The sequence below is a fragment of the Lycium barbarum genome, chromosome 5 (assembly GCF_019175385.1).
Source record: "Lycium barbarum isolate Lr01 chromosome 5, ASM1917538v2, whole genome shotgun sequence".
Lineage (NCBI taxonomy): Eukaryota > Viridiplantae > Streptophyta > Magnoliopsida > Solanales > Solanaceae > Lycium > Lycium barbarum.
The window spans coordinates 120,222,203-120,294,291 of NC_083341.1; the positions used below are offsets into that span (position 1 = coordinate 120,222,203).

The 72,089-nt window shown below is 36.3% G+C and overlaps 4 protein-coding genes across 7 annotated transcripts; 3 read left to right on the forward strand and 1 right to left on the reverse strand.

Annotated features, from left to right (window-relative positions):
- The first annotated feature begins 11,861 nt into the window (after nucleotides 1–11,861).
- Nucleotides 11,862–16,500, forward strand: LOC132639695 (uncharacterized). Its single transcript, XM_060356129.1, has 7 exons — nucleotides 11,862–11,999; nucleotides 12,110–12,238; nucleotides 12,326–12,680; nucleotides 12,932–13,258; nucleotides 13,403–13,567; nucleotides 16,277–16,353; nucleotides 16,444–16,500. The coding sequence occupies exons 1-7, from the start codon at nucleotides 11,862–11,864 to the stop codon at nucleotides 16,498–16,500; spliced, it is 1,248 nt and encodes a 415-aa protein (XP_060212112.1).
- A 15,828-nt stretch (nucleotides 16,501–32,328) lies between these two features.
- LOC132641286 (ranBP2-type zinc finger protein At1g67325) lies at nucleotides 32,329–37,340 on the forward strand. Its single transcript, XM_060358210.1, has 10 exons — nucleotides 32,329–32,484; nucleotides 33,474–33,519; nucleotides 33,681–33,796; nucleotides 34,782–35,055; nucleotides 35,294–35,364; nucleotides 35,860–35,905; nucleotides 35,997–36,106; nucleotides 36,401–36,425; nucleotides 36,497–36,648; nucleotides 36,968–37,340. Exons 1-10 carry the CDS (start codon nucleotides 32,476–32,478, stop codon nucleotides 36,968–36,970), a joined length of 852 nt encoding a protein of 283 aa, XP_060214193.1. The 5' UTR covers nucleotides 32,329–32,475; the 3' UTR covers nucleotides 36,971–37,340.
- A 3,913-nt stretch (nucleotides 37,341–41,253) lies between these two features.
- LOC132641287 (squamosa promoter-binding-like protein 3) lies at nucleotides 41,254–47,686 on the reverse strand. Of its 4 annotated transcripts, none has more exons than XM_060358212.1 (6): nucleotides 47,542–47,686; nucleotides 45,650–45,862; nucleotides 44,522–45,197; nucleotides 44,284–44,420; nucleotides 43,392–43,640; nucleotides 41,254–41,885 (listed from the first exon to the last, which is right to left on the reverse strand). In XM_060358212.1, exons 3-6 carry the CDS (start codon nucleotides 45,115–45,117, stop codon nucleotides 41,563–41,565), a joined length of 1,305 nt encoding a protein of 434 aa, XP_060214195.1. In that variant the 5' UTR covers nucleotides 45,118–45,197; nucleotides 45,650–45,862; nucleotides 47,542–47,686; the 3' UTR covers nucleotides 41,254–41,562. The 4 variants fall into 4 exon arrangements, with proteins under 4 accessions (XP_060214195.1, XP_060214196.1, XP_060214194.1 ...); XM_060358213.1 differs by lacking the exon at nucleotides 47,542–47,686 and adding an exon at nucleotides 47,335–47,494; XM_060358211.1 differs by lacking the exon at nucleotides 47,542–47,686 and having other exon boundaries at nucleotides 45,650–46,546.
- Nucleotides 47,687–52,192: 4,506 nt separating this feature from the next.
- LOC132639696 (uncharacterized) lies at nucleotides 52,193–53,258 on the forward strand. The gene is made up of 2 exons (XM_060356130.1): nucleotides 52,193–52,546; nucleotides 52,818–53,258. The coding sequence occupies exons 1-2, from the start codon at nucleotides 52,193–52,195 to the stop codon at nucleotides 53,256–53,258; spliced, it is 795 nt and encodes a 264-aa protein (XP_060212113.1).
- Nucleotides 53,259–72,089: the final 18,831 nt, after the last annotated feature.

Sequence of the window (72,089 nt, forward strand, 5' to 3'; positions counted from 1 at the left end):
GGGGCAGAATTTTTTGAGAAGGGTCTCAAAAGTTCCTCAAGCGCAGTGAAATCAAAAAATGACAAGTACGCACTTACACTAGGGCAAAATTTTTGAGAGGGTCTCAAAAATTCCTTCGACATAGCAGAACTTGAGTTGGTATAAAGACGTATACAAACTGGGGCAAAATTTTGGAAAAGGATTCGAAAATTTTCGCCGCCATTAATCGATATAAAAATAGGTATTCAGCATATGTATCTCAATAAGAATTATCAAAACCGATTACAAAGCCTTTTGTCAATTTATAACTTTCAATTATGCCTTTCAAATTGATCATGATTGTCAACAACAGTTCCATGAGAGAATAAGTTTTCTATAGGAAAATTAATGTTTAAGTAGTTCTTGGAAAATTCTTTGTGTACAAGGCAAAGGTACCATTGCTAGTACAAAAGGCATTTACATTTTAATTACATGTACTAGAACTAGGGGGTTGAGATCAAGAAGAAGAAGAAGAAGAGACGGGAGACCTTGCTTGAGTAACTAATGTCATGACATTAAAAGGGCGTATATAAAATATTATTTTCAAAACATATAAGCATATATTTTCAAAAGAATCATCGCAAAAACTTTTCTTAGCTCTGCTAGAAAATAAAAGATTTTAAGGAAAATGAGCATTCTTTCGTGTCGAGATATGAACGGAGGAAGTCCATACGCAGGAAAAGCGTTCGACCATATAAGAAACTGTCAAATTTTTCTGTAGATGCAGGAACAGGAAAGCATGGATGTTTTATACTAACTTGTTTGCTAGAATGTTTAAAATAGGGTGACGACAACAAGCCAAGTGAAGAAGAAGCATCAAGGAATAGTGGCTCAAAAGAGTGTACGAAAGGGTAATGAAGCCCTCCCTAAGTAAAGTTTGCTTTGCGCTGATAAGTTTGTCCGTTTTGCAGAGCATGAAGATTTTTACAAAAAGAAAATTTTAAGACTACTGAAGGATATAATCACGGCACCAAAAGTTGGGTCTCCACTAAACAATATTGTATCAAGGTATTGAGACCCCGGCCTAGACGCCGCATGGAATTCCTTGATACATTGGCTGAGTAGACGGCCAAAAATCTAAAAATTTAAAATGACACGTTGATATCGGTATTGAAATGTCGTTATTCACAATCGAGTCTAGTCCTTTTGGAAGATGTGAACCCTGTCGACGGACGGGTATTCTTCCCTGGAGTCAAAAAAGGAAAGTGTAAGTCTTGCCACTAAGGTAAGCTTCATTCCTCAAAATGACGATATGGATTAAACGATTATGTGCCAATTGGGCTAAGTCATCATCCATATATATAGCCAAAAATAGGTAGCATAATTCCGAGGTTGATGTCCGCAATCGTTGAAATACGAATGTGATTCCTACATCAAGATTTGAGATCACTATTACAGTCTATTTCAAGTTGACGTAATCATGGTTCAGGGACAGTGAAAGTCATGAGAAAAGGATTCGCACTTGAATATACAGTAGTTAACTTGAAAATTCTGACTAAATGTTGTAATTCTAGATACAGAGGTTAGTAGTCATCATGAAAGGAATATGATATTGCACTCTGATGTGTAGTCTACATTTGGGTATTTATGACTATAAGTGATATGGTCCCGAACTGGTACACCGCAAGCTTCGTAGGAGGATAACGATGCAGTCGACATCAGATTCGCAACAGTCACCGCAATATGTGAAAATGATGTGAATCCAAATTTTCAGGGGTGGCAGATGTCATAAGAAACAAAAATGGCCCCGTACTTGAAAACACGATTTTCATTAGTAAAATCTTGCTTACGAAAATGACAACCGGACTGGGGTATGTAGGTTGGCAGAAATGCAGTATGGCCTGACCCAGGTTCCAATAGAAGTTATCATTAAACGATGAAAACATCGGAAAACGACGAAAAAAGAGCAGGTCAAAGTATCGTGATTATTATCCAGAGTAAATTGGCTTTTCAAAAAAATATATATACACACAAAAACACACACTTACAGGAAGAAGAAAGAAGAAGGAAGAAGAAGAAGAAGAAGAAGAAGAAGAAGAAGAAGAAGAAGAAGAAGAAGAAGAAGAAGAAGAAGAAGAAGAAGAAGAAGAAGAAGAAGAAGAAGAAGAAGACGAAGAAGAAGAAGAAGAAGAAGAAGAAGAAGAAGAAGAAGAAGAAGAAGAAGAAGAAGAAGAAGAAGAAGAAGAAGAAGATGAAGATGATGATGATGATGATGATGATGATGAAGAAGAAGAAGATGATGATGATGATGATGATGATGATGATGATGATGATGATGATGAAGACGTACGAGCATTTGCGAGAAGACGGATATAATATTGGAAGACGACTTCAGTGTCAACAAAATGATGAAGCGTCATTCAGGTATGACTACATTAAAATCAAAAAAATTCAGAGACTAACACGCATGACTCAGCATTTGGGGATGGCTGAAAGATGCCAAGAGAGCCAGACAAGACATGCGGAGCAAACGTGGAACTCTTCTTGGGCAACCAATCAAAAATCATGTAAGAGAGTCAAGCTTTCTAAACCGAGATTGAAGCATCACCTCAAGTAACTGCACTCACAAATCTTTGAAAACGGCTTCCGGTCAGATTTTTCACCGAAAATAGTCAAAGGAATTCCCACATAAAGGGATATTTCCTTTTCGAGCCATCGAGTTGAACTAAAATTGGCCTGATTCCCAAAGCCAGGGTTATATAGGCTACTCAAAATTCAAGGCTCATCCATATTCCTATAATTATCCTAAGGCACCTCGAGATAGTTTAAAGAAAAGCTCTTATTTATATTCCTCATATGGTCAGAGCTATAAACGGCCCGAATTCTCATTTAGCCTGAGATATGTAGGAAGCCCAGAATCCAGGGTCCGGCCATACTTTTGAAATTTTGCGCAAAAGAGCAGTAATTGCCATTATTCAGTAAAACTTAGGATTGACAAATTTGTAGCTCAAGGATGGCCTCACCATCCTCGAACTCCAAAGAGGCAATTGTTGACACCTTATTTTCACTGCATAGGGCACGTATTTTAATTTTCAAAATTCTTGAGGCAAAGACGGAGCGAGGATGCACCATTAAAATCAAAAATTCAAAAACCCTGAGAAAATTGACGTTTAATTATTATTTTTCATAAAAATTAACAATTACGAGAAGTTACGAGTTATTTATTGTCACAAACGTTAATTGAGAAGAAGATACACATTCCGCTCCGCTCGACTCAGGAAAATGGTTAATTGAAGACGACATATGAATTACCGCTCATTTTTACCGCATTTATTTCCATTCTTAAAAATTTCTCTAAAGTATACCGATATTGGGCTTGTTTCGAAGCTCGCATTTTAAAACAACGTATTACGATTTTTATATTGCCAAAATATTATTTTACAGGGGTATTTTGTGTTAAATATATTTTCTAATTATATAGTATTTTAAAAAATTTGTATTATATATTAAGGGGGGGGGGGGGGGGGAGTAAATAATATACTTCCCCCCCCCCCCATTTATTTTTCTAGGACCGTCAATTTTTGTTACCCTAAAATATACTTCGCCTCTTTCTCTTTGAGAGAAACTAGCAGCGGCTAGGGTTTCAACCAGGCGGCGCCACCGCTCTCCTGCCGTGATTCCACCATTAATCCCCCATTTTCTGACCCTATGTGGTATTTCCCCACCATTTCCCGTGGTATGGGATGCCATGGGCGAGCCTAAAAGGCTCTAGCCAACTTGTGCCACCATACCACAATAGGGAATGGTGTATGGTGATTTGCCCAAGGATTTACACCCCAATTTACCGTTATACCGACGTGTAGGGTTGGGATTATTTTCCAACGACCCTGTTGGACCGATTCTGGTACAATTTTTGTCTTTGTGTGTGACTAGGTGCATTTGTGATTTCTGTTATGTAACGATTGGGAATCTTTTGTCCTTGGGTGTACCATTTTAGTATGAATTTAGAATTTGTTTTTGCCATTAGTACGATTAGGATAAAATCCCTTTTGTTTTACTTGATTTTGAATTTTGATTTTGCGCATGAGGGGAAATTCATTTTAGAAGGGTCTATAATCTTCCATTTTGTCCCTAGGACAAATTCCCCCTGCTATAAATAGATATGGTATGTGACATGAGGGGGGATCTTCTCTCTTTTTTCTAGAAAAAAAAGGGCTGCTCAACTGGAAGGGTTTGAATTTCTTTGATATTTTACTCAACTATATATTACATATATAGAAATATTACTAAAAATACATAGAGATACTGCTTCAATATAGAGGGGATTACTCTGAAAAAACAGTTCGTTACAACAAAAAAAGGAGAGAAAAAGTCTTGGAAAAGGTTTTTGAAGTGTTTGTTGTTGAAGGTTTGATTCAATCTCCTCATTTTATTTTTAGGTTGCCTTTGCAAGAGGTAACATCCCTACCCTATTATTTAAATCAATTCAGTCTTCATATGAGTATTAAATGATCATATTATTGTCTAAATGGGTGTTTGAAGCTTCGTTTCACTAGTATAGATACATTTCTGCCTAGTTTCAGTTAATAAATGAAGTGTTAATGTTGTTTAAGGCTGTTGTAATGTGATTAAGCTTGTTTGTGAATCATGTTTGAGTTTTTTTCTGTTGTTTTCCCCTTCTGGGATTTAGAAGGTGTTGTTTGGAACTCAATATAATCTATATCAAGTTATTAAAGTTCAGTTCCTTTGTTAGATGATACTGTTCATTATATTTGAGTATTTAAGCCTGTTCTTATGATCTTTTGCTCCTTATGCTGTAAATGAGGTCCTGTCTAACAGAAATAGATCAATTTTGTTCTACTAGCTTAATTGTTTAGTGTGGTTTTGATCCTAGTCATTGATTCTGCATTAAAAGGTTTAAATTTGTGTCTTTAGAAGCTTGTTAATGTCCAAGTTAGGAAGTCGAAATTGATCCTTTCCTAGCATTTTTTTGGATTAGAATCACCTCTAATGGTGTGACTTCCTTTAAAAGGGTAACTTAAGGCTTCTTCGGAAATTTTCTTGGTAGTAGAATCTTTGATGTCTTTAAAATTCCCCTTTGAATCTGTGAGTATTACTAATATTTTCCTAGAATATGCTATAAAAGAAAAAAGGAGGTTGTTTTTTGTTTAGACTATGTTGTGTGGATCTCATTTTGATGTAACCGTTTTTTTTTCTTTTCTCTAGCTAGCTAGGTTATTATAGAATGTTGTTGTGTTTTAATTTGGACTTTGAAATGTTAAGAAGACAGACCTTTATACACCCTTATTGTTTGAATAGGTACATAGTATAAAAAAAAGGATTAAACTTTGTTGGATTTACTGTGATGCTAAACAAGTTGTCTTCTAGTAGTTTGTGATCCCAGACCGATGTGTTCACATATTCTCCCATCCTCCCTGATATTGTTCAGTCTAAATATAGTATTGATGACCTAAGAATGGAACTATGATCCCCTATGCCCAAGGCCTAGTTGTTTGTGAGTTTTTCTATGTGTGCTCTTCCCTGTTTGTGATCACTGTGATCTTATCTGTTTTTTTTACTCAACTTAGGATAAATTCATGCTCCCATGACCCTTATGGACTTGTTTAGTTCTGTTTTGATCACCCTCTTTGACTGAGTAAGACCTCTGATGTCTACTTTGCTTTGTTTTGGAGTTTTGTATGTAAGCTTAAATAAAAATCAAAAAATGTAGAATTCTATTGGTTTTATAAAGTTGACCAGGATGTAAAATGACTTTGGTAAATAACTAAGATCTCACACAGGCTAAGATTAGAAACATAGAAGCTAGGACCTTGAATTTGCTACTTGATTTTGTAGTACATTACTGTGATATAAGTAAAACCAGTCAACTCACTGCTATTTAGTTAGTCTAGAGATGTAATTCTTAGAAATCATGTGGCATTTGTTTGTTTTGATTGAGGCCAGAATTGATTGCTTGCTTGCTTATCTTGCCTTGCCCTTTCTGAACCTAGCTAATTTATGTAAAGATAAAAGGGTTTTTTTCTTGTAACTTGTTGGATATATTTGGGACTGCCCAGACAGAAGGTTAGAAATGTGAAAAATATAAGGTTTGTGGTTGATCCCTGATCCTAGAAAGAGTGCAAGTGCCATTTTGAACACTATGTGTGCTTGTCAATACCTACATGCTGGCTTATCAAGAAAAGGTTGAAGTGTAGGGGGGTTTAGAGGTTAGATTTCGGTTAAAACCATGTATAAAAAGTCTGAACTAGTTCTTGAGATTACTGAGTGACTTGTTTTTCCCCTATTATCTGCTATTTACCCAGAATTTATTGCAGTTGATTCCTTCTTATATAATTGTGCTCTTTGAGTTGGTTATTGAATGTGGCTTTCTGGGAATTGTTGTACCTAGTATTTCAACATAGAAGAATGAACATAAAAGGTTTAAAACTAAGCAAAAAACTGCATGAAAGGGTTAAAATCAGTCTGTGTAGTTGTCTCTTAGTTTCTTTGCCATTTACTTGATCAGTTCTTGGCTTTCATGACATTACCTTGGTTGTGCTTGTTGTTTGAGAAGTATCATGACCTAATTCACTACTTTGCATTTGAATAAAGCACCACAAAATCACTCTATCTCCCTTAACTGGAATAAGATTCAACTTCCTCCTAAAAAGTTTAGAAAAGAGGACCATAAGTATGGTCCCTAGCTTGTTTTCTGCCTCACTTGCTTCAACCTTGAACTGCTTTACTTCTTTGCCTTTCTACTATCAACACTATTTGTCTAGCCTCCTAAAAGTATGCCATGACTTCCTAGCTTATGCTATGTGTGGTTTTGAATTTTGATACATAATGTCATGTTAAAACTAAGATCAAAACTACTATTACTAGAATAAATAGGATACCTGCACACTTACACCTATGGCTGATTTGTGAATTCATATAGCCCATGACAATGAGTTCCTACTTCTGTCTGCTGGTTGGTGCCTATAATAATCTTACTATAGTATTTTGAGCCTTGGATAGTGTTATGAACCCATTTTGGCCACAGTTAGGATTAAATGAATCTGTAATTGCTCTCATGAAAGTCTCTTGTTATTTGAGATTTGACATTCCTACAGTTGAACTATGTTTGCACTTATGATGGTTTCACCCTCCCAGAAATTTATTGATCCTATCTTAGCAATTCTTTATGCCTTAGTTGAGTTGTGTTGGACTTTTTATTCATGTTAAACCTTCATATTATTCCTAGTTATGCCATGGTTATCTTCTGAGTCTAAAACACTTGTTGTCCCTCGCCTTGAGTTATCTTTGCATTGCCTAAGATTAGGTATTTCTTTCCTTTGTGCCTGATAGACCACCCAGTGGTATTTCGCTTTTATGTTTGATTGTTCTAACTTTGGGCAGTAGCTAGAACTTGATGTCTACAATAATGTGGTTTCTGGGGAATTTGTGGTTTGTACATGACTTGAATATGGTGTTTAGAGTCAAGGTTAAACTGAATAGGTAGTGTATATCAAGGCTACACGGAGGGTATGCCCATTAAAGGGTTTTGCTCTTCATGTACAATGTCACACCCCGAACCTGGACCTGGAAATAACACGGCACCCGGTCCCTGACTGCATGTGACCGAGTGAACCAATTGGCTGGTTGAATCAACATGTGATACCAAAACATAACTGATGTATAAAATAAAAGTAACACATGCTGATTAACTGAAAGTCTGACTGAAATATCATAATGCGGAAATACTTAGACAAATCTGAAAATATCTGAAAGTAGCCAACATGGCTAAACCAAAACAACTGAACAACTGAGTATAACTGCCAACAAGGCTAACATAACAAACATCTGACTGTCTGGACTATGTCTATGAAGCCTCTAAGAATACTGAATAATATAGCTGTCTAAAAACTGAAATAACTAGATAGATGATAATGCCTCGAAGGAATCTGGGGCTCACCAATAGCTGATACGTGCACTCCAAAATAGCTGAGTTGCCAACCTGTATATTGTTGTGATGCAGGCCCCAAGCAATAAAAATGGACATCAATACATTTTAATTGTACTGGTATGTAAAGCAACTGGAGCAATAAAGTACTGGAACTGAAACTGATAACTGATAACTGTAAACTGTGATAGCAAAGGAAGTAAAAATATGAATACTCCCTGCTCTGTATCTGAATCATCTGTTTTATAAGTGTTTGCATATGTGGGTCTCCCACACACTTTCTCAACATGGACACATTGGAATATTGGGTGTACGGAAACCAAGTCTTGTTTGCAGATGTGCGCTCTGTCAGGCCATCTGTCTGAGGGTGAAAAGTTGTATTGAGGTTATCTTTTGAACCCAATCCTTTATGAAAGGATTTCCAAAATTTTGTTATGAACTGAGCACCACGATACGAGATGATGGACACTGGAATCCCATGAAGTCTAACGATTTCACGAAGATACAACTTGGCATAGTCCTCCGCTGCATCTGTGGTCTTAACTGGTAAGAAATGCGCTGACTTCGTAAGTCTGTCCACAATCATCCAAATTGAATCATGTATCCTAGCTGAACGAGGTAAACCCACTACGAAATCCATATTTATCATTTCCCATTTCCAGAGAGGAATATCAATATTCTGAGCCAAGCCACCAGGCCTCTGGTGTTCGGCTTTCACTTGCTGGAAATTTGGACACTTAGCCACAAAATTTGCTACATTCTTTTTCATATCGTTCCACCAATAAATCTCCTTCAGATCATGATACATTTTCGTGGAACCTGGGTGAATGGAATACCTGGAGTGGTGAGCTTCTGACAATAATTCGCTCTCTGAGCCCATCAATGTCTGGAACACATAATCTGCCTCGGTACCTCAAGGTACCATCATCTCCCCCTTGTTCGAAAGTCGTCGTCTTATGATTGCAAATCCCCTCTTTCAACTACAACAAGTAGGGATCTTTATACTGCTTCTCTTTAACTTCAACGACTAACGAGGAAAGGGCTCTATTCTGAACAACCACACCGCCATCCTAGGAGTCCAAAAGTTGAACCCCAAGACTGGCCAAACGGTGAACTTCCTTGGTCATAATTTTCTTATTTGCATCAACATGAGCTAAAATTCCCATGGAACGCCGACTGAGAGCATCGGCTACAACATTCGCCTTCCCTGGATGATAGAGAATATCTATATCATAGTCCTTAAGCAATTCGAGCCATCTTCTCTACCTAAGATTCAACTCTCTTTGCTTGAAAATATACTGCAGGCTTTTGTGATCAGTGAAAATATCCCACATGCACTCCATACAAGTAGTGACGCCATATCTTAAGTGCAAAAACCACAGCTGCCAATTCTAGATCATGAGTCGGATAAATCTTTTCATGAGCCTTAAGTTGTCTAGATGCATAAGCCACAACTTTACTATGCTGCATTAAGAAATATCCGAGACCAATTCCCGAAGCATCACAATAAACCACGAACCATTCGGTTCTTTCTAGAAGCGTCAACACGGGAGCAAAAGTCAATCTCTTCTTCAACACTTCGAAACTCTGTTCACATGCATCTGACCATTGGAATTTGACTTTTCTTCTGGGTCAACTTCAATAACAGAGCTTAGATAGAGGAAAATCCTTCAACAAAATGACTTAATAACCTGCCAGACCCAAGAAACTTCTGATATCTGAGGCTGAGGTGGGTCTGGGCCAGTTCTTGACAGCGTCAATTTTCAGAAAGTCCACTTGAACCCCTTCACCTGAAATCACATGGCCTAAGTGTAACACCTCAGACCTTTAACTTAAGCTTTGACCATGATTCCAGACTTAGAAAAACAGATAAAGAATGTGGGAATTGGAAATTTCGCTTCAGCTGTCAGATGGGGATTTACGCCTCAGAATATGGATTGTATTTCAATATACGGCCCGTATTTCAAGTCGTAAAGTGATACCCAAAATCACTGTACATTCTGGAATTTGACTTGTGGAATTTTATATTGTTAAATACAGATCGCATTTTGAAATACGGCCCGTAAACTGTGATCCTATTTAAGAAGGAAACATAAGCAGTGATTCTGTTTGAAATAAGTTAAATTACGGTCCAGGTTTACGGACCGTAATTCAGTATACAGATCGTATTTTGGTCCGAATTTCCCAACCTGCACCAGAACTTATAAATACCAGCCTTCAGTTATTTTATTTCGCTTTTCATAATTCCAAGCCCTAGAAATGAAGTGTTCTTCTCCAAACAAACCACAACAGCAAGGTAAGTCATTTCAAGCTCTTCCAAATCAATTCTATCATATATGCTCTTAATCTAATCATGAAACCATGTTCTTAACATAGGGTTTTCAAGAAAACCCAATTAAAGAGCATAAAGAGCAAAACCTTGAAACTCTTTTCCAAGACCAGATTATTATTCAAGTTTGTGAGCGATTCCAGGTATGTTAAGCATACTATCTACATGAGGAACATTGTTTAATCATTCTCATACCTCAATAATCATAAATCCAGTAATCCAGCAAGTTCATGATTTTGCCCTAGTTCTTGATTTTCATAACTTAGGGTTAGAGCTCAATTTTCTGATTATGTTCATACTTGTTTATGTATGCTATGGACTTAACCTAAAAGACTTGTAATTCAATCTACGAGTCTTAGAATGCAGTCTAAGTCATCAGTCATGATAAAGAGTCAATAGTCAGTTTTACACCTATTGATTCATGTTTGATTGGGCCCGAGGCCATAGTTATGATTCATATGCATATGTAATTATTTTGGGCCTGAGGCCATAGCTTTGAGATCTCATTATTTATTGGGCCCGAGGCCATAGTTACATGATATTTTCACAGGTGGTTTCTATACAGATCAACTTATGATATGAGTATTCATTTTCATTATACTTTATTGTTCATGTATCCTTATCATTGCTTCAGTTACTTATCATACTTGTACAATTCAAATGTACTAATGTCTTTATGCATAGGCCTACACTTCACGATATAGAGTCTGACTTTCAGGAGGATACAGCAGCCGCTTAGCTTCCACCACTTTGAGCACATAAGCTAGTTGGTGAGCCCCTCTCATCCAGGGCTTCCCGTTTATTTCCAGCTTTCGAGTATTAGTTAGTTCATTAGTATTTGAGGCATGTCAGGGTCTTGTCCTGACCTAGATATTCTTACAGTATTTTGATCATAGAGGTTTCATAGACTCGGTCTTTAGCCAGTTATGTTTGTTTTGCTTCACAATATTTATTTCCGCATCCTCTATTATATTTGAGTTAGAATATTCACTGGGTTTATTTTATATCTTGCATGCTTTCATGATACAACTGTTAGACTCAGCAGCCATGGGTTTGCTCGGTCATAGACAGTCAGGCACCGAGTGTCGTGTCACGCCCAGGCTATGGTTCGGGGCGTAACAAAGCATGGTATGAGAGCAGCCAGGTTGGTTCAGTGCTGTAGGGAGTCTATGAAACCGTGTCCAGTGGGGTCTCCTTTATATGTATGATACTCGCATGCATATAAACAGCTGACCACCAGGACATATTAAGGAAGTCTCACTTCTTTGTATTCTAGATTGTGCAACTAGAGCTATAACTTCAGGATGTCTTCCTAATTCTTGTGTTTGCGTAATTTCAGACGATTATGGATCCAAAGAGAAATACTACTAACAGTTTAAGGGCAGCTTCCAACGCTGCTCATCGTGAGGCTATCCGAGCTAATTCTGATCAGACGCCTTCGCTAGAGACTACTCCTACTGCTCCAACTCCGATGGATATTCTGGCTCCTCAGACTGGAACAACTAATGTGGATGTTGGGAGTGCTATTGCAATGCTTACACAGTTAGTAGTTGCTCAAGCCCAGCGTCAGGGAGCGGGGTCTAACTCTGGAAATCATGGAGAATCCTCCAGGCTAAAGAGTTCGTGAGAATGAAGCTCCCAGTCTTCTCGATGACAAAGAAGGAAGAGGACCCTCAAGATTTCATTGATGGTCTTCAGAAGATTTATAGAATGATGACTGTGACGGAGACAGAAGCAGCTACATTTGGAGCTCACCAGCTGCAAGGAGTAGTCAATGCCTAGTACAAGCTTAGGAATTATCCCAAGGTAATGATGCTTCTGATGCCACATGGGATGAGTTCATAGAGGCATATTTGGACCATTTTATGCCTATTGAGGTCCGAGAAGCCAGAGCTGAGCAGTTCTTGAAACCCAAACAGAATGGGAGGACTGTTCAGGATTACTACTTGGAGTTTATGAGTCTGGAAAAATATGCTACTAAGCTTGTTCCTAACATGAAGGCCAGAGTAAAGAGGTTTGTCACGGGTCTTGATTCTCACTTATATGATGGGGCAAATATTGCAGCCTAAAATGGTGGTGTGACTATCGCCAAGATATTGGCATTTGTGCAAGGAAATGAAACAAGGCTCAAGGAGGAGGAAGTTGTGCACAAAAACAAAGACAAAGAGTTTAACAAGAGGGCTAAGTCAACTGGGCAATTCAGCGGGAATAGTGGAAAGAAAAGAAAATTCTTCAATAACAGGTCATCCGGACCTATTCCTTCATCAGCCAGTGCTCCAGCTCCTAAGTTCGGAGAGGAGAAAAGAGGAATCTTTCGAGTGTCAGGCTCACAATCTAAAGGAAGTTCGAGCAGTCACAGCTTCCACCCAGTTTGTAATACTTGTGGGAAGAGACATTCAGGGACATGCCGTTCAGGCATGGATGATTGCTTTGGATGTGGCCAGTCAGGTCACTTTTTGGGAGATTGTCCATTTGCTAAGTAGGGTCAGGTAGGACCATAGCTCAGTCCACCAATTCGGTTGCAAACAAAAACACTCAGGCTCAGTCAGGTAGAGCCACAGCGAGATCAGGGAATGCAAGTGGAGGTCCAAACCACCTGTATGCTTTAGGTGCTCGATAGGATGCTGAGGGTCGTACCGATGTTGTCACAGGTAGTATCACCGTTTTCAGTTACGATGTTTTTGCACTTATGGATCCAGGATCCACCCTTTCTTATGTAACCTCTTTTATTGCTAAAAAGTTTGGAGTCAAACTAGAACCATTGTCCAAACCTTTTGAAGTGTCTAACAATGTTGGTGAGGCAATGCTAGCCAGATATGTGTATAGGGGTTGTCCAGTGAGAGTGTACCATAAGTTGACAATAGCAGACCTTCACGAGTTAGAAATGGTAGACTTTGATGTGATCATGGGGATGGATTGGCTATATTCTTGTTATGCATCAGTTTGTTGTCGGACCAAAGCAGTCAAATTTAAATTCCCAAATGAGCCAGCCTTAGTTTGGTCCAGTGATTCAGTAGCACCCAGAGGTCAGTTTATCTCTTATTTGAAAGCCCGAAAAATTATTTCTAAGGGCTATATCTACCATTTAGTCTAAGTTAGGGATGCAGATACCCAGACCCCGACCCTTCAATCAGTTCCAGTAGTCAGTGACTTTTCAGAAGTCTTTCCAGGGGACCTTCCAGGGATCCCTCCTAATAGGGAAATAGAGTTTGGAATTGATCTACTCCCTGGAACTAAGCCTATCTCTATTCCGCCATATAGAATGGCTCCAGTAGAACTCAAAGAACTTAAGGCTCAGTTGAAAGACCTCCTAGATGAGGGATTCATCCGCCCCAGTATTCCCCAATGGGGCGCACCAGTTCTATTCGTGCGAAAGAAAGATGGTTCCATGCATACGTGTATAGACTATCGCCAGCTCAATAAAGTCACTATCAAGAAAAGATATCCCCTTTCTAGAATAGATGACTTATTTGACCAACTTCAGAGTGTCCAGTTTTATTCTAAGATAGACCTCAGATCTTGTTACCATCAACTTAAGGTCAAGGAAAAAGATATTCCTAAGACAGCTTTCCGGACCAGATATGGGCACTATGAGTTTTGTGTCATGTCATTCGGGTTAACGAATGCGCCAGCAGCCTTCACGGATCTTATGAATAGAGTGTTTAAGCCGTATCTCGATCTCTTCATGATTGTCTTCATCGATGATATTTTAGTATACTCCCACAGCGAGTCAGATTATGTTCAGCACCTCAGAGTAGTATTGCAGACACTTAAGGACCGTGAGTTATTCGCATAATTTTCCAAGTGTGAATTTTGGCTCAAGTCCATGGCATTCTTAGACCATGTTATTTTCGGAGAGGGTATTCGAGGTTATAACACTAAGATTGAGGTTGTCAAGAGTTGGTCCAAACCTATCTCTGTTTCAGATATTCGTAGTTTCTTGGGTCTGGATGGTTACTACAGGCGTTTCGTAGAGGGATTTTCCTCCATCTCAGCTCCGTTGACTAGATTGACTCAGAAGAAGTCTAAGTTTCGGTGGTCAGATGCTTGTGAGCGCAGTTTCGAGGAGTTGAAAACAAGGTTGACTTCAGCTCTGGTTTTGACCTTGCGGAAGGGGCCGAGGGGTTCGTAGTTTATTATGATGCTTCGAGAGTGGGTCTCGGATGTGTCTTAATGCAGTATGGTAAGGTTATATCTTATGCATCTCGTCAGCTCAAGGTTCACGAGAAGAATTATCCGACTCATGACCTAGAGTTGGCAGCTGTAGTTTTTGCACTTAAGATATGGCGTCATTATTTGTATGGAGTGCATGTTGATATTTTCACAGATCATAAAAGCCTGCAGTATATTTTCAAGCAAGGAGATTTGAATCTTAGGCAGAGAAGATGGCTCGAATTGCTTAAGGACTATGACGTGGATATCTCTATCATCTACGGAAGGCGAATGTTGTAGCCGATGCTCTCAATCAGCATTCCATGGGAAGTTTAGCTCATGTTGATTCAGATAAGAAAATTATGACCAAGGAAGACCACCGTTCGGCCAGTCTTAGGGTTCGACTATTGGACTCCGAGGATAGCAGCATAGTTGTTCAGAATGGAGCCCTTTCCTCCTTAGTCGTTGAAGTTAAAGAGAAGTAGTATAAAGATCCCTACTTGTTACAGCTGAAACAGGAGATTCACAAGCATAAGACGACGGCTTTCGAACAAGGGGGAGATGACGGAACCTTAAGATATCGAGGCAGATTATGTGTTCTAGATGTAGATGGGCTCAGAGAGCGAATTATGTCTGAAGCTCACCACTCCAGGTATTTCATTCACCCAGGTTCCACAAAGATGTATCACGATCTTAAGGAGATTTATTGGTGGAATGACATGAAGAATAATGTAGAAGATTTTGTGGCTAAGTGTCCAAATTGTCAGCAAGTGAAAGCCGAACACCAGAGGCCTGGTGGCTTGGCTCAGAATATTGATATTCCCATTTGAAAGTGGGAGATGATAAATATGGATTTCGTAGCAGGTTTACCTCGTTCAGCTAGGAGGCATGATTCAATTTGGGTGATTGTGGACAGACTTACGAAGTCAGCGCACTTCTTACCAGTTAAGACCACGGATGCAGCGGAGGACTATGCCAAGTTGTATCTTCGCGAAATTGTCAGACTTCATGGGACTCCAGTGTCCATTATTTCAGATCATGGTGCTCAGTTCATAGCAAAATTTTGGACATCCTTTCAGAAAGGATTGGGTTCAAAAGTTAACCTCAGTACAAGTTTTCACCCTCAGACAAATGGCCTGGCAGAGCGTACCATTCAGACCCTTGAGGATATGTTGAGGGCATGTGTCCTTGATTTCAAAGGTAATTGGGATGATCATCTACCTCTTATTGAATTTTCTTACAATAACAATTACCATGCTAGTATTAGGATGGCACCGTTTGAAGCTCTTTATGGGCAGAGGTGTAGATCACCGATTGGATGGTTCGAAGTTGGTGAAGCAGAGTTGTTGGGACCAGATTTGGTCTATCAGGCTATGGAAAAGGTCAAGTTAATTCAAGAGCGTTTGAAGACGGCTCAGAGTCGCCAGAAGTCTTACACAGATGTGAGACAGAGAGATTTAGAGTTTGAAGTTAATTATTGGGTATTTCTTAAAGTCTCGCCTATGAAGGGTGTCATGAGGTTTGGTAAGAAGGGAAACTTAGTCCCCGATAAATTGGACCATACAGAATTCGGTGAAAAGTTGGTCTAGTAGCTTATGAGTTTGAATTGCCACAAGACTTGGTCGCCGTACACCCAGTATTTCATGTGTCCATGTTGAGAAAGTGTGTGGGAGACCCCTCGTTGGTTATCCCGATTGATGGCATACCAGTCAATGATAGTTTGACTTACGAGGAAGTCCCAGTGAAAATCCTTGATCGTCAGGTTTGAAAGTTGAGAACTAAAGAGGTAGCTTCAGTAAAGGTTTTGTGGAGAAGTAAGAAAGTTGATGAGGCTACATGGGAAGTCGAAGAAGACATAAAGTCCAGATATCCCTATCTCTTTGAAAAATCAGCAGAAACCGATGAAGTTATTGGACTTCCCCTCTCAGATCCTTCCTTCTATAGTTTCCACATTATCAGTATTCAGCCAGTTAGATAGTCGGTTCAATAGTTACTCAGTTCAACAGATAATTCAGTCCAGACTTTTTCAGTTCAGTTTTCATGTGCTCATGTCATTTAGTGTGCACATGTCTCAGCAATCCCTTCTAATCAAAATCCATCATTCGAGGATGAATGATCCCAAGAGGGAAATATTGTAACACCTCAAACCTTTAACTTAAGCTTTGACCATGATTCCAGACTTAGAAAACCAGATAAAGAATGTGGGAATTGAAAATTTCTTTTCAGCTGTCAGATGGGGATTTACGCCACAGAATACGAACCGTACTTCATTATACAGCCCGTATTTCAAGTCGTCAAGTGATACCCAAAATCACTGTGCATTCTGGAATTTGGCTTGTGGAATTTTAAATTGTTAAATACGGACTGTATTTTGAAATACGGCCCGTAAACTGTGATTGTATTTAAGAAGGAAACATAAGCAGTGATTCTGTTTTAAATATGTTAAATTACGATTCAAATTTAGGGACCGTAATTCAGTATACGGACCGTATTTTGGTCCGTATTTCCCAACCCGCACCAGAACCTATAAATACCAACCTTCAATTATTTTATGTCGTTTTTCACAATTCCAAGCCCTAGAAATGAAGTGTTCTTCTCCCAACAAACCACAACAGCAAGGTAAGTCATTCCAAGCTCTTTCAAATCAATTCTATCATATATGCTCTTAATCTAATCATGAAACCATGTTCTTAACATAGGGTTTTCAAGAAAACACAATTAAAGAGCATAAAGAGCAAAACCTTGGAACTCTTTTCCAAGACTAGATTATTATTCAGGTTTGGGAGCAATTCCAAGTATGTTAAGCATAATACATGAGTAACATTGTTTATTCATCCTCATACCTCAATAATCATAAATCCCAGTAATCCAGCAAGTTCTTGATTTTCATAACTTAGGGTTAGAGCTCAGTTTTCTGATGATGTTCATACTTGTTTATGCATGCTATGGACCCTAGCTTAATCTAAAAGACTTGTAATTCAATCTACGAGTCTCAGAATGCAGTCTAAGTCATCAGTCATGATAAAGAGTCAATAGTCAGTTTTACACCTGTTGCTTCATATTTGATTGGGCCGGAGGCCATAGTTATGATTCATATGCATATGTAATTATTTTGGGCCTGAGGCCATAGCTTTGAGATCTCATTATTTATTGGGCCCGAGGCCATAGTCATATGATATTTGCACAGGTGATTTCTAGATAGATCAACTCATGATATGAGTATTCAGTTTCATTATACTTTATTGTTCATGTATCCCTTATCATTGCTTCCGTTGCTTATCATACTTGTACAATTCAAATGTACTAACGTCCTTATGCATGGGCCTGCACTTCACAGTATAGAGTCTGACTTTCAGGAGGATACTGATACGCTAAAATTTTGTCCGTAAGTTATGTTGTTGTAGTATAGTGGTAAGTATTCCCGCCTGTCACGCGGGTGACCCGGGTTCGATCCCAGGCAACGGCGCCAAATTTTGATTCGCTCAAATTACACCTATTAATGGTATAACGCGGACGTTGTCAAATATGGTAACCCAACAAGGTTGGGGTCGAATCCCACAGGGAATATGGTGTGAAAAGGTTACTAAAATCGTAGGATGCTAAGCTTAGGTCTAATGTTTTAATCCGATTATTTTAGTAATAGTTGATTTTTCTATAACTAATTGCTATCTATTGCTTTGGTGGAAATTTATGGTAAACGAAACTAAGGTTGTGTCCCCGTTAGATAGAGTGTATGATCATGGGTATTGATCTCGATATACTTCTAATGGATCATTATATGAATGCACTTAATCTCTATATGAATCTCTACTATTTCCCAATAAATAAATATTATGTCTTTCTATGATTTTTCCAAATATAAGAAAGTAACTATGAAGAACGATTAATCATGCCAAGTAAATTCTTCTTATTCCTAAGTGAATTTATTAAACAAAGCTTAGAGCTTTGAGTCCTTGTTAGTTATTCTTACCAACCCTAATTATTTTCCCAAATAAATCAAGTTTGTGGCTTTAATCAATGTTTGCAACCATTAATTATGAATGAAGAATGAAGAATAACTAAACCCTAATAATTCATTATGTGTATATCAATCACAACCCAATCACACAACACTCATCATTGGGTTCACAACCCTAGTAAGGGAAATTAGCTACTCATAGAGGAAGAAGAACAATAAGAAATAAGGGGGATCATAATGCTTACAATTGATTGCTTGGACTTGAGAAATTACTTTCAATTGTTTGTAATCTCCAAAAGATTACAAAACTATGAGTAACTAATGCTAAGGAAAATAAAAACTGAGTTCTGTAGTAATGTTTTTACAAGAAACCTAAAATCAAGTATTTATAAGAGTCAAAGCCGTGCAAAATTGGATTGACAAAATTGCCCTCGACGGAACAATGTACGGACCGTACATTTTATACGGCCTGTAGAATCAGTGACAGTATTCCGTAAAATCTCTCCAGTTGTCAGATGCACGATCCACTTTTACGGACCATAAATATTATACGGTCCGTATAACTTGCCCGTAAATCCTCTTCTCTTTAAGACTCTTCTGGAATCAACATACGGTGAGTTTTACGGACTGTAAATATTATACGGTCTGTACTTTTGCCTGGACTTCCACTTCATGTCTGAACCCTTTCTATTAAGCATCTACGATGGATTTTACGGACCGTGAATATTCTACGGTCCGTATGTTCCTCTGTATAGATCAGGCTTCAGTTAGTTTTATTTTCTTTGCACAACATTTTACTCCATTTTCATGACTTGCTCCCGAAATACGTTAAACATCTGCAACATGTCACAAACACATCAAAAATAACAAAACTTGCTTAAAAACAAGTAAAACTTATAGCCAAAAAGTATCGAATGTGCCATAATTTCACGGCACATCAGATACAACAGCCGCTTAGCTTCCAGTACTTTGAGCATATCAACTAGTTGGTGAGCCCCTCTCATCCAGGCTTCTCGTCTATTGCCAGCTTTCGAGTACTAGTTAGTTCATTAGTATTTGAGGCATGTCAGGGTCTTGTCCTGAACTAGTTATTCTTACAGTATTTTAATCATAGACACAGTCTTTAGTCAGTTATGTTGGTTTTGCCTCACAACATTTATTTTCGCATCCTCTATTATATTTGAGTTATTCTCTTGGTTCATTTTATCTTGCATGCTTTCATGATACAACTGTTAGACTCAGCAGCCATGGGTTCGCTCGGTCATAGACAGTCAGGCACCGAGTGCCGTGTCACGCCCAGGCCACGGTTCGGGGCGTGACACTAATAATGCCACTGACTTTAGCCAAAACTCACACTTTGAGAATTTTGCATAAAGCTCACGATCCTTGAGTATCTGCAGCACTATTCTGAGACATTCTGCATAATCAGCCTCACTACGAAAATACACCAATATGTCATCAATAAACACAATGACGAACAAATCGAGACAAGGCTTGAAGACTCTATTCATAAGATCCATGAAAGTTGTTGGTGCATTCGTCAACCCAAACGACGAGACAAGAAACTCAAAATGGCTATAGCAGGTTCTGAAAGCAGTTTTCGAAATATCAACTTCCTTAACCTTTAACTGATGGTAGCCTGATCTAAGGTCAATCTTGGAATAACACTGAGCAACCTGAAGTTGATCAAAGAAGTCATTGATCATAGGAAGAGGATACTTGTTCTTAATGGTGACCTTGTTCAACTGGCGGTAGTCTATACATATACGCAAGGATCTATCCTTCTTTCGGACGAACAAGACCGGTGCTCCCCAAGGTGAGACACTTGGCCTTATAAATCCCTTATCAAGAAGATCCTTCAACCGAACTTTTAACTCTGCGGGGGCCATTCTATATGGCGGAATAGATATCGGCTTAGTGTCGGGAAGTAGGTCAATCCCAAAGTCAATTTCCCTATCGAGAGGGACTCCGGGTAGGTCATCTGGAAAGACTTCTGGAAACTCTCTGACAACTGATACTGACTGAAGAGTCAGATACTGGGCATCTGCATCCCTAACTCTGACTAAGTGGTAAATATACCCCTTGGAAATCATCTTTCTAGCTCTAAGGTAGGAAATAAATCTAGCCCTGGGTGCTACTGAATTACCCTTCTATTCTATAAGTTCATCGGAAAATCAAAGGTTACTGTTTTGGTTCTACAACCCACTAAGGCATAACAGGACTCTAACCAATCCATATCCATGATTACATCAAAGTCTACAATCTCTAATTCTATTAAGTCTGCTATGGTGTTGCGGTGGTAGATTAACACTGGACAACCCCTATAGATACGTCTAGCTATAACTGATTCCCCAACTGGCGTGGATACCTCGAACGGTTCATGCATTTGTTCAGGTTCTATCCCAAATTTCTTAGCAATGTAAGGGGTTACATAAGATAGAGTGGATCTTGGGTCCATAAGAGCAAATACATCGAAGGTGAAGACTGTTAGCATATCTGTGACAACATCTCCATAAGCCTCTATATCCTGATGACCTGATAGTGCATACAGACGATTCTGACCACCGCCCGTATTGCCGTACTTTGCTGCCTCGCACCCCTGCTGGGCTTGGGAATTTTGGGGAGCCGCTGAATTGGTAGACTGAGCTACATTTCCCCCAATATTTGTCTTGCGGATGGGCAATCCTTCAGATAATGGCCCTGCTAACCGCACCCGAAGCAACCACCCGTACCCAAACAGCATACTTCTAGGTGTCTTCTCTCACACTTGCTGCAAGTAGGATATGTGGCTACTCTAAAATTTTGGTTTTTCTGGCTAAACTTAGACCTCTGAGATGGGACACTGACTGTAGATGTAGTAAGTCCTGAAGACCTATTCCTGAAGAACTGGTGATTTTGACCTCCCTGAGTTCCTCCCTGACTGAAATTTCCTGTAGACTTAGCCTCTTGCGGAATTCCCTATCCTTCTGTTTCTGCAGGGCTGCTTCTTCCTTCAGCCAAGTCTCGTTACCTTGCATAAATGCCAGTATCTTGGAAATAGTCATCTTGTCATTCTGAGCTGCTGTGTTGGCATCCCTGTGCAATTCGGGTTTAAGCCCAAGTACAAACCGTCTAACCGTGGCCCTCATGTCAGAACTATGTGAGGGGCATGTCTGGACAATGACACGAACTTGAGATAATAATCCTGAACCGTTATGTCATTCTGCCTTAGATTCTCAAACTCAATAGCCTTGGCTTCCTTAACCTTAATTGGCATGAAGTGCTTAATGAAAGTGTCTGCAAATTCATCCCAAGTAGCAGAAAATGCATCCTCCCATCAGGACTGTTCCCATGTCTCATACCAAAAATGAGCCACATCTTGCAACTGGAAATCTCTAAGCTCCGCTGCCTCTGTATCATTAGCATGCATCACTCGAAACACCTTCTGGAGTCCATCAATGAAATTCTGCGGGTCTTCATCCTTCTTTGACCTTGTGAACACCGGCGACTTCATTCGCATAAACTCCTGAGTCCTAGAACTATTCGACCTACTACTAGCACCTGAGCTAGGGGTCGTTTCCTATCGCTGGGCCTGATTTGCCAAAATTTGAGTGAGCAGCTGAATAACTCCTCTAACATCCGCGTCCGAAGCATTGGGAGGCGTAGCTGTGGTGGCTGTCTGGGCTTGGGTGCCCCCTTCTGTTGCTGCATCAACGGTAGTCCTCTGGCTAGTAACCATATTTCTATTGTTATACTTTCTTTTCGGACCCATTTCTGAAATACGTAATTAGCACGACATAGAAGAATTCCTAAAAGCATTGCTCTATCTGCATGAACTAAAGTATGAAATAAGTGAAACAAATCCTGAATGTCTTGGTGGTCAACTGTTTATATGTATGGGGCCCTTACACATATTACACATATAAAAGTGACCCCACTGGACACGGCTTCATAGACTCCCTAAGACACTTGAACCTAGGCTTTGATACCAAGCTTTATCACGCCCCAAACCTAGGCCTGGACGTTACACGGCACTCGGTGCCTGACTGCATGTGACCGAGCGAACCAACTAGCTGGCTGAATCAACATGTGATACCAAAACATAACTGATTTATAAAATAAAACTAACACATGCTGATTAACTGGAAGTCTGACTGAAATATCATAATGCGGAAATACGTAGACAAATCTGAAAATATCTTAAAGTAGCCAACATGGCTAAACCAAAACAACTAAACAACTGAGTATAACTGCCAACAAGGCTAACATAACAAATATCTGACTGTCTGGACTATGTCTATTAAGCCTTTAAGAATACTGAATAATATAGCTATCTAAAAACTGAAATAACTGGATAGCTGACAACGCCCCGAAGGAATCTGGGGCTCACCAATAGCTGATACGTGCACTCCTAAATAGCTGAGTAGTCAACCTGTTATGCAGGCCCCCAAACAATAAAAAGGGATATCAGCACATTTGAATTGTACTGGTATGTAAAGCAACTGGAGCAATAAAGTACTGAAACTGAAACTGATAACTAAAAACTGTAAACTGTGATTGCAAAGGAAGTAAAGATATGAATACTCCCTGCTCTATATCTGAATCATCTACTTTATAAGTGTTTGTATATGTGGGGCCTCAGCCCAATAATAAATGCACATTATGGCCTCGGCCTAGTAGTGCGTCAGTCAATGGCCTCGGCCAAGTATACGTATATATAAGACTGTGCCCTTGGGAAAAATCACATATGTTCAATTATGGTTAATTAATAAAGACTGAGACCATAACAACAATGAACAATACTGAACTAAAATAGACATGCTGGACTGAACTGAAAACATTGACTGTTTCTGAGCATACTAAATTTCTAGACTGAAACTCATGTGGTAACAATACATAAGTCTATAAAGATTACGTGTTGAGTTCATGATATTCAAATTGACAACCATGAACGAATTCTGTAACTGCAACCCTAGAAGGTAGCAGTTCTACAACATATCATGAAACTAGGGCTAAACTGTATTCTGAGTCAAACTACTGACAAGTATGAAGAATGAGGCGTAGGGAGAGTCATGAACATTCCTGAACGTAGATAGTTAGCCTCACATACCTGTATACGCTCCAAGTCTTATAACTACTGGTCTGAAATTGCGCAGAACCCCAAAAGCTTAAGTCTTGAACCCTTAAATGGGTTTTCTTGAAAACCCTAGGTTAAGAACATTGAATTCATGGGATAATTAGAATTGACTTACCTTGGTGTTCTTGGTGACGGAGGAGAGGAACAGGTCGTTCTAGGGTCGAGGGACTTGTAAAAATAAAAATTGGAACTGAAACTCGGTATTTATAGGTTCTGGTGCGGGTTGGGAAATATAGACCAGAATACGGTTCGTATTCTAACTTACGCTTCATATCATGGACCGTAATTAATCATGTTCCAAAAACAGGAGCACTGCCTTAATCCTCTCCTCAAATACAATCTAAATTACGGTCCGTAAACCAAAATACGTTCTGTTTTTAACAATATAAACTCCCCAAGCCAAATTCCAGAATGCACAGTGATTAGATGCCAAAATACGATTTGAAATACGGGTCGTATACTAAAATATGTTATGTATTCTGGGGCGTGAATCCCCATCTAACAACTGAAGAGAAATTTCCAATTCCCACATTCTTTATCTGGTTTTCTAAGTCTAGAATCATGGTCAAAGCTTAAGTTAAAGTTCTGAGGTATTACATACAAGTGATACATTGGTAGTATACGTTGTATATTGGAGTCTTGACACTTAGTAAATTCGGAAGAAAACTGAGTAGTATATTAGTAGTATATTACGTGTATCACCGTATTGACACTTAAAGAGAATTATAAAGAGAGTGAGTTTGGGCCTATTGCTTGGGCCCATTATTTGTGACATGAATATCCGAGCTGTTGCCATTGTTTTGGGTTTTTACTTCGTGGTATTAGGGACTGTTTTGAGTCGTTATTATATGGGCTTGGCCCAGGTTTGATGTAATTCATTTTTTGGGCATTGTAAATATTACCATTATAGTTTAAATGTTGTACTTAATTCAATTTGTGAGCATATACTAATGTCATGTATGTCCTTTACCTCTATGTTCGTCCAAAACCCGTTGGTGGGCCCCAATGAGGCCCACTGACGTGACTAGATCGAGTCAACCCAACTTGGAGTGAAATGAAGCATACATTGGAATTGAGACAAACCCAATTGCATAAACATTTTTTTTTGGGCTTGGTCGGCCCAAATTCTCTATCTCCCTTAATTACGTACTTTAAATTATTATTTGCGCAATTATTATGTCGATTGGAACCCTTATTAGATTGTCTTATTTTAAAGTCGCCAAAAGGAATTTATTAGAAAAGTCGAGACTAATTTTTGGGGCATTGATGCAAACTCGGGACTGAGGTGAAATACAGGACCAAAACTGCCAATTTTTTTATGAAATTTGGAACTGATTTGAACATTTATGAAACCTATGAACTTATGACATATGGGCTGATTTGGACCAGTATTCAAACTTGTGGATTAATTGTGATTATTTAGACTTAGACTAAAAAATAAAATTTGGCTAAAACTTAGCAAAAGATAGAATAAAAATGGACTATATATGTAGAATACTATATGGACTATAATAGTATGCCTAAATTATTTTCTTAAAAACTATTTTTCTATACTTAAAAATATTTTTAAAAACTATTTTTTGGGTGCGTAGAGTCCTACTTAGGCTAAGAGCCTTCGGGTTTAGCCTAAGTGTTCTAGTCCGACACCCATTGTAACACCCCGTACCTTTAACTTAAACTTTGATCATGATCCTAGACTTAGAAAATCAGATAAAGAATGTGAGAGTTAGAATTTCTCTGTTCAGTTGTAAGATGGCAGTTTACGCCCATGAACAGTGACCGTATTTCAGTTTACGCCATGAACAGTGATCGTAAACTGCAACCAAGAATTTCTGAACATTCTGGAATTTGGCATTTTGGTGTCACATGGTTAAATACGGACCGTATTTCGATTTACATCCCGTATTTCAAAATTTATTTGGAATTTGGGAAAACTTCCTTGATGAAAGTTGTAGAGCTTTGAAATACCTTTCCAACGGTATATTATAGGGGTCAAACGTACATCTGTGCAAAGAGTTATGGCCATTTTACTGAAGAGACGCAGTGCAGTCCGTATTGCAAAATACGGCCAGCACTGTGCTGGACGTAAACTGCAATTTCACAGGACAGTATATATTCGTCCATACCAGTTCAAGTCATTATTTTTCATTCCCTCAAACCCTAGAACGACCTCCTACTCTCCTCCATCATCAAGAACACCAAGGTAAGCCCACTCTAATTATTCCAACTCAATTCTAATACATATCCTTGTAATCTAAACAAGAAATCATTCTTCCTAATCTAGGGTTTTTTTTCAAGAAAACCCATCTCAAGATTCAAGAATCAAGATTTAGGAAATCTTCTCCAAAATCCAAGTCTTTAATTCAAGTTTTGGAGCAATTAAGGTATGTAGAACTTCCATCCACATGTGGGAATCTCTACGTTCTTCCCCGTGCTCCGTTTCTTGATATTCATGAAGGTCAAATCCTAGGGAATTAAACCCAACATATTGGTAGCCCGTATTTATGTATTTATATACATGAATTTTGTATCTATATTCGTTGTTGTATTCCTAATCTTCCATTACGGTTATTAGGAACCCTAGCTTAATCCATGAATCATGAATTCTTCCTCATGTGTTCTCATTATGTTTATATGAAACTTTATGATTTTATATAGCAAGTTACAAGCATGTTTTCAAGTCAATTATATACATAATTATGAACTATTGTTATTACTCATGAATCAAGAACATGTTTGCAAGACTTTGACAACTTATTTCATGAAACCATGTTTACAAGTTATTTCATGAAACCATGTTTACAAGCTATTTCATGGAACCATGTTACAATTTATTTCGTGAAATCATGATTACAAGTTATTACAAGTTATTTCACGAAAATCATGGGCTTCTTAGCCAACTATATCAAGTTCATGTTTTTGGGAATTGCTTAGTTAACCAAGAAGGCTCAGATAGCCTGAAACTACGTTGCCATCGTAGGATAAGGGTTGTCAGCAAGGAGGCAACACCTTCATTATGCAGTTTGGATCCTTACATGCTTATTATTACTTAAATCTCATACCCCTGGCAAGGTGTGAGTGTTCTGCTGGTAGGACGCAAGTACCAGAATCATGTTGTCGGTTATACTATAGCGTTCCCCACGTTACAAGAAGTTTTTACATACATGTATTTCCATGGATTTACTGTTTTCAGACTTTACTCACGTTTCATGCTCATGTTCATGTCCAGGTTTTCAGTTTCAGTTCTTATCATGTTATTCCTTGTCCCATGTTATTTCTTTCAGTTTCTTTACATACCAGTACATTCAATGTGCTGACGTCCCCTTTTATTGCCCGGGGGCCTGCATTTCACGATGCAGGTACTGATATACAGGACGACATATCTGCTCAGTAAGACAGCATTCGTATCAGCTTATTGGTGAGCCCCATCTCATTCGGGGTTTAGTCAACTTTTGTTTTATGATTAGTTATGCATCTAAGGTATGCTGGGGGCCTTGTCCCAGCAAGTATGTTTTCCAGTCAGACACATGATAGAGGTTTCATAGACTAGACAAGTCAGTTATGTTATGTCAGACATTCAGAGTCGTATAGCCATTTTTGGCTCATTCATGTTATTTCCGCACTCATGTTTAAACAAGTATTTTTATTAAGTATTATGACTTATTACGTTTTATAAAAGCTCATCATGCATTCCCGTTATATTCCGCTCATGTTATGTCTCATGATGATTCAGCAAGCCATGTGGTTCGCTCGGTCACATGCAGTAAGGCACCGAGTGTCGTGTTTCGCCCAGGCCATGGTTCGGGGCGTGACAAAGCTTGGTATCAGAGCCTAGGTTCAAGTGTCTTAGGGAGTCTATGAAACCGTGTCCAGTGGGGTCACTTTTATATGTGTGTGGCGCCCACACATATAAATAGTTGACCACCAAAACATTTAAGATTGTCTCACTTCTTTCAACTCTAGATCGTGCAATAGAGCTATGTTCTCAAAAATCACTCGGACTCGTGTATTGCTTCCCATTCTACCGAATACGCCTCATCTCAATGACTGAGAAAGATATAAATCTAATCATTATCGATATGTTGCTTTCAGATGGAGTCATCAGGAATTATTCTAACTCGTGCCATGAAGCTTAGAGCAGTAAGTAACATTCTCTTTCCATCGAATTCTAAACGTATCGAATGCGTAAGCGGCGAGAAGAAATATTCGAGACCCAAGACTTACCAAATAGTGCATGGTGTGTTTATCAGGTGATAATACCCTTTTAAAAAACAAGTTTCGACATGGCAGTACACATAGGTCATATACTTTATAGAATAAGTTTATTTGGATTATCTGACCATGGAGCTACAGTATAAGGATGATAGTTCAGATTTAAGACCCTACAAAGTAACATGTTATGAAATTAGCTGCAGCAATCATAAATTATCCATGGTAGTTTTAAGCAGGAAATAGCCTAAGAGCCAACCACCTGTAATACTAGAAAGTCTCGACCTTTTCAAGGATATATATATTTTGTCATATGATCTATATACATGAATAGGAAGGGACTGATGCGATAAGAAAACCACGAGCAGACGATATTGAATTTTTTTGTAGGGTTAGTTTTAAATTATTTAAGCTTATTCAGATCAGACCTAGAGAGTATGACGTTAGTAAGTTACTACAAGAAGCAGATATTACTATGAGATACAAGATATGACAATTCCCTCTTAGGTTATGTGATTAAGTATTTATCCCTGATATGGATAGTGTAATATAATTTTGAACTTGTATAGGGAGTTTGGGATTAGTTATTCCAATTCCTTGTTTGAGACAGATGAAATTTTCCTAAGTGTGATTCATGTCTATAGTTCAGAAAGATAGTATACAACCTCAGAATAGAGTCAGATAAGGAGGAAAAGTTAGAAATAACCTTATGCTTCACTTTAGTACTCAGAGAAGAATTAGAGAATATGATGCTAGCAAGTGGTTAACAGAAGCATAGTGAGTAAGTTTGAATAGACACGATGAATTAGAAATTTTCAGCAGAGTTAGTAGAAGTACGATTTGAGTACTTAGTCAAGTTAGCATTACTAAGTAGTTAACTGTCAGAATACACTGAAGGCGTGTTAGAACCCAAAGGGTTTAAGTTAAATTTGAGGTATAGAAATCGGTGAAAGAAGAAAACCATCTAAGCAGTAAGAGAGCAAGCTACAGAAGAAGAGCCTTTGAGGGTTATCAGAAAAGAGTTTTCCCCAAGACTGACAAAGCTAGTATGCCAGTTATGTATATTAGAAACCCGTTCATTTAAGTAATACAGTTTTCCCAATAAGTAAGACTTTCTTGAAGTAAGCCGAAGAAATGAGTCATCATTATGTTAGAGTAAATTAGCAGAACCACTAGATGACCACTCATCGCAAACTCAAGGGATCCACATGCTTTAAACGTCAGCTTTTGAACTAAGGGGGAGATCGTGTGATAAGGTGCCAATATAGATTATGTGTTTTGTAAGTTGATAGGTGTTAAGGAGATTATGTCAGAGGATCACAGTTTCATGTAGCCAAGATAAGGTGCGTAGAATGTGATTTTTGTCATGCTGTTAAGATCAAGTACTAGGTAATTATGTTATGAGATAAATTTCTAGATCGAATAGCGGATTTTAAGGGTATAATGGTTCCAATTCCAGAGTAATTCATGTACTATGTGGTACTAATGCCCAGACGTACTCTACTCGTGCCTTTCGTACCCATATCATGCCCATGTTAGAGCTTTACACTCCACGTTTAAGATACAAGAATTAAGACTTCATACGATAGTAAGTTATGCAAGGGAATGTCCTTTCATGTCTGGCACTTCTGGTGTGCTCATGTCTAAAGTTAAAAACCGCATTCAGGTTGTACATATCTATCATGCTTTTATACTCATGTTCATGTTCTGGCATCTAAGTGCTTTTCAAATCTGACGATGATCTTGACTCCTATGATTATTTTCTCCATGTTACCACATACTCGTGCCCCAATTCATTTCGCTATGCATTCCACTTATAGCGGTATCGTAACAATGATTTTGTGAGATAACAATGAAGGTGAACCAATATGGATGTCCTACCCACGATTCTACGTAACTCATGCTTATGTTCCTTCGGCTACTGTTTTAAAGCAGCTCGTAGCTTGGCACAAAGGATGCCATTTTCTTTTCCGAAGAACCTATGCCCTGTTTAAGTTCAAGGTAACTTTCTACCCATGTCTTAGATGCTCGAGGAACGAATTATTCAAGCCTATGATCCATTCTTTCATGAGCCTTATTTATAACAAGGGTGTTTACTCACGGTGATAAGAGTAAGCTATGTTGAACCATGTCCTATTCTTTCGGTATATCTAAATCCTAAAGGTAATGTTTTATCCATGCCTTACGTCTCTGAGTACCCAAGAGTTAGCCTACAATTGTACTCCACGCAAGTCACACTTACTTCCCCGGGACACTTTTCTTTTTTAAATGAGGCAAGTGTAAATACGAATCGAAAACAATAGAACCGTACATATATCATTGCATTAATATTTCATCCACTCATACCCATAATTTCTGGTTGTGATTACTATTTATACTGTGTGCTCTTCGTGAACATTGATCTCTTGTTTGGTTCCTAATTTGACATCGTCTTGGGCCTGATTAGTATGTACTTGAGGAATAATGGATTCGAGGAGTAGAAACTTTCTCCTAGGATAAGACTTGAGGTTTCGGATAATATTGTAGGTGGTACTAGTGTTTGATTATTCTGAGGAATTGCGAAAAACTTGGCAGGACCTGAGTTTAGATACTTCACTATAGGCTTGATCTGATATAACTCACTGAGGGCTTGTTAGATGTTTCGATACCTGAACTGTTATTCTTGGATATATGTTTGTCTTATATCTGATTGCGAGCATGTCTATTCTATAGTCCCTCCTATGATTCCTACTCAGTACGTGTTGTTTGTACTGATGCTACCTTGCTACACTTCTTTTCGGGGTGTAGAGTTTGAGACAGGTTCCGCTCCTACTTCTCGAGGCTGAGTTCCGAGGCCTGGTTTGCGAGTATCTAAGGTTGAGCATCTGACGAGTCGCTGCCAGGAGGCTCATTTATCGTGTCTTTATATTCCATCATTCAAACAACTTTTTTTATTTGACTTTCAGACTTGTGTATTAGACATTCTTGTAGTTGCTCTTGTACGAGTTGGACTAGTTCTTTGGGGATTGTAATGTCTTCCGCACTTATTCATTTTTAAATGATATTGAGATTTATTGTTATTTACAATGTTGTTCTGCATATCTAGTTGTATGTTAGTTAAGGAAAGGGTTCGCCTATCGAGGTGGGAAATGGTAGGTGTCCGCGCGACTTAGTAAAATTGGGTCGCGACACTAATAATGGAATCATTATAGAATAGCATTACATTTACGTTCTGCTCATAAGGATCATGCCAAAAGAAGAAAAGCTAGCCTTAACATACCTTAAGTCGCTCAAGCTATCCGACAACGAGCTTATCACAACTAGGGCGCCAATCCTATAACAAAGGAATGCATATTCAACTTAGATGGCGCTAGTATATCGCGTATATCAATGATAACTCGATTCTAAAGTGAGAGTGGCAGCATTCCCCTATTTCTTAATCATCGCCACAAAGCCCACAACCAACAATCAACACAACAAACTCATATGGTCTTCTTTAAACTCATATACACAACATTTAAAGATATACAATTGAGCAACTCGATATACGCTTGTATAAACCACTTCCTTCTTCCAAATACAACAAGTATAACAACCTCAACACATTCTCAACATTAACTATTATCCCTATAACAAGATTTTTGCTCAAAACACACTAACAATCATCAGCGGCGAACCCAGGATTTTGAGTTCGGGGGTGCTGGACCTAGGAATTTTGAGTTCGGGGGTGCTCTATTAACTATTTATATCTGTTTCCTTTATATTTTCTATACAGCTATATACTCCGTGACTGAGTTTAATGGGTGCTGGAGCACCCAAAATTTGCACATGGGTCCGCCACTGACAATCATGGCTCAAGTTTGATTACAACTCAAAGTAACATCAAGTTCATGTTTGAACCTTTCATCCAATTTCTTTCTCTGAAACCCTAGCATAACAATCACATTAACTCATAAACATGGAAATAAGATGAAATCTTACTCAAGAACTCAAGAACACTTCAATTCCAAGATTTCTTCACCTTGAAGTATCCTCCAAAGCTTCTACAAGGAGATGAAACAAGCTTCAACAACACTTTGAAAATCCCAGGCACTTGATTCTCATTTGCTCTTTGATCTTTACTTAGGGAATGATTGAATATGATGGGAAAGGGTTTCTAGAACTTATATGAACTTGGGTTTCTAGAACTTATATGAACTTGAAAATATCCATAAGATAATGCAATAAATATTCAAACTTTATGAAATTCGGCAATTCAAATGTGCTCAAAATCTCAATATCAATATTCTCAATGACAATCGAGTACCTGCATTTATGACCTCAATCGTAATTAGCGTGTACACCGGAAGGGAGGTACGAAGTCAATGACTCATGAGAGCCGAATTCAAAATCTACACACGCACATTACAATCTTATCAATGATCTCACGGGCTCAACAATCTCATATGAATATCACAATAATAATACTATAAATATGTTCTATATTTCTTAAACTCCGTATAAAGTCAAAACAAGACAAATAAATTGAAATGCATAGAGTAGCAATATTCATGCTAATTTTAGGTGTAAAAGGTGCACTGGTTTTATAGGCTTTGGCAGAGGATGGGCTTCAAGAGATAACTAAAGTATAGGCCCATCAAATTAGCTTGACTTGCTTAGACTCATTTTACTCATAGCCCTTCCTATTTAATATAAAATCTTAGCACCAAATTAATAACTCTCTTTCTCCCTAGCTCCGCCGTATTTTTCCGACAAAATTTCGTAGCTCCGGCAGAAGGGCAAAACCGTCTTTTCAACCCTTTCCGGTACCTCTATATTTGAAAGCTGCCATGTCTCAGGTATTGTTGATCTTTCAATAATCTTACTTTTTCTTATTTTATGATTTTTTATTTAATAAAAATTCAATATTTTTGTATTTATTTTGTGAAGAAATTCTCTGTTTATCGGCTTAAGATCTCTGTATCTACGCCTGTAATTGTTTTCAATTAGGTTTTCTAGATTTTATGTCATGTTTTGCTTCTAATATTTGGTCTAGACATTCAAGCTAGGGTTTTTCTTTGGTCTAGACGTTCAAGCTAGGGTTTTTCTTTGGGAAATTTTCAAAATTATTACGCCACGTAACCCAATATCCAATATTATACAACATTATACTATATTATACCCTGGGGGAAAGCATTATACATAATGTATCAACCTTGTATAATAGTGTAAAAAAGGTGTTTATAAATTATACAGAAATATGAGCTAAATCGGGTGACAAACTCAAAGTATGGGCTGCGCGGCGTAAATATTTTTAAAATAGGCATATAGAGCGTAATATCCCTTTTTCTTTTTGGATTTCGGGTCTGTACGCATGTAAAATTGAATAGATGATCTCAATTGTTGTATGCTGTATTTACTATGTTTGATTTGATGGCTTTTATTTCTATTTTCTACTTGTTGATTGGCTTATTAGCTAGTGTTTGGAACATAATTTGTGTGAATAGAACGAAGGGAAAAGCTCCCGTTTGGCCATAGATTTTGAAGTTGAAACTTGAAAATTTGAGTTTTTGAAGTTGTGATTTTTGGAACTTGTCCAAACTTGAAGTTATGTTTGGACCTGCTAATTACTTGGAAAATTTTGAAGTTTATCAGAGCCAGTTTTTGGAACTTGAAAATATTTTGAACATATTTTTCAAAATCTGATCCAAAGTCTATGGTCAAACGCTAGCTTAGAGGATTGATTCATATAGGAGACCCCAATTAAGTTTGAATTCATGATTAGTTTAGGCATTGACTTGTACTGGGCTTTAAAGAGTGTATTGACATGCTGTTAAAATATTTACAGGTTGATAACAGGAATTCTTCTGCTGCCAAACGTGCCCGAACTGATGGTATGTTTCCTGGTTTCTAAAGAGAAGGGAAAAATAGGAATTTTGATCTTTAATAGTCTATACGTCTTTGTTTCATTCTGTTATTTTCTGTTTTATACTCAATGGAGAGGGTTCCTGAGATTTGTTCCCTATTAAAAGCTTCTAGTTTCATGACATTGTAGGTGGCCGTAGGGAAGATGACTGGACATGTCCGAGCTGTGGGAATGTTAACTTCTCCTTCAGAACTACATGCAATATGCGCAACTGTACTCAGTCTAGGCCTGCAGATCACAACTCAGTAAGATATCAACTGCTTTCTCAATTTAGTTTGAGAGAGCTATCTGTGTAATGTGACATGACTTTATTAGTAACTTGTGCTGTTTATTTCAACTCAGTAAGATATCAACTACTTTCTCAATCTAGTTTGAGAGAACTATCTGCATAATGTGACATGACTTTATTAGTAACTTGTGCTGTTTATTTCTTTAAATTTAGCCTCTGTGTATTAAATTATTGTTCGAAGCTTGTTTTTGTATGTATACTTGCATCTACTGGCTACATAATTTACTTCAGTTTACTGAATTACAGTTCTTAACATTAGCTTTTCATTTCTATAACCCCCCCCCCCCCACCCACCCACCCCCAAACCCAAACAAAAAAAACACACACAAAAACTAACCAATTTTTTTTTTTTAAATCGTTTGAGACATATGATCCTAATCATTTATTGAATTCCAGCTGATAAGAACCAATTATGATAAGTATCTTCAACCAAATAAAAGTTAGTCATATCATGCTTTTTCACCTTTTCTCCCCGTTCACTGCATCATTTTGTCAATTACATTTTATATATCTAGGTATGATTGAAATGTGGAACCCATACATTGTTATCCTGGAATAGTTTTCTTCTGGATGCATAGAATATCAGGTGTAATGCATAAAAGCAGTGGCAAGGATATAAAAATTATGTGAAATTTTACACACCCACAAAATCATATTATCTAAGAGAATATATTGCTCAAGTCATGTTCGTCTAAGACCAAGCATATTTGTATGGTATTTGCATCTTCCAAAAAGTATCTTAATTAGGTCAAATATTCCTCTACTGTAAACACTTCGACAGTTTAACTTTCTAATCTGACCGTATCTGGAGTGCTCATTGCCCTTCTCTTGAAACTACAGTTACTCTAGATTTTGACAAATCCTGCTAATCTTGTATCCTTTTACAGATTCTCAGCAACCTTGATTTAGTTTCTCTTGGTAATGGTGTTTTCCCTTTGTAGAAATCTGCAATTAGGCCCATGCAAGCTCCACAGAGCTATTCACCCTCAGCTGCATATGTTGGATCTGGTGCTCCCTCTTCAATGTATATGGGCGTAGCACCATATGGTGGTTCTTTGTTCAATGGACCATCCATGCCAGCCTATGACGTTCCTTTTTCTGGAGGTTCAGCTTATCATTACAATTTCGGGAGCCGCCTTTCTGGGGGCGGCCCATACCGCCCACTACATATCTCTGCTCCACCTCCTTACACTGGTGGGTCTGTGATGGGAAATGGTATGTATTTTTAATCTTAACCAATCGTAAGTTCAAAAAAAATGAAAGAGTGTTGCTTGCAAGTTCATATTTTAGTAATCTAGTGAAGTTTCCAGGTGCATTAGCATGTTGCAGAATCGGGAATATTTGTTTTGTCCAGTAGTAGCTCTGTGTTAATGTCACACATCTAGGCAGCACTTTGCAGTTAATATAGTTTCAGTTGTTCCTAATGATGCTGTGACTTTTTTTGGGCTTACAGGCGGGATTTACGGTGTGCCACCACTTATGGACCGATATGGTCTAGCATTGCCAATGGCCCCTGCTGCTATGGTAGGGTTACGTTTCAGCTTTTTCTTGAACATAATTGTCTTGTTTGACTATACTAGACAGTCAGCATTTGGTTCCTTACATTTTTAAAACTGACTGCTTCGTTTTTCTTTAGACACTGCCTAAAATTTCACTCCTTTCGGTATTTATCACTCAATAGACTCACTTTTTGATCTTTCTCGATAAACGAACCCATGTCATAACCAGTAGCTGATCCAAGATTTTCACTCAGGGGGTTCGGAAAAAACAACAAAAGAAAACAACAAAAGCTAAATATAAAAAATAATGTTGTCCCTAGGAATCGAACCTATGATGCTAGAGACAATTTTGAACACCCTGGACCACTTGAGCTAACCTTTTGCATTTGTTCAAGGTATTCAAAAGTTAATATATTTGCATAAACACAGCCCTATATACACGCTGAATTTTTTTGGTGAGGGTATGCATGATGGTTTTCTGCTCAGTTAAGTACTTGAGTAATCTTAATTCCTATTGCAGGCACCGAGGCCAGCTTTTTATCCTGATGACAATTCTCACAAGAAAGGTGGAATTCTACAGTACATATTCTATTCCAGTAGTCTGCATTAATTTCATGGCATCTGTACTTATTACCTTCTTTACTATAAACTTCCCAGATGGAACACGTGATAATGACTGGACATGTCCCAAGTGTGGAAATGTCAACTTTTCTTTTAGGACAGTTTGTAACATGAGGAAGTGCAACACTCCAAAGCCTGGTTCTCAGGTTTGACTTCCTGTCATTTTCCAGGATTTATACCTAATAATATATGATTTTGTTTCCTTTTCAATACACCGCCAACATTTTAACTATTTTGAATGAAGTTTAGTTTATCTTGGACTAAAAAATGTCATAAAATTTGTTATCAAGAGTTCTGTATGTGCTAAGCTTACATTAGATGTATTTTGAAATTCAAGTTGGCCTCTGCATAACTGTGTTTTCTCCAACTTTTTAAACTCTTGAAGTAGTTTTGCAACTACGTTCTGATGTATTGTTGAATTTTTATTTGCATTTAAGCAGGTTCCCAAATCAGTGAAGAATACTAGTAAGTCTTCAGTCTTTAGCATGCTGCCGTTTAATAATTATCTTCAACTTTCTAACAACTCCCATTTTCAGAACCAGATACGCCAGAGGGGAGCTGGAAATGTGAGAAATGCAACAACATAAACTATCCTTTTCGCACTAAGTGTAACAGACAGAATTGCGGTGCGGAGAAACCATCTGAATCCAAGAAGTCTCCTTCACAATCAGCTGATGAGAATGATCAGGTCTGTTGTGTGACAAGTTTGACTTGTATGATGATTTGTTGCCTAAAGTTGTTAATAACTTGTGAGTCAATGTATTTATTGCACAGTTTACACATATTATGCTCAAGAAACTTTCTAAGTTTGAAATTCTGTGTTGGAATGATATACTCTAGCCCCCAAAAGGGTACTATTTTTACTAGTTTTCTATATCCTCCTATTTGCTATGCTTTGAATGTTACTTGCTCTTCTTGTTTACTTTATGTCTTTATCCTTTTCTTTTATGTTCGTTAGCACCTATTTTATTCAGCATTTATTGATTCGAAGTTGTCTACTGTTCCAGTGAGTACTAGGGCTTGTTTAAGGGTTGAGAAGGTCCAGAGTTGTCGTCCAGCATTGCTCAGTGTGGGTGTCTGAAAGTCAGTCATGTCATCTTCCTGTTGCAGCGGTTGTCAAGTTACTGTGCCTTCTTAATGTGGTGTCAAAGTTGTACCAACTGAAATTGGTATTTTGTGGTCCTTATGGATACTTATCGAGTTTCATCAGGTGTCTACCAGCTCATTCTGGCTAGATGCTATTGAGGTTGATTTGGTTAATGTTCAATAGGATTTCTTTTGGTATTGCTACATGAAATGTTAGATGGATGTTGTCATCCATTTATGTTATAGGTGGTAATATAAAAAGCCTAATGCAGTCTGCTGCTTATCCTGGTCGTTCATTGTGTTTCAAATGTATTCAGTTTAGTTGGACTGTCGTAGTAATATGTTGTCCAGGTTGCGTACATCAAGTTCCATGGTCTAGGATCTTTTGGGTTTTTCCCAAAACAGTATGGGGCAGGGAATGTGTTCATCGATTAGGAGTTTCATATTGCTCATCAGCCCCTACTGTTGATGGTCATATGGCATTGATCCACTGTTAACCAAAAAAATGTCCTAGGTATGTTTTACGTAGGGGGATCAAATTTAGCTTGTGAAAGTATAAATCAGCCGGACTTGGCGGGTTGTGTGGGGTATATTCATGATTGGGTCATCTCCATCTTATGGATTTCAATCCCAGCACACTTTGATTTGGTTATCAAATAAATTTTAAAAAGAACAAATAAAATGATTTGAGTTTTGTGGGTTAAGAGTTATGTTCCACAGTTTATCCCAAATTGAGTCTCTCCTTTTGACTAAGTCGTACATTTGGCTAGTATATTGATTTGAGACATTTTAATCCACTCAAATACAGTCCGAATTTTCTGCTCCTAGTTTTGCATCAGAGTTCCTATAAACTTAGGTCCAGGAAAAGGAATCAGTTATCACGTCAATATTCACATAAGTTGTCTAGAGTTGCACTAATATAGAGCTCAAAATGGGAGATTGTTGGTGTTTTGTTTAAATTCAGCACAACATTTTTTCTGTTTGGGAGCACTCAACGCATTTCGCCGCTTGACGTACTTTTCATGTTAACATAGATATGACAGTCAACTAGAAGGTGCATTGAATTTGCTTTTGTCCCATGCAGACGAATAAGGCAAGTTTAGTGGGAATAATCCCTCCGATCGTGTAGCGCTATTGACCTGTTCTTGAGAATTAGTAAAATTTAATCAAGTGTGTATTAAAACAACATACCAGTAAATAGACTTAAATTGGGCAAAATTTTGTTCTAACTCTAGTTGGAGTTTATTTTGCTTTTAACTTTCTTTATACTGAACTTTTTGGAAGTCGCTTTATCCCTGCCTATTGAAGGGTTGCGACAAGTCCATCACCAAAGCTAGTTCTTTGGAAGTAGCGTTTTCATGACTTCTAAAGAATTCTCCAGCTTGAAGAATTTGTATAATTCTCCAACTCGAAGAATTTGTATAATTCTCCCCTAAAAAAAATTAGTTAACGCTTTGGCCAAGGTCTAAAGTAAAGATCTCCTTAGCTCATGAGGTGGCTGTAAGTGATGGATTATTCTAACGAGCTCTGCGTTGTTTGTTTTGTCTCCTTTTCCTTTCATGTTTCCCTCTTTTTTAATGGTGTAACAACGTGGTTTCTGGAATTCGTTAGCACTATTAATTCATATTCGCACTGTGTAGGGTTTATTTAAGGGGAAAGAGGGTTTTGTTTTAATTCTTAGGATTTAAACTTGAGAGCTAAGTTGCACGGACTCTTCATTTTCTATGCCGAACCCGTCTCGACACGAGACTGGGACAGGTGCGGGTGCAGGATACGTCTTGGATTTGTTTAGCCAACATAAGATACTTTGACCAGAGTCCATGGACTTTTAGAAAGATAAAACAGATTTAAGACATGGGAAATGACATACCTTTAATATTATAGCCCTATTATAATCCTTTTGTCACAATTCACATGTAATGTTAGTTTTTAATAGAATATCTATTAGAATTTAGAATAACTTTATAGCTCTACAACAACAACATACCCAGTTGAAATAACTTTATTGCTCTATTTTTTATAATTTTGAATTTTCTTAGTCGAATTCTCGCACCTATATCCATAATTGGATTCACACCTCCGAATCTTAAAATTTAAATTTTTCCTAATCGACACTCGGATCCGTACCGTATCAGATATCCGCACGCGAGTCCGAACAACTTAGTATGAGAGCTTTAGTTAAGGATGAACACATAGCATTGACCTCCCGATGTCCATTGATGATATGTGTTCCCAGTCGAAGGCTTTCTTTCACGGGGTCTTCTAACTTATAGTGATGCAGCCGTAATGCAGCCGTAAGGTGTGTTTAGCCGAATAGTTAAATTGAGAATCATAAGATCTCCGGTTTAAATATCACAAAAAAAATTAGGTGATTTTTCTCTATCTATCTAACAGTTGAGCAATTTTATACTTGTATTGGTGGGAGGAAGAGTTGTGCGAGCTAGTCCGAACGCTATAATTATTTTTAAAGAAAAGATGTGTTTACTCTTTACCTTAGTATGTTTGATGAGTCAACTCAGGCACTGCTAATCACCGAAATTATTCTTTTAGCTTCTCTTTAATCAGAATTTGTTCAATAATCTTAAGTACTCACTTCATTTTAAAAAATCAACAGAGGTGTCAGAATTTTATCAGTTAATCTTTTTAATTTTTTAGTGGAACATTGGATTCTTTTTGGAAATACAAGTTGGGCATATTTTTAAGGATTCGTAAAATTGTTTACATCATATTTTCTTAAAAGAATCTCTGTACTGGTGTCATAAATTGATAAAAGAAACAAAAATGTATCACCATAAACGGTAAAAGAAAAAAAAAATGTACATTTCTCAAGGCTTCATATACTTGGAAGACCTAAGAAGTAATAACCTGAATAATTTTGAAATTCAAATAAGCTGATATACCGATGAAGATGATCAAATTATTCTTTCATCATCTCCGTGACGAGGCAAACAAACGTTTGGTCAGCTAAAAATCCGCAAAATTGCTCATTCCCCGATGTTCCATTTGGATATAGTTTAATATACACTTTTTTGCTATTATAATATTGACCTGGTTTATGAATCTAACAACATTTAAGGCTTAATACCCAGATGGACCCTTAAACTTGGCATGTTTTGTAAGATAGGCATATAAACTTATAAGGTGACCAGATAGACACTTAAACTTACTCAAAGTGTATTTTTCAAGTTTTTCAGTTGTTTTGAAAACAAAAACTATATTTTTCAAACACTCACAATTTTCATGGCCAAACAAGCCCTAAATATATCACAAAATATTTTTTTTAAAATGCAAAAATAAGGCAAACGCATATACATGAGATTATAAATGTGCACTTAAACCAATAAATACTCGTTAATCGCAATTTTGCAGCTTTCAATTAACTCGGATTTTTTTTACACTTGAATAATTAAAAAACAATAACTTTAACCAATAAAAATCCTTAAAAAATGAAATTTCAAATTAAGAAATTTCTTTTTTTTAAGGATTTTCTTCTCGGCTTTACAGTTTTCTTAATTTGAAATTTCTTTTACACTTGAAATACTGAACTTAGAAATTTCTTAATTTGAAATTTCTTTTTTTAAGGATTTTTATTGGTTAAAGTTATTGTTTTTTAATTATTCAAGTGTAAAAAAAAATCCGAGTTAATTGAAAGCTGCAAAATTGCGATTAGCGAGTATTTATTGGTTTAAGTGCACATTTATAGTCTCATGTATATGCGTTTGCCTTATTTTTGCATTTTAAAAAAAATATTTTGTGATATATTTAGGGCTTGTTTGGCCATGAAAATTGTGAGTGTTTGAAAAATATAGTTTTTGTTTTCAAAACAACTGAAAAACTTGAAAAATACACTTTGAGTAAGTTTAAGTGTCTATCTGGTCACCTTATAAGTTTATATGCCTATCTTACAAAACATGCCAAGTTTAAGGGTCCATCTAGGTATTAAGCCAACATTTAAACCTTCGTACATAATCACTCCACTTCGTAATAAATGGTTTTTTAACCTATGCACACACCTTCAGAAAGAGAGCTTACTCCGAAAAAATTAATAATATTTTTAGCAACTTGTCCTTAACTTACCCCTTATTAATTAAATGCCTTTAAAAAAAGTAGACTGAACAGGTTATTAAAATTGCTCGCAGGGAATTCCTAGTGAAAATAAAAGTAGACTAGAACCTTAACATAATGAGCCTTTTAACACTCCAGAACATGATGAAAAAGGATAAAGAGTCATTCATAAGTCGGACCTGTGCAGTTATGTGCCAAGTTGCAGAATCAAGAAACTACAATTCTTCAGTCCTTGCTGCTGTCTAAATTAAGCAAAAGAAAATTTACTGAATAATTCAGAATAAGACTTTCTTTTTTGGAGTTTAAAAGCCCAACCTATATATTTATATACCAACACTATTTTAAAGTGGCAAACAAACTGCTTGAAGTATCCTACTAACAGAACTTCGGCTTGATTCAAGTTTTGGCGTGTCAAAAGGCAAAATGGAAAGCGCACCAAATCCTGAAAATTTCAGTTCAATGCGTTGAGATAAAAGTCACTGTCGAATGGAGCTTTGAGGAGTTCCATTTCCTGAAAGCTACCGCCACTGTGAGTATTAGCAGGCAACGAATGTTGTCCAGGCTGCCAGTATTGACTGGACATATGTGGCACACCCTGTGGAATTGCATGCATCATCTGCTGCTGGGGCATGCTGGTCTGATTTGCATGTGTTGGGTGGTGGTTGAGTGAAACAGTCTCAGGCTCGGATGAACCCCACGAATTAGTTGACAGAAGAGAGAGAGCACGAGGAAATTCCGGTCCTGTTACCATATTGAACATGGATTCCTTGGCACCTGATACACAAAACAAAAACCAACCTACTTCAGAAAACTTAAATCTTGCACTTTCAATCAGTTTCCTAACACTCAAATTCACCCGTACTTCCAAAACTTTTCAGCATTCTACAGTTCTTTGTAGTGAACATATTAGAGAGCAACTTTTCAAGGTTACAGAGGACAAGCATAGCATTTCAATTTCCTTTTTTTCTTCTATAAATATCTTCATGAAAAGTAAATTGAGCCAATTCAGTGATGCTGACTCCATTTTCAAAGGAAAAAAAAAAAAACATTTTATTGCTACTATCAGTTATATATTGGACATAATACTTTCTGTATCTTCCATATCTAACAAAGTCTCTGCAGATAAAAGATCCACAATAGCTAGAGGTGATATCTAATCTCAATCGTAATGAATCCCTGACAAAAGAGTAACTAATCAAACAATTTATGAGATATATTCTCCAGTCTTATCTTAGTCTTATCTTCGGCAAGTAAGATATTTTCTAGTCTTGTCAGAAGCAAACTATGAGGATGATAAATGCCTTGGGAATTAAACCTTTTAATGTCTCCGACGGATGGTTTTGCAACTGCAAATGATTGTTAATCTCACATGCAAGTGAACATTTTTACCAGCTAAGGTGCATTGCTTCAATCTCTAATTAGGAACAACCTTATCAACTCACCTCAAAGCTACTTCAATTCTCTCAGAAGTGATGATATTAGGTAACAGCTGTATGTTGTCAGCTTATGATGATATTAGGTAAGAGCTGTATGTTGTCAGCTTATTCCTTCAATTAATTCAAGTATTTAAAAAGAAGAGAAACGTAATGCAAAGTCATAACAAGTCTAGTTTTGCTTCAACCACTTTGAAGCCTCATTGATAGCACTCTTGCTAAATTTCATAATTGACTCCTAAATGAAAACGCCTTTAGGGGAAAGACAAATGTGTCGTCTTGTTATTTTATACTGTGATAAGTAATCCTGCTATTATTATCCCACAGACCACCCGAATTGCTAACTCTAAAATAAATTCTTTTAGCATAAAATAATCTAACAATTTATCCCGAGATTATAATCTTTCACCCAACCAAAATCCAATGGTCATTTCTTTTAGTTAAATACTAAAGTCTAGTACATAAGAACATCTAAAACTAAAGTTCTTGTAGATATAAAAATTACAGCTTTCACCGAAATGCTTGCTACCATCTTCATCACACATGAGCCAGATGCAGAAAAGGCAAGTAGATGGCTGCTATTTGTCTTATCAAAAGAAAGAGTTGACTATTAATTAGGAGGTAGATATACTTTAATCAGAACTGCTGCATTTGGGAGTCTGTAACTGCTGATTAAGCCAGTAAGCAACTAAATTCATAGAACTGCTTTTACAAATAGAGACAGGGCAATGGTAGTGATCTACCTTGCTTATATGTGCGTGCGTGTGTATATATATATTGTACAATCCCAGAAAATTCAAAGATTGCACTGAACAAAAGGCTTTGGAGTCAGAATAGTGAAACAAACCTCGATTGAAAACCTCGGCTGTGGTGCCCTTAGAGGGCAAGAGCAAGCTAGATGCATTACTCTGTGAAAACTGGATCCCCTCCAATAGTGAATGCCCATTTGTGCTGCCAGTTCTTTCAGGCTTTGGAGTAAACCCTCTTGTTATACTGAACTTAGAGTCTTTAGTGCTCTCCCAGGTAGAGTTTGCAGCTGTTCTGGAGTAAATATTTTGGGCGTGGTTGAGCATAAGATTCATAGGTTGCCTGCCATCTGTAGACATAAAAGCGCATAAGATAATTAAGCACTAAACTATTGCTTTATTCACACCAATGCCTTTATGGATTAGCAGATAGTCCAACGAACCACCCACTTTCCACAAGACAAGCGCTCAAGCACAACTAGTTCTTATCAACTCTATGCACGCGTTATTGATTTAGATAAAAGTGATGTTTATGTCTTAAATGTATCTGGGTTATTATAATTAATGCCAGTACACAACTGGTCTACACCAGCAAAGAAACTTTAGGAATAGATTTTTGACAGTCAGACAAATTACTGTCCATGATAACTTATACTCCCGCTGTTTCTATTTGTTTGTCTTAGTTCCCTTTTTAGTCTTTCAAAAAGAATGTCTCTTTCCTAATTTCGCAATTCTTTAATTGCAACATTCCACATGGCATGTTTAAGACCACAAGATTAAAGGGCATTTTGGTACATTATACATATCTTTAGTTTAAGACCACAAGTTTCAAAAGTCTTCATTACTTTCTTAAACTCCGTGCTCAGTCCAACTAAGCCAAACAAATTGACACGAAGGGAGTTTCTCTATAACTATTACTGAAGCATGTAATTTGAGTACTCAAAGCCACATTCCAAGAAAGGAAATACCAAATCCCAATATAGACGACATTACCATAAAACAAGGAAGAAAGCCTTGCTGAGTTGAACTGGATAGTTTCTTGCTGAGGTTTGCGGCGCCGAGCATTGTGATCAGAGAGCCTCCTGCGACAGCTTCGCTTCTTTTCATCAAATTCAGACACGCTATGGAACCTTAATTTCCAAGATTTAAAAATAGAAAGAATGAGCGATGCATCTAGAAGACCAAGTTATTGTTCATCTAAAAACATCAAACATCGAATTCAAATATTCACCTGCTACACTGTTGACAAAAGCGTCGTGCTACACCTGCTATAATAACCTTTGGGGATTTGGAATGAGTGTCACAAACTCTATGCTTCCGATAATATTCTTTAGCTGAAGAAAGATCAAGATTGCAGCCTTCAACCTGACAGCGAGGGATTGGTGCATTCTGACTTGATGATTTTGCTTTCTTTGTTGCAGCAGCAGATGAGGTGGGGTTCGGGGGGAAGGACGAAACCTTAGCACCAATGGCCTCACATGTCCGTTTACCAAGTTTTAGACCTATCACTGGCTCAACAGAGACTACTGAAGCCTCCATGGGTGGTGAATTAGCTTTGGAAGGTTCCAATTTCTTAATAAGATCCTCATGAGAAGCATCAAAAGCAAAGTTGGATGGTTTGAAGCCCTCCTTTGGTGAAGAGTCAGTAGAAGCTGATATTGAGCTTTTGATCGAAGAACCATAACCACCAGTACCACTCGACAAATTGAAAGATCCAGCATCTTCTTCGACTCCCCAATCTGTTAATTGTAGTTCTTTTGGACTTTCAGATGCCTTTGAACCAAACATTACCAGATTTCCCCAGTCCCACTTCACATTCCACTCCATCTTCTGAAAGAATGCTTACGAAATTGACTTTACCAAATTTCCAGACTCATCGAATGCAAAAAAGTAATTAGGACTTGGATCTGCAAATATGTACACACAAAGTTAACTAGTTTAACAAGTACGAAATTTCGCGATAAGCAAAACAAGCATTCCATCAGACAACAGGGAAGCAAGAAGCAAAGAGCAAGTACACAGATTCCATCAAGACTTGGCTGGTTCATAAATTTGCTGTTTTACCTCAAAACTGTTACTCTCTTTCACACTTGCAAGATCTTATTGTCTTTCCTAATCCAACTTCTTTTCCAGGCTAATTGAGCAGCTCAAAGCAAAACAAACTAAATTATGACAAAGTATTGTCAGCCATGATCTCAAAAAGGGCAACCATTTACTAAGAAGATCTATTTGAAGAGAGAAATGAAAAGAAAGAAAAAGGTATTGTAGTTACTCTGTCTTGTACTCTAAAACAGGCCAAAGCATATACAACTACCACACCAATTATTTCAAGACAAGTTAAGGCAGAAAATGAGTTCACCTATTTCACAGAGCTGTTGGATTCCAGTAAACAGACAAGAAGCGCTAGTACGAGGCTGATTAAGATGCGCAGAGAAATCAATTATAAGTAGACAAAGGTTATAACTATTCAAATACAGAAACAGAAGCTCAGGCCCTTCCAGTCCAACACCACAAATGTATCTTCCATCCTGTTTAACTCCACCACATCATTTTCAGCTACTTGTTCCTTCACCTAATCAGTGAAAACAATGAAACATTAAATTGTTCATCAACCACACAAACAAATGCTTGCCCACAAGATGGGTCTAATAAATACGCAAGCTTAAACTTGATTGTGACAGGTCTACTTGACACCCTTTTTACAAATTGTATGTTTTCCCTTATTTTTTCAGATAAACTCGTCTGGCCACGATAATAATTCACTTTTTTTCCGGAATTTTTTTCCACTTTATTTGGATTTTGGAAAACACCTAGAACCCTGTTTTCAGCTTTTTTTTTCGCTTACATTCAAACAATCAAATATTCTTTGCAAAAACTATAACCAAACACAACTCCATCTTCATCTTCAACTTCAAATATTTCAAATAAAGTGAAACGTATTTGGTTTCTATTGCCAAACGCCTACTTTATATATCAAACGAGAAGAGAAAGAAAACACGAAAATAAAAACACATTTTCTTGAATTAACTTTTTTTTTATTTTCCCTTAAGAGGGGTAGTTGGTACTCCCTCCGTTTATTTGTACTTGTCATGTATTGACTTGGCACACCCTTAACAACTATAAATAGAATGACAATTATATCTTGATTTTCCAAACTAGACAAGTAAAAGTAGACGTCTATTTTTAATATATTGGACAAGTAAAAATGAACATTTATTTTTAGCATATTGAACAAGTAAAAAATGGACATTGATTTTTATCATAGTGGACAAGTAAAAATGAACGGCGTACTTGTTTGGAAAGTTATGGTCCCCCATCTTAGGGTTTCATTGGAAACTACACCAAAAGGAAGAAGAAGACAGACTTTTCTGTGCTTAAAACTACTTGTAAAAACTAACAGATGAACTCTTTTCCAAGAAAACGTGTGACAAAACGACATCGTTTATACAGTCAACATCGTAAATGCTGAAAACTTTACCTCCCATGCCTTAAAAAAAAAATACACCCATCTCCTAGAAAACTAAATGGGTGTTCAAAACCCACAAAATAACTTCCAAGAAAATAAATTTTGAGTCGCTATATGAATCTTTGGTATCAATTTTTGTTTACATCAGTTTAATTCCAAACCCAGAAAAAATTTCCAAGAAAATAAATTTAGGGTTGCTATATGAATCTTTTTTATCAATTTTGCTTCATTTGCATCAGTTTAATTCCAAACCAAGATAATAAAGATAGCTAAGCAGGTGAAATAAGTGAAGAAAAGGGTGTTTGAAACAAATAAATATTTTCCATATTATGCAAGTTTTGAGCACATAAAGATACATTCTATTAATCTGTTTCACCAAAAATGGATAAAAAAATAATAAGCTGAGCAGGTGATAGAAACCAAGAAAAGGGTGTTTGAAACACATAAAGATTTTCCATAAAACCCAGTTCTTTGGAAATGATTTAGCTGATATAAGGTGAAAAAAATAATTGATAAATATATAGTATAGTATAAATTACACTTACTTGTACCCAACTAATTCTAAATCAAGAAATCACCTTTATATGGAAGGTTTAAGCAAACAATAATTCATTCCCTTAATCTGTTTCTCCAAAAAAGGAAAGAATCGATGGGAAAACAATAATAACAAGAAAAACAAAACCCCAGATTGTTTTAGATAAGGTAAAAGGAAAAAATGATTACTAGCTAGGTAAATAAGGAATACATATGTGTGTTAGAATTTAGAAATAGAAGAAAAGGCTCACCTATGATGAGATAGAGATAATTTCTTTAGAGAGTGTTTATTTCACTTTACCAAATGAAGAAAAAGGGAAGAAAAGAGTGTGGTGAGTGGTGACTGGTGAGTGACTGTGTGTCAGTGAGAAATCGACAGCGTGTGAGCTGGTGCTGCCTGAGCTTTTATCATATGTGCGTTGTTACATGATAAGGGCCGTGCGTTTTTCCTTCTCTTTTTTTTGATAGTGACTGTGATATACAACTACAACAACTCAATTTTTTTTTTTTTAAACTCCAGAAAAATCGGCAGCCGCTACCCTTTCGGGTGCGTACTGAATAAACCTCCCGCTGTGGAATATCCTGCAAACTCTACAAGAGATGTAAATCGCACTAGGCAAGCCCTGTGCGACAGGCTCGACTGAAAAGGCATTGAGGGTTCGAACCGGCGACCTCCCTTAGGGAGACCTCCCCTCAAACCAACTCAGCCACACCCGAAGGTGCACAAGTCAATTTCAATAGGTGGGGTTTGGGGGTGGAGTGTATGAATACCTTACCCTTACTACGTAGAGAAACTGTTTCTGATCGATCTTCAGTTTGAGTAAAGAAATTTAAAGCAGTCTAAAAAAGAGAATAGTGAAAGCGATAGTAACAACAATAAAATAATACGAAAAGAAAAGCGGTATATAACATGCAGAAGAAGAAACACTAATAACAACGAAATAATGGAATAACTGAAGCACAAGAAATACAGTTAATAATAGAAATCAAAGAATAAGAAATTACAATAATTGTGCTAATACTACAAGATGAGAAAGTTGGTACATGCACGACCACCAAACCTATCTCGCTGGAAAGCGAAAGAACGCTTAACTGCTAACCAACCGTCCAGTGGCGGAGCCACAACTCAGAAAGGGTGTTCAATCACCGCAAAATTTATACTGTATAAACATGTCAATTATCATGTATTACGGACACATATTACATATTGAATATCATTAATATATACTCTCTTCCTCTCAAATTATGTAACACTTTTTTTTTCAAGAGTCAATTTGACTAAACTTTGAAGCTAAATTAAATTAGATTAACTCAATATTTTAATATTAAAATTTATATATTTGAAAACTATATAAAAAATACTATAGATTGCAACTTTTCTCATATTAATCTGATAAAAAAATACATCTTAATTTATTGATCAAAATTTATACAGTTTGAATGTCAAAAAATAAAAAATATCACATAAATTGAGATAAAAAAATATATTAAATAAAATTTGAACACTCTAAACAAAATTTGTAACTCCACCACTATAACCGTCTACTCTAATCCGCGACTTCAAATATTATCCCATCTAAGTGTGTACGCATTTTTATGGAGTAATTACTCTCTTTTTTGCCTTTTCTTCTTACCGTGGATATATGCGAAAAAAGAATGGGACGCGTGGATGCAGGTTTAAAGGAGGTGTCAAGTGTACAGCTTTTATTGACAGCTTTTTCTGTTAGCATAGAGATTTTGGCTGCTTTCTCTTGGCACTTCCTTTCTCCCCCACTAATTAATTGGTTTCTTTTGTGGTTTTTAATGCCATCCATTTCCCCATTTTTTGTTGTGGCATGGGTTTGAGTTATGGTCAATATAAACAATTTTTATGTTTGTTCGTGCAACTTAAATCTATGGTCAATGTTAATACTAATTTTTATGTTTATTAGTGTAAGTTTACGATTATCATAGTACTATCATGTAATATAATTTTTAGCTTGGTCATTCATGTTTTGTATAGAGTTGTTGCTATAAGAAAGTATTGACATTGTTATTGTATACTAAAAGTTAATGGTTAAAATCCTTTTTAAATTATCACGTTTTTGTTAGTTTTATACTTAAACAAAAATTAGAAAGGGATCGGTCTTTGGTTTTGCCATAAAGGTTAGAGAACACTATTTCTTTTATTATATTCTTTATTTTTATATTGAAATTAGGAATTGTCAAAAATTAAAACTTTTATATTTTGAGTTTTTTCCCCAATAATTATTTTTTTGGGTCATGTCAGCTACCCACAACTACACAAAAGTATCTAATTTTATCCTCAAAAAAGTGTTTGGTTTTTAACGTTGATCGAATGAAATCGGGTTGAAGAAGGTGTTCTTTACTAATATGGGAGAAAACGCAAGAAGGAAGGGACAAGTAATTTCATATGAAATCAAAATATACAAACCAATTCAGTTAAAGAAGAAAGTGAAAGAATACAGAAGAAAAACTATAGAATGTAAAGAAAATGAAGAAGTGAAAAAATAATAAAACTGAAAAAAAAAATGGCAACCTAATTAGCCATCAAAAAATCCAACGTGTCATCATTTCCCCTCCCACGATTCAGTCAAAAAGTCACCACAAACTCTTTATCGTCTGTCCATTCGGTGGGGATTAATTTTTTAAAATTATTGTTCAAGGGGTAACATAAACATTCGAAATTTTAAGTACGAAACTTACCAAAACAGCGATAGTTTTGAGGGTTTCATCCATTATAAAAAAAACGTAAGTGGACATAAATATAAAAATATTTACAAACTGATAGCAGGTAAATGCAGTAAACATTTAATAGCAACTTAATGAAGAGTTCTACAGTAAATTAACTTCCTATATTTAGGGAACCCTTCTTACGTCAAGCGGTGTTGATAATCCCACGATTATCCACCTATATTTTCGTGGTACTCTGTTATCCCCTGTAACTGCATCCTTATTTTGTTGTATATATTTTATACTTCCTCACAATGTGAAGATATCTTATAAGCAGCGTCGTCCTTTTTTTTACCTTTCTTATACTTCTTCCTTATTCTAGTCTTTATTCTTTTTTCAACCATGGAATTATATTTGATTTAATATGGTGGAGAATGGGATGTGGAACACACTTACAAGAATTTCTGTGTTGATGGTGCGTTTCTCGATACGGAGTGCGATTTTAATGGTATGAGTTCTGAAGTGAATAAGGTTCTCAAAGTTGACTCAACTACGACTACGATCGAAATAAAATATCCTGTGAAAGAGAATTATCCGCCGATGAAGATATATGATGACCGAACCTTGCTAATGTATACGGAACTGAGAAGAAAAAGTTCAAAATTCACTGATTTTCCTCTTTGTATATCAGTTTGTGATAATGCTCAAGGCGGTACAGATTCAAATCCGAATACTATGCAATCTAACTTGAATGTTATCCAGGATATGCCTGAGATTGACAACTTGGAAACTATTGAGTTGATCACTACTGGAAGTGGAGAGGATAGTGACGATGTGATATTTGCGGAAGATTCCATAATCGACGATAATTTTCATCTGGATGTGAGTGAAGAGCAACTATACAAAAATAAAGAAACACTCAAAAATGTGATGAACAATTATGCCGTCTGAAATGATTTTCAGTTCAAAGTCATACGGTCAAGCACGACAAGGTAAAGTGCAGATTTTCTTACTTTATAAACCAATTATATTATGTATATTACTCATATAGATTCATATAACGTTGTTATGTGATGTATAATAAAGTTGGTATAGGTAGACTATTATTCGTATATTTTTATTATACTCTTTATTATAGTATATATGGTATAATTTTAGTACACCCTTTGTTAAGTGTAAATACCTTTCATAAATTGATTATACCTTGTGTAATAAATATAGTATATGTAGTATAATTAAATATACTTTGTATATACAGGTATTATATTGCATGTGTGGATGATCAGTGTGATTGGAGTTTAAAGTCATCAAGCCTTCATACATCAAAAATATTCAAGGTGAGGGAGTTTAATGATGTTCACGTATGCGGCAATGAAGCCGGATTATTTTCAAAAAGGAATGCTACATCGAACCTCATTGGAAAACTGATCACGCGTAAATGCGATGATCCCAAGTCAGTTTATACTCCTAGAGATATTCAGCGGGACATGAAAAGGGAATTAGGAGTTGATTTGAACTACATGAAGGCTTGGAGGTCGAGAGAAAGGCACTTGAATTATTGAGAGGTAAACCAAGCGATTCATATCAAAAACTTCTGAAATACTTCTATATGTTGACTCAATCAAATCCTGGATCAGTGGTAAATTTGGTAAAGTCAGAGGACGCACAATTCTTGTATGGTTATGTTGCATTGTATGGATCAATTAAAGGGTGGGAGTACTGCAGTCCTGTTTTAGTCGTTGATGGTAGTTTTCTGAAATCTACACACAGGGGGACCATATTAACAGCTTGCACGCAGGATGCAGCGGGTGAGTTGAACTAAAAATTCGAAATCTATTGTTTAATGAATTAACATTATTCTTTTATTTATGGTTTATTGAAGGAGCACAGTTACTTGTATTTTTTGTTTATATGTAGTAGTTAAATAATATATCGTCTATATATTTATAATACCTTTGTTTGTATTCAGCTAAAATATTCCCGCTAGCGCATGCAATTGTTGATTCGGAGAATAATGAGTCATGGGAGTGGTTCTTCCAAAATTTAAGACAAACATTTGGGTCAAGGGAAGGGATGTGCATTGTATCTGACCGACACGAAAGCATCTTGAGGGCCACTGAGGTAGTGTATCCGGGTGTACCTCACTGTGTATGCATATACCATTTGTGGAACAACATAAAGACGAATTTTAAGAAAAGACAGAAGTAGCTGAATGATGTATTTTTCGCTATGGCTAAAGCATACATGGTGGCGGAATTCGATCAACATATGTCAGAAGTCAATAAGATTGATAACAGAGTGAAGGACTATTTATTCGATATTGGATATCATAGATGGTCCTTAGCACATTCCAGTGTGAAAAGATACAAGGTGATGACTTCTAATATTGCAGAGTCCATGAATGCAGCGAATAAAGATGCAAGAGATCTACTTATATATGATTTGTTGGATTATGTGATGAATAATATTGTGGCGAGTTGGAATTACAACAATAGAATGGTAGCAATGGCAACAAGTACAACGCTAAGTCAGAAATATGAGGAACTGCTAAGGGATAAAATAATTGCATCAAAGAGAATGACGGTATGTAAATAAATGTATTTATATTTAAAGTTAGTATAAAACCAGCATTGCTCGTAAATCAACACTTGATCATAATAAAAGGTCATGCGTATTTTGCTCAATTAAACCAAGTATAACAACCTCTTTTGAATGTCCATGCTAATGCATGTTTTTGGTGAGGTTTCTATTTATTCATATTACAACTGATTAGTTATTGATTATGGGTATTTTTTGTAATTAAATGTAACTCATTAACTGTAAAAAAGTTTTTAAATATTTTGGAGAAATGCAGGTTGTGCCTTCAACAGAATACATGTACACAGTATTTCATGGTAAAAAGCGCTATGTGGTTTGCATGCTGGAACGGTCTTGCACTTGTAGAAAGTTTCAATTGGATGTGATGCCTTGTACACATGCAATGGCTATCATCACAAAATATAGCATGCCTCAGTATGCGTATTGCTCGTTATACTACAACAAAGAGTACTTCTTGAAGACCTATGATGTTCCGATTCACCCCATTCCTAACGAAACTACATGGGAAATTCCTGCAGACATTTTAGCAGAGGTGGTTCTACCACCTATAGTAAAAGCCAGAGCAGGTAGGCCACAAAAATGCAGATGGAAAGGTGCTGGTGAATCACAACCAAAAAGGGCAAAAATTACATGTTCATTGTGCAATCGTGAAGGTCACAATAGAAGGACATGTAGGAATCCTCCGATGGAAGCTTAGCAAGCTTTAGTTTTTTCAGTTTTAGCTTTATGTAATAAATAACTGCAGTTTATGCACTTCAGCTTTATACACTTTAGTTTTCTAGTTTTAGCTTTTATGTAATAAAGAAGTGCACTTTATGCACTTTAGCTTTTATGAACTTCAATCTTCTTGTTTTAGTTTTCTGGAAGGGTGTTTTATAACATTCATGGGATTTCTTATCATTATGCTAGTATATTGTTGAACTTATGACCACTCTTACATTTTGTTATTCTCCTATGGACCTTTATTTTCTTTGCTATGATATTATTTAGATCCCGTACTTGTTTAACGAGTTGAGTAGTGTAAGCTAGAGTATCTTCAGAAAGAGTAGCAGGTGTTTTGGATGCAAAAAAACTCTATTGAACACACTTTTTTTTTGTTTTTATGATAAGGTAGATATCTGACCCCAATTCTCATACTTGTGTATAAATGTTGTATCTATTAGCCTTTTGTACTAAATTAAAAAATGACAAAATTCCTGTTGTTTAGAACTTCTACGTTAGTGATGCTTCTTTTAGGCTGCCATTAGCATTTCTGGATATCCGGCATTGTTCAGTTAGCTTAATCGAGGCATCTAGTTACATGATAGTTCGGCAACTAAGGGTAGTCTAACTGTTGTATGGAAGATAGCTTCTAGACTCGTTACATTAAAACGTAGTGAAGTCGGTATCTAGTGTAAAAACAGGTCAAAGTTGTCACCTAGGACAAGCACATTAACTGGCTTTTCTCACGATTCTTCCTATTTTTCATCTGTATTTTATTCATGTTCATGTATGGCATTCCTCAAACACTGGGAACACACGTCAAGCCATATTTCATACACCCTGCAGGGGATATTCTATGTTGGAATACCTTAATGAAAATTTTTCATATGTATATTCGAGAAAATTTGTGGTTGCACATTTGAATATGAATGAAATGCATATGCTGATAAGGTATAAAAGAATACCACAAATATATATATATATATATATATATATATAACAATCATAATACTGATAGTTCATAAATGTAATTCAAATCAATAAACTGATTGTTAAAACAGTCAGTGTTGCAAAAGACGCAGTATCAGACACAACTACAATTATTCCTTTAAAAAATACATAAATCTACTGCCGACATTGTTTCACACGACCAAGTTTCATTTTTTCAGTCTCTTCTAAATCGCTAACGATATGCTGCTCCTGCTTCATTCTGACATACTTTCACAATAACGACCCCAGCCTGATGCGATGAGCATTGATATCAAAGTCTGTTTTTGTCATCTTGCGATTCCATACAAAAGATTCAGCAAATACTGCCGCAAACACACCTTAATCACTGTATATAATATTAATATAATCAAGAGAAAAATCAATGGTTATTAAAGGTATCTTATAAAAGAAAATGACATAGAGATATCAAGGTTTGACTTACGCGTGTTGTTGTACAGGCAAGTGATCACTACCATAATAACCTTCAATGGATTTTCTGATGTCTTATCTTTATACAGACCTTTATCCAATTCGATATCATTCCTTTTACCAAAAAACCCAAGAACAAAAAAGAAGTAGGGCATAATAACAGCATATGCATCAACCACTGTGCGAACCATGGTCTTATGAGCTGCACCATCCAGCGAATTATAGACATATAAGCATCTATCTTTGATAGATAATCGTGCTGTTATCCACTCCCACTGTTCTGAAACTTTTATTGGAAATAAAATATGATCGACGGTGTGCCACGGACGGTTACAAACTATAAAATCTCCAAAAATATACTGGGCGACATCGTGATCAGGCTTCACCATGCGAAAGTCTCTATTTTTTTCAAGGTATTTCTTATAAAGCGCTTGAATCTTGAGATTAAATAGAGTATCTGTTGTAGTGAACTTTAGTGGCACGTCTAGATCATACTTTCCATTTTTTCTCAAATAATAAAGTATGACATCCAAATGCTGCAACATCACACCAAACATAAAAAAATCATACAAAAAATAAATATAAAATGATTCTAAGTCATTACAACCAAATATACCACTTAAATCACTATTATTCTGTATAGTGGACACCAAATTGATAAACATATTCTACGTTATTAATATTGTACAACTCAAGTACATATAGAGTTTGACATGATGACAGATTTCTCACTACACCGATGAAGAGTATCCACCAAAGTATCAAAACTGAAAGAAAATAATTATCTGCAATGGATTTAACTATTTACGTACCGTATCCTAAATTATTTGACCGTTGTACGCAAGCTAGTGGAACCACTCCTTCCTGTTGATATGCGCTACTCTGAATTCAAAACTGAGGCTTTAGTACATTGACCTTCTTTGGGTAAACACTCAGCCTATCAATACAAATTGTAAATTTCATCGATATTATACGTTAAATAATTTGTTATTCTTAACTAAACAGGAATACTTACTTGCTTTTCCTTAAGCCTTTGCCAATCCAATCTTTGAACTCACCCATGATCTGATTATAATCATCTTCCTTGACAAACATTTCAAAAGGGTACCCTTTCAATCCAAGAGGTTCCTTCATGGATCCTCCTCCCGCACTTTCGCCTGAACCATAATCATTCAGAAAAGGTGACCTACAGAATGTTGAGGGAAACTTATTTCTTATCCCATTTTCCGTGGTGCCATTATTGGCCAAGGGACATGTATATGTCGTAGTGGATTCCTTGGCAAAGGGAAATGTAGATTGCGGCGTGACTTCCTTGTCCTTGGGGAGTGCATATTTTGTGGTGGGTTCTTTGACAACAAGGCATGTAGATTCATGCGTGGGTTCCCTCGCCTCCGGGCATGTAAATTTCATAATCTGCGACTCGGAACGTCTATACACATCATATGATACGGGTCCTCTGCTGCACTGTTCGCAGTGGGTTCCTTGGCCTTCGGGCATTTATATTTCGTAATCTGCGATTCAGGGACATCTACACACATCATATCTATAGGATCCTCCGATGCTAACTTTCCAGCAACAACAACAACATCAACATATTGATTCCCTTAATAAAAAAGAGAAAAAACCATGAAGAACTGAAGTATGTTTTCTATGTAAAACATTAAACATTTATATAAGACACACACATATATATATATATATATATAAGGTATTTTTTGGGTATTTAAAAGTTATACCCTACATATACAACAAATATATATTAATACTAATAAATATTTTTCACAAGAGTTGTACATTTAAAATGAACCATCAAAAAACCATACTAAAATCAAAAGGCATGTACCATTCACTCCATCATTGCGAACTTCATCCCCTGTTGACACGAATTCAAAGCGATCGCCACTATTTGCATGCTCTTCTTTATCATGAAACCCACCAAGACCTTCACTTACTCTGCCTTTGATTTGAAATTCCATTTCATTCTGTTCACCAAAAATTAATAATTAATGATAAGTCATTCTAAATACTAAGCAGTTTTTTTTTGTCAATACCTTATAAGTATTGATTCCATCAACTTTCTTGGACAACAATTCAAGTGCATCAAATATCTTGGCATTGGATTCCTTCACGAACTCACTCAACGACTGAAATTCCTCTGTAATCTATTGAAAAAATAAACGTAAGTTTAACCATTTATTATTATAGTGTTTTAAAAAATTAAAATAATCAGTTGTCACTACCCGTTGAAAATCTTTCTTTAGCTGCTTCTGTTCATTGGATAGGCTTTTGATGTCATTTCTCCAATCCATATTGTTTTGTGGCGGGTCAGAGTCTGATGTTTTGTACATCTTACTTAGTATTGGCACAGGGGGTGGTGTTGTAAAGTCATCATCTCCAAATTGATATTCGGCATGATCAACAGTCACATTGTCATCCATATCATCCGTAATGAAATTAGGGAGATCCAACCCAGGTTTCTCAATCGTTGTAGGATAAATATTCTTCACCTTCAACTAAGAAAATAATGTGCATCAACGTACTAGAAAACATACCGAACTTTTAGAAAATTAAATAAATTAAATTAACACTTACATTTACATCTGACAGTACAGTTGTGACATCATTAGTGAAAGGATTGCTTATGACTTTCCAACTAAGTATTCGTGGGACCTTATCCTCAACCAACAGAGCAAACTCATTCGTGGCTCGAGGACAACATTCGTAAAACCATATTTGGAATGCGAGTGGAAGTCCTTCCAACCTAGAATATTGCTTTGAAATCTTACCCGAAAAGCTTTTCTCAACGAAGTTAACGTCTCCTCAAATAACAATTTTCCGTAATTTTCATATTTCCCGGATTCAACTAATGTTGACACCCAATTTTGTTCCGCCTCTCCTCCGAAATACCTATTTACGCTTCTAATATTTTTGGAAAATAAAAAAAATATATATATTATATTTTACTATAATTATTAGCCTCTTATCAATACCGGCGTTTCACTATTCTATTACCGCACTGATTATTTTTATTATTATTATTATTATTATTATTATTATTATTATTATTATTATTATTATTATTATCATTTTCGGCATTTTACCAGCTTACGCACACGCATCGCATTTATCTTTGCATAATTAAATAATAGCGTTTATTTACTGTGGATTTTCGAAATATTATTACACGGCTATTACAACGCCATTTTTTATCTGAGCACTAATAATTGCATATTTTATATTAAGTAATATTCTAACACAAGTTATTTAAATAGGTATTTTATTTAAATGTAGTAGCCCAATCAACTCATATTATTTTCGGACCAATTCACAAAACCAATCCACATTCAAATACCAACCCAATATTTCAAAACGGACTAGTCCAACCCAAATTATTACCCGACCCGGACGGCCCATTTCCCATTTAACAAGGGAAACCCTAATTTTCGCCTTTCTTTCTCCGCCACCTTCTCCTCTCCCTTCCCTTCTCCTTCGTCTCCCTCACTCTCTCTTCCGCCTCTTTCTCCCTCCATTCTCTCCCCCACGCTTGTCCCCCACGTTACCTCTCTGACACCCCCACGTTACCTCTGCCACCTCCACCTCCTCTTGTTCCCCATTCCTCTGCCGTCTCCACTTCCCTTTGTCCCCGCTCCTCTCAAACTCAAAACCCTAATCCATCCTATAAGTATCCTATCTTGAGTCGTTTAAAGGGGAGGTTCCGGAATCGCGAGGATCCCCTTACAAAAACGAGTTCTTGAACCCAAAAATCCACCATAAAGACAGGTTTTTTTGAGTCGCAAAAGAAAAGGCCCGAAAAATTAAAGCTCTGAAAAACCACAAGAAATCCCCCATAGACGAGATTAATTCTTTAGCTGTATTGTTCGATATCGAGTCAAAAATCCACACCATTTTTATTCTGTTTTGCCCTTGGCACCTGTTTGAATTCGAAGGGTATACAAATTTGGGGTTCGTGGTGTTTCGAAGTAGATTTGAAGTGTTCGAGGTTAGATCGAAACCTTCGCCTCACTTCGCTGCACCCGGAGAAGGTAATTCCCCTTTTCTACTTGTTTTCACATCCTTCAGTTGCTATTCTATATGCTGTTTAGTTAGAGTTGATTAGCTCAGTTTAAATAGTTTGTTTGCATGTTGATAGTAATTCGGACTTAATTTGTTTGGTATGATGGTTTGATTATCGATCTTGGCTCTGTTTGTGTAATTACATGTATTAGGTGCGATAACTGGGCTTTAATTGATTCAAATGTGTGGGTTAATCATGTTAGTTGGTTTAAGTTGTGTATTGTTATACACAACTGGTTAATTAGTCAGTAGGATATTCGAACTCGTTTAAGGGTTGTGGTTAGGTCGGGCATGATTAGTATTCGAGTCTGTGGCTGATTTCTGTTTTACTTCTGATTATATTAACGAAGAACACCTCTATAAGTTTGTTCAATGTGGTTTAATAATGTCATAGTAATAAGGTAGGTTAGCATAATCCTTGGAGATTCATTGACACTCGTTTATGCTCAGTTTTAATTAGTTTCAGTCACCTGTGATTTATTGAAATAAAATCAGTATGATTAGACATGCTATTAGTATAGTCCGTAGATTTTGTTTGATATTGAAGTAGCCTGGGGATGCTGTTTGGTTTTGTTAACTGAATCAGGATTCTGTATTGAATTATTGACTCATAATTTGTGAAAACATGGTTAGTTTAAACTTCAATAATGTAGAGGATTTTACCTAGTCCAATCCAGTTTGCATATGTCACTCTAAATTGGTCTTTGTGTCCAAATTCGTATGATGAACTACCTGCGATTTAGTGGTATATTTAATTAAGACCTTCTGCCTAATATTTAAGACTCTGGCTGTTTTGTTCTTGTAATGTTATACCTTCCCCTTCTTCTCTGATATTTTCCTCTATTTCTAGCCTTAAACTTTGGTTAAATCCTCTGTAAGTCTATCAACCGAGAAGGGAAAATGAAGGAATGGAGGATGAGTAATAGGAGATGGAGGATATATATGTTGGGGAAGATTGATACGTAGTAGATGTTTATCTTAAATCAGAAAATAAATGATGTATTTATCTCTTAAATAATGGATAAATGAAAATAAAGACTAAAGATATGACTCAATCCCTGATTTTGGGGATATTCCTATTCTTCACATACTTCTTTTAATGTGTTATATATGTAATAAACAGTGTTATTTTTGTAGAATATGAAAAGTTCTGCTATTTATGTTCTTATTTATGGTATCATGACTTCTCACGTAATAATACCTTATAAAAACCATGTGAATGACTTATTTTATCCCTCATGCGTTGCTAAATGAGTGCTAACAAACACTTTGGCGTTTGCCAAGTCATGCGATTTTAGCCCTTGAAAGTTATAATTTATCTATATATAATAGAAGAGGCAAAAATATAATAGACTGACAAGTGTCAGCATCAGAAAATCTCTATTATAAAAATAAAATTAAAAAAAAAAGACAAAAACGGAAAACAATTTTTTTTTAAAGAAAACTAACTTTGCACGTTCTATACCCCAATTTCCCCAGCCACACTCACAACCACAAACATGCACGGTTTAAACTTTAAACATCAACAAAACCACGTTTTAAAACATCTCAATTTAAAAATAAAAAAATAAAAAAACCTGAAAGGGTAAAAAAATTGCAATGAACGGATTAACTCCAAGTTCAAGTTTTCAGGAAATTCAAAAAAAATAATAAAATAAAAAATTGAAGGATAAAAATGTCTGAATTGAGATACAAATAAATTGACGTTAACTGTAAAGCAGTTTCTTTGTATCTTTAAAACTATTTGTTAGATCTTTTTTGACATTTATCTAAGGTACATTTTATAATAATTATGGAAGACAGTGGAAGAGAAAATACGTGATGATGTTTTGAACAATTTTTGAGAACTAAAAGTTGATTACTTTCCCCATGCTATCGTTAAAGCATATTAAAATTAGATAAAAAAAATTAAATGGAAAGACAATATATCTTAATTTTGTTAACAAATTTGAAACATTGTGTAACTATTTTTCTCCGCAGATTAGGTTGAAAAAGAGGAGTTCATACTTTTTCAAATGAGCTTAAATTTAGGAATGTGGGTCTCCACATTGAGTTTGCATGCCTTCTATTTAGGAACGTGGGTCTTCTCCCATTTAAAATCAATTTTCTCTTGTCTCATTTTTATTTTTTTTGCCGTCTCTCTTTCTTTTCTCGTTCTCACATCTATTTGCATCAATATTCTTCTCTCTTTTGGTGATTTAATGCATTCCTTATATTTTTCATTTTTTTAAAAAACTTCGTCAATTTTAGTGTTTTCATTTTCTATATGCAGATGGTGATGATTGTATTAAAGGAAGTGATGACTTCATTTACTAAAATTTTCTTTGTTTAGTATATTTAGGCCTATACTCAAGTAAGTATTATTTTTCTTTGTAATTATTTGATTTTGTTCGTTTAATTTGTACTGCTAATTATTGTGAGAATAGTTATTCAAAATAAATATTTAGCACATCTTTATAGGAAAAATTATGGAAACGGAAAAAAATAGTTCAATAATAATAATAATTATATATAATTGATTCTTATAACAATTTAGAATCTAAATAATATGAACTGTTCTCTGTTAAATATAATTTTGGAGAAGGAATGTCCATATAATGTTGAGTTAGTGTCTCGAAGGCACACACAACTACTTATTTACACGGTTACAACTACATTCAAAGTAACTGATAATTTCTTTAAGTGAAAAGTTTTGCTATGGCAGATGTGAAGATCTTTGAACTACAAAAACTTCCTCCACAAATTATTGAAATACTCATTGATAAAGTCTTGAACACTCAGATAGATGAGGTGAGTATATATGGTGTGCCTATATTGTAAGTTTTTTTGCCTTTTTAATCGCTTAAATATTTTTTTTAACAGAAAAATGTCTATAATAATGAGTGCAGATAAGGTAAGAAGTTTGTTCTAATCGTCATGTTTTTCCAGAGAAGAAGCAGTCTACAATTTTTATCAAATATGTTATTCTTTGATATTTATGTACGTGCTGAAATTTTATATATATATTGTCTACAGCAATGTGTACAGTTAATTACTAAATTTGTTCTAATCATTAATTTTAAACAAAAAATACTCTTCAATTTATTTCTTATCTGTGCCTTTTAAATATTTATGTACAAAGATTTTATATTTTTTTATGTTGATTAGGTGTAAAGCTATTCACAGGATATTGTTATCGAAAAATATGTTGTTGCATCTTACTTATATAAGGATCTATTATAAGGTTACCGTTTTAAGTGAAAATAATTTAAAGTTCTTAAAAAAGTTGGAGAAAGGAGATAAACATGCCCGTACGATTCTTGGGACAAAGCATGCGCAGTATATCGCTTTCTTTAATAGAAAACATATAAAGAAGTTGGAAAAAGAGGCTGATTCTTCAATTCCATAGACTCTGTACAATTATGGGAGAGCATTGATAAAAGAAAATGATAATGAGGGTATTACATTATTGTGACCGCCTATGAAACCTGAATACCATAGAGTGGAGTTGATGAACTATAAAAAAAAATTCTTAAAAAAATGATTGGGTTCGACGTCAAACAAATTTTTGCGTTCTTCAAACTCAGGGAGAAACATTTAAAGAGACATGAAATTGATATTATAGGTTTTATGGAGGCTGAAATAACTTGACCAAATACATATTGACAGTTTTAAGCTTTGTCAGCCAGTTATTGGTCACATGAGTGGTTTTGATTTTGATTTATGTAATATTTAAATCAGATTAGTATAGTCACAATTATTATATGAATGCAATTTATTTCATGGTGCATGTACTTTCTTGATATCCATCATGCTTAGTTCTTTTGTAATTTCAAGCTCACTTTATTTTTGATCTTTTGGTTGATTTTATGTGTTTTAATTGTTGAGATAATAGAAGCATCATTGTTTAAGTATGAAACTTGCAAAAACATGATAGTTTGGGAGGGGAGGGGATGTTAACCGTTTACAGTTAATTTGTTTGTATATTACATAGTGTTAGCGCGAAAATGATAAAAACACAGTAATTAACGTGGTTCAGATTGATGTGATTCTAGTCCACGGAGAACGGCCAACACTTTTATTAATATCAACGGAGAAAGAAGTTACAAGATTGAATACTCTTAGGTTCTATATTCTGTCCTACTTAATAAATCCTAGCTAGCATGTATTTATACTACTAGATCTAATCCTTTCTTAGAAAGGATCTAAATCCCAATAACACTCGAAAATCAACAAAGAAAAAAGTTTCCTTTTATTTCTTTCCGCTTTTGAGTAGGAATTGGCTTGAATATCTTCTCAACTTCACAATTTCCACCTTGAAATGAATTTTGAGCTTCCATATGAACGTTATTAAGTCCAATGTCTCTAAGCTTACGTGAGCTAACTCCGTGTAGGAAACAAGAGACACTAACCGAAACCTTGTATACACTAGTGGCTCTACCTTGCCCTGCTGTTCTCCATCCTGACGCATCAGTTAATGCGAACTCCTGCCAAATTCATACAATGACTTAACTTAACAAGAGGAACCACCTTGGTCAACATATCCGGTGCATTATCCTTTGTGTCAACCTTCAAGACCTTAATTGTGCCTTGTTCAACAACATCACGAATAAAATGGAATCTGATATCAATGTGTTTGATGCGATCATGAAATCTCTGATTTTTTATCAAGTGAATAGCACTCTGGCTATCACATTTTAGAGTTGGTTCATGTTGAAACCTGCTCAATACTGACACCAAACCTTTCAATCATATAGCCTCCTTTATTGCTTCTGCTGCTGCCATATATTCAGCTTCTGTTGTGGACAATGCAACTATAGACTAGAGAGTTGCCTTCCAACTTATGACACTACCTGCAAGAATAAAGATATAGCCCGTTATTGATCTCCTTCTATCAAGATCACCTGTAAAATCACCACATAACCAAGGACCGAGAAGCCTTCATTTCTCATCCTACAAAAAGTTAGACCAACATTCGAAGAACCTTAAAGATATCTCAATATCCACTTAATTACTTTCCAATGTGTCTTACCCGGATTAGACATGAATCAACTTACCACACTCACTTCTTGAGCAATATCAGGCCGAGTGCAAACTATAGCATACATAATGCTACCAATTGCACTAGAATAAGGAACTTTTGACATGTACTCCACCTCTTTCTTTGATTGCGGTGCCATCAAAGAAGAAAGTTTGAAATATTGTGCTAACAGTAAAGTAACGGGTTTACATCTATTCATGCCAAACCTCTGAACTACCTTCTCAATATACTTTTTCTGTGAGAGATGTTGAATCTCCATTCCAAGGATTTTTTTTGCTTCACCTAAAGCTTTCATGTTAAACTCCTTACTTAAAAGTTTCTTCAAATCATTTATCTCTACCATACTATTAGCAACAATAAGCATATCATCAACATGTAACAGTAAATAAATATTTGAATTACCAGATACCGTTATGTGATACACGTTAGGGCTAGGCATAATATGGTTCAAACCGAAAAAACCAACCGAACCGAAGTTAATTTCAGTTTCGGTTTTTCAGTTTATTCGGTCCGGTTTGATTTAAATTTATAAGATTTCAACAATTCGGTTCGGTTTTCGGTTTATGCAAAATTTAATTCGGTTAAACCGAAGAACCAAATTTTAACAAGCCTTTTTTCTTGAAACATATATTATACACATATATTGGGCTTCTGCCCGTAACTAATAAACTAAAAGGCCCAAATCCCAATCCCAATATAAAAATATCCAAGTCCAACCCAATTATTAATACAGTATCCAACTATCCATATAAATATGGATAATATTATAGATGTCTCTTTATAATATGTGAATGTGGTTTGTGTGTTATTATAGTAGAGAAAATACGACAAATTTCTTGAAAATGTATAAAGCTTATACTGAGAGGAGAAACAAAGAGACCAAAACAGTTGATTGTCTAGCTAAGTGTTGATTGCTTCTCACTATCAGGATGTCTTATTAATCCTCCATTTTGTTTCATCTATTATGAATGTTGAAACCATAAAGTCTGGATCAAATTGATTGTAGCTGGCTTTTGTATACCAGTGCTAAAGATTGGACGGAGAGAAGATAATAGAAAGGTTGTCATTTGGTTTCTGTTAGATTGATGCTTAACTATGTCATCCATATCTAAACCGAAAAAATCGAACCGAACTAGCAAAAACTGAATCGAACCGAAGTTATTTCAGTTCGGTTTCGGTTCCTATTTTTTACGAACTGAAAATCGAAAAACCGAATCGAATTTGTGAAACCGAACCGAACCGACTGAACGCCCAGCCCTAATACATGAAGCTATCAAATACACTTCTCGAGAAACCTTTAGTAATCATGAACGCATCAAATCTCTGGTACCACTGTCGTGGTGACTATTTCAAACCATACACAGATTTCTTCAATTGACAAACCTGATCTTCTTTTCCTTCAATAAGGAAACCCTCGGTCTGATTCATGAAGATCACCTCTTCAAGTTCACCATGTAAGAATGCAGTCTTGACATCAAGCTGATGAAGCTTAAAGTCATAATGGGCAACCAAAGCTAGTAATAAACGAATTGAGCTATGCTTCACGACTGGTGAGAAAATCTCATTGTAGTCGATTCCTTCCTTCTGACAAAAACCCTTAGCAACCAATCTCGCTTTATATCTAGCATCTTCTACACCCGGAATGCCATCCTTTTTTCTGAAGACCCATTTGCAACCAATAGTTCTCTTCCCCTTTGGTAGACTCACCAAATCTCATTTCTGGTTCTTGTGCAGAGACTCCATCTCTTCGGTCATGGCTAAACGCCATTGATCAGCTTCACCACACATAGTAGCTTATGTATAGCTTGAGGGTTCCAGATCCTTTATTTCCTCCTAGGTTGTAGCAAATGCATAGGCCACAAGATTAGCTTGCGAAGGCTGAGGATAATAATTTGGATTAGGCTTCGAAGTTCGTTTGTCCCTTCCAGTAGCTATACTGTATGGTTCACCTTCAGGTACTACTGTGTGAGCTTTTTCATTATCTGACTCCACCTGAGTCACTTGATCCTCCTGGTCGGTGAGTTTCACATTTTCCTCCACCGTTTCTATTGTAAGAACTTTTTGTCCTGCAAACTCAATAGAAGTCTTTCCAGGATCAAGCATAGAGGCCTCATCAAAAGTAACATCTCTACTGATTACAAACTTAAGAGGATCTAAACTCCATATTCTATATTCTTTTGCCTCTTCAGTATATCCCATAAATAAACCTTTTTGAGCTATAGGTTCTAGTTTTCCATCACTTACATGATAATATACGGGACATCCAAAGACTCTTAAGTACGAGTAATCAAATGGTTTACCTGAAAATATCTCATTCGGAGTTTTGAAGTCAATCACCAACGCTGGAGAACGATTAACAACATAACAAGCAGTATTTACTGCTTCCACCCAGAACTCCTTAGGCACCTTGGCATTAGAGAGCATACATCGTGCTTTCTCAAGAAGCATGCAATTCATCCTTTTAGCTACTCCATTATGTTGTGGTGTATGCCTAACAGTTCTATGTCTCAATACACCATGAATCTTACAGAATTTGTCAAACTATTCATTGCAAAACTCCAAGCCATTATCTATTCAAAGACACTTAATCTTTCTGTCACACTGATTTTCAATTAATGTCTTCCAGTTTTTGAATTCTCAAAGACATCACTTTTAGCCTTTAAGAAGTATACCCAAACCTTGCGTGAAAAATCATCAATGAAAGTAAGAAGATACCTCTTTCCACCCTTGGATGGAACATGAGATGGACCCCATAAATCTGAATGAATGTAGTCAAGCACCCCTTCGATTTTGTGCTTGCCCGTGCTAAAGTTGACACGTTTCTGCTTTCCAAGGACACAATGCTCAAAAAAATCAAGTGTACTAATCTTCTCACCTTTCAAAAGGTTTCAATTGCTCAAAATTGCCAACCCCGTCTCGCTCATGTGACCTAATCTCATATGCCACACCATAGCCTTGTCATCATATGATAACTGTGAGGTTGCAGCATTCGCAGTACTTAGAATGGTGCTGCCCATAAGTACATAAAGACCACCCTCCAGTTTGGCCTTTAGCATGACCAGAGAACCCTTGGTCACCTTGTAGATTCCACCTTTACCTGCATGCTTATATCCGAGCTTATCACGAGTACCAAGAGAGATCAGATTCTTTTTCATATCAGGAACATGTCGAACATTAGACAATATTCTTATGATGCCGTCATGACACTGTATATGGGCTGAATCAATGCCTGATATTTCACATACTGCATCGTTACCCATAATTACAGTCCCACTCGTCTACCCGTAGCTAGTAAACCAATCTTTTCTGAGCATATGTGAAAGGTACAAGCTGAATCTAAAATTCACTTGTGTGTCTGAATGTCATCTGTTGAAGCAGTTAGCACATAATCTTCTCCAGATGTCTGAACTACCTGAACCGTAGATGCACTGGCTGTTGTTTTATCAATCTTCTTATTCGAGCAATCCCTCCCAAAGTGACCTTTTTGATGACAACCCCAACATTCAACATCCTTCCTACATTTTCCTAGACTTTGACCTAGCTACTGATTTGCCTCTCCCTCTTTGGCTCGAGCGACCTCTAACCGTCAAACCCTCACCATGGTCCTCTTTCTTACCATTGTTGATATGGTTTCTTAATTCATCCGAATTCAATACATGTCTTACCATCTGTAACGTGACCACCTCCTTACGGTAGATCATTGAATTAACTACGTCTTTGTACGCTGATGATAATGAAAACAGTAGAGTGCATGCTAGTTCTTCATCTCCCACTTTAACATCAGCATGAGTAAGATTCATAGCCAATTTATTAAAAGCATCAAGATGATCCTGTAAAGTTGTACCTGTCTTCATCTTGAAGGTGACTAAACGCTGCCTTAACAACATTATATTCGTTGTCACTGATTTCTTCTGGTAGAGATCTTCAAGTTTCTTCCACAAACTCGTAGCTGTTTTTTCGGTACTGACTTCACATAACACGCTGTCTGATAAGGATAATTGAATTGTGCTAAACACATCCATCTCAATCTTCTGCTTCTCGGCCTCTTTCGTATTTTTGGGATACGAGTCATCCAAAGCATAGACTGATCCTTCTCTCCGTAACAACGCCATGATCTTGATCTTCCAGATGTTGAAGTTATTACTTCGCCCATCAAAATTCGCTACCTTAAACTTCATAGATGCCATAGTCTCCTTCTCTCCCAGATCTCATGACCTGTAGCCTTCGGATACCAATAGTTAGCGCGGAAACAATAAAAACACAAGAATTAACGTGGTTCGGATTGATGTGATCCTAGTCCGCGGAGAACGGCCGACAATTTTTAATATTAAGGGAGAAAGTAAATTACAAGATTGAATACTCTTAGGTTCTATATTCTGTCCTACTTAATAAATCCTAGCTAGCATGTATTTATACTTCTAGGTCTAATCCTTTCCTAGAAAGGATCTAAATCCCAATAACACTCGAAAACCAACAAAGAAAAAAGTTTTCTTTGATTTCTTTCCGCTTTTGAGTAGGAATTGACTTGAATATCTTCTCAACTTCACACATAACTATATAAAAATATTATTATAATATTAATAAGTGTGATACTAATAAACATGTGTGGTATTATTTGCTTTGATCCAATAAATTTCATACTTTTATCTCTTAGACATGTTAATTGCAAACTTTACTTTCTATTTCAAAATATCGTTTCTTTCTTTTGAATGTGAGACTCTAGATAATTTGTATATTAATCTTGTTACGATAACATGATGGCAAGAGTCTTTCATACCTCTTATTCTTGTCCTCTTCGATCGATCGATACAAATTAATATGGGAAACAAGGAATTTAAGATCGGCCTCCTCTCTAATCCTTCTACGTTTTGTAAATGTGGAGACTGACCGGCAACTAGAAATGCTATTTTTAGCAAGATTATTGTCGTATTTTGATCGCTTTAATTGCGTTTAAGTTGATTTTATTTATTCTATGCTTATTTATTTGTGTTTTACTGTGTTGGAGGTGATTTTGTGCAAAAAAAGATGATTTAATATAAAAATGGATGAAAAAGGGCTTCGTAGTCTGGATAAAAGTTCAAGGAATAAAATGGGATTGAGTCTAGGATCTGAGCACCCAGCGCGCGCTAAGAGAATTGAAAAAATAAAAGTCACCTCGAAAATGCGTAATATACGATTGCTACTAAAATGTTTCCTCGACATTTTGTTCAAATTTATTAATGTATCGCAAAAGCTTCATGAAGCTTTTTTAGATTGTTGTATGAAATAGCCGACCTAGTAATGAAGGATCCCATTGACAACAATAACAACGGAAGTAATTGCGGAATTACTGGACAATTAAAGGTTAATACCTGTCACGTTTGAAAAATGTACAATGTTATCATACTTTGCTAAAGATTTAAGTCGTAAAGATTTAACTCCATAATAATGTTTTGAAGTTTCATTTATCGAAGTTAAAATCCTTAAGACAGTGTCCTTAACCTCGAATGTGAAAGTGAAACTGCAATACATTTTTTTTTAATTTTTTATGTTTTAAGTAAGGGAAAAGGTGCAAATATACCCCTCAACTTTGTGATTTAGAGCAGATATACCCCTATTATAAAAGTGATGTAAATATACCCCTGTCGTTATAAAATGGTGCAAATATATCCTTTTTGTTGACGGAATTTTTTTCAAAAATCATTTAGTTTATTTTTAATTAAGAAAAATACCACATGGCTTTAAAAAAAAAAATCCACCCATTTTTTTAGTATACATATTTTTCTAAAGCCACATGATAATTTTTTTTCTGGTGGGTTGAGTATGGTTCATTTAAAAAAATAGGTAGACTCATTTTTTTTAAAGCTACGGAGATATTTTTTTAAACGAACCAGATCCGACCCACCAGAAAAAAATTTACCATGTGGCATTAGAAAAATATGTCTACCCAAAAAAAATGAGTAGACTTTTTTTTTTTTTTAAAGCCACATGACATTTTTTTAAATTAAAAAATAAGCTAAATGATTTAAAAAAAAAATCCAGTTAGCGAAAAAGTTATATTTGCACTACTTATGAAAGAGCAGGGTATATTTGCATCATTTTGTAACGACAAGGGTATATATACACCACTTTTTAACGGGGGATATATCTGCTCTAAATTGTAAAGTTAAGGGATATATTTACAGTTTTTCCCTTTAACTAAAGATATTTTATATTCAAATTTTAATTCTACATTGAAAAAGTGTCTTTTTCAATTATTTTGCAAACACTGCTACTTTTCAGTTAGAGGCCAAAAAGTAGCCATCCCGAGCTATTTTTACACTTATCATAAATAGCGGAGTAACTTGTAGTAATTGCTTACTCCCTCGTCTCATATTAATTGTTCATATTATTATAAACATTTATCCCAAAATATTTGTCTATTTACAAAATTAAGATAGAATTGATTAAGTTTTTTTTACTTTGCCCCTAACATTAATTATTTTTTAAAGTAATCAATATTGATTAGCGTGTCATTAATTGGAGAGAGATAAATGTAATGTAATAAAATACACTTTTATATGAGTTCTTAAAGGACGTGTAAAATTGAAAGTGAACAAGTAATATGGAACGGAGGGAGTATTACGAGCCCGTTTGGAGCTGAAAAAATGGCTTTTAAGCATAAGTGCTTAAAGTATTTTTATGTGCTGGAAATTATTTTATAAATAAGCAGTTACGTGTTTGGGATAAAAGTGCTTAAAGGTTTTTAGAAGTAAGGGTAGTATTGAAATTAACAGAAAATATAAGGGATAAAAGGGTAAAGTTGTTAGTCAAACCAAAATGACTTTTAAGCTGAAAAAAAATAAGTTGGGGTTGAGCAACTTCTTGGTTTTGTCTTATTTTAAGCGCTTTTTAACTTTATTTAAGTTGTTTTCTATTTTTGTCAAACACTCAAATAAGTTTAAAATGACTTATAAGCCAATCCAAATTGGCTCGAAGTAAAATGTTGGTGTAATAAATTATTTAAACTATAAAATGACAATGTTTGAGGCAGCAACAATGTTTGTTTTGGATCTCACGTCCTAATTAAAGGGAAAAAGTGTGTGTAGAAAATACAATTAGCACTAAACTGTATATTAATTCTTCTAACTAATGCAATATATTCTACCCAGCTTAATGTTCCAAATGACTGATTATAATAAACATGAGTAACTTCCTTTTACACCAATATAATGAAGGGAAATTGTAATACTCCTATTTAAGAAAAAAATCTCCATTTTGGAGGCTTCGGGTTGGACAAACAGAATGTGTAAATAGCAGTCATACACATTTAACATTTTTGAACAATCACCACCAAAGGATGTGGTGCATCAAATGGGGTTACTCCTCTCTTAATCAGAATCTCGGGTTTGAGGTGTCACGACCCAACCCCGCGGGCCGTGACTAGTGCCCGAATTGGGCACCCGAACACAATCACAAATCCGAGCGGCAAACAGATGACTTATACCGATACAAATATCAAACGCTGCCTCAGATTATATCAAACACATCCAGGTATATAACAGAAGCCGACAAGGCGGTGTTTGATATTTACAAGATTTTCAAAGAAAATTTCGGCAGAGTTTCCTTTGTTTTTCGGACTATCCAAAATAACCCTGTACACAGCAAATACCAACAAAGACCACACAGTGCCAACAGAACAACATATACATGTGCGAGCCGACAAGGCTGCCATAACGAAAGAGATCATATGGACACAACTGTACAGTAGTAGGCACACACACCCACAAATAAGTCTACAGACCTCTAAACAGACCAAACGAATCATATGGCGGAACAGGGCCCCGCCGTACCCGGAACAAATATATATACATACATAACGAACAAAAGTATATACCAAAAGTGTATGCTCTAAAATGAGAAGAGCACTCCAAACAGCTGAAGGGGATATCCTAAACTGAGGGATCACCGAACTGTGCGTCTGTACCTGCGGGCATGAAATGCAGCCCCCGAAGAAAGGGGGTCAGTACGAAATATGTACTGAGTATGCAAAGCAGAGTGTACAGAAAGCAAATCTGAGACATAACGAAATGGGAGTATCAAACATAAGTGCAAATCCAATCTTATCAAATTATTTAGTTTCAAATATGTGAGTCATGCATAGGGTACAGAAAAATATGGTCGCCCGCCTGTCGATGGCGCCATAAACACAGCATAACACCAGAAAGATTTCAAATCTCCGTATCTCCATCACATATCACATCACAGCATAACGCCATACCCAACATAACACCAAATATAAGTGGAACCCGACCCTCTTTTGCGAGTAGCTCGGTGAACCATAAACACAGCATA

Bases quoted from the DNA above. Each gene is read 5' to 3' on its own strand.
- LOC132639695 (XM_060356129.1), top strand. From the start codon at position 11,862: ATGAAGCTCCCAGTCTTCTCGATGACAAAGAAGGAAGAGGACCCTCAA. The intron at 12,000-12,109 runs GTAGTCAATGCC...ATGCCTATTGAG, and splicing joins GAGCTCACCAGCTGCAAGGA to GTCCGAGAAGCCAGAGCTGA. The intron at 16,354-16,443 runs GTTAGATAGTCG...CATGTCATTTAG, and splicing joins ACATTATCAGTATTCAGCCA to TGTGCACATGTCTCAGCAAT.
- LOC132641286 (XM_060358210.1), top strand. The intron at 33,797-34,781 runs GTAAGATATCAA...TTCCCTTTGTAG, and splicing joins GGCCTGCAGATCACAACTCA to AAATCTGCAATTAGGCCCAT. The intron at 35,906-35,996 runs GTGGAATTCTAC...TAAACTTCCCAG, and splicing joins TGACAATTCTCACAAGAAAG to ATGGAACACGTGATAATGAC.
- LOC132641287 (XM_060358212.1), bottom strand. From the start codon at position 45,117: ATGGAGTGGAATGTGAAGTGGGACTGGGGAAATCTGGTAATGTTTGGT. The intron at 44,421-44,521 runs GTGAATATTTGA...TTGGAAATTAAG, and splicing joins TTTTGTCAACAGTGTAGCAG to GTTCCATAGCGTGTCTGAAT. The intron at 41,886-43,391 runs GTTTGTTTCACT...TTTGTGTATCAG, and splicing joins AGCCGAGGTTTTCAATCGAG to GTGCCAAGGAATCCATGTTC.
- LOC132639696 (XM_060356130.1), top strand. From the start codon at position 52,193: ATGGCTAAAGCATACATGGTGGCGGAATTCGATCAACATATGTCAGAA. The intron at 52,547-52,817 runs GTATGTAAATAA...GGAGAAATGCAG, and splicing joins TTGCATCAAAGAGAATGACG to GTTGTGCCTTCAACAGAATA.